The 51,923-nt window shown below is 48.6% G+C and overlaps 2 protein-coding genes and 1 non-coding gene across 4 annotated transcripts; all 3 read right to left on the bottom strand.

The window, feature by feature from the left end:
• Positions 1 to 2,216: 2,216 nt before the first annotated feature.
• TRAPPC10 (trafficking protein particle complex subunit 10) lies at positions 2,217 to 23,676 on the bottom strand. The gene is made up of 23 exons (XM_075263378.1): positions 23,530 to 23,676; positions 20,351 to 20,432; positions 20,101 to 20,236; positions 14,211 to 14,407; positions 13,635 to 13,830; positions 13,296 to 13,407; positions 12,900 to 13,147; positions 12,668 to 12,814; positions 12,128 to 12,242; positions 11,972 to 12,048; positions 11,799 to 11,890; positions 9,823 to 9,963; positions 9,599 to 9,711; positions 8,994 to 9,508; positions 7,534 to 7,675; positions 7,290 to 7,448; positions 6,900 to 7,117; positions 5,975 to 6,075; positions 5,777 to 5,894; positions 4,998 to 5,168; positions 4,077 to 4,254; positions 3,794 to 3,985; positions 2,217 to 3,552 (listed from the first exon to the last, which is right to left on the bottom strand). The coding sequence occupies exons 1-23, from the start codon at positions 23,609 to 23,611 to the stop codon at positions 3,314 to 3,316; spliced, it is 3,771 nt and encodes a 1,256-aa protein (XP_075119479.1). The 5' UTR covers positions 23,612 to 23,676; the 3' UTR covers positions 2,217 to 3,313.
• Positions 23,677 to 35,554: 11,878 nt separating this feature from the next.
• On the bottom strand, positions 35,555 to 35,636 carry TRNAS-CGA (transfer RNA serine (anticodon CGA)). The gene has a single exon. It is a non-coding gene; the product is annotated as a tRNA-Ser (tRNA).
• A 2,064-nt stretch (positions 35,637 to 37,700) lies between these two features.
• Positions 37,701 to 50,343, bottom strand: AGPAT3 (1-acylglycerol-3-phosphate O-acyltransferase 3). Of its 2 annotated transcripts, none has more exons than XM_075263403.1 (9): positions 50,266 to 50,343; positions 42,311 to 42,542; positions 42,070 to 42,239; positions 40,403 to 40,564; positions 39,940 to 40,093; positions 39,513 to 39,615; positions 39,351 to 39,426; positions 39,039 to 39,237; positions 37,701 to 38,943 (listed from the first exon to the last, which is right to left on the bottom strand). In XM_075263403.1, the coding sequence occupies exons 2-9, from the start codon at positions 42,486 to 42,488 to the stop codon at positions 38,855 to 38,857; spliced, it is 1,131 nt and encodes a 376-aa protein (XP_075119504.1). In that variant the 5' UTR covers positions 42,489 to 42,542; positions 50,266 to 50,343; the 3' UTR covers positions 37,701 to 38,854. The 2 variants fall into 2 exon arrangements, with proteins under 2 accessions (XP_075119504.1, XP_075119503.1); XM_075263402.1 differs by lacking the exon at positions 50,266 to 50,343 and adding an exon at positions 44,695 to 45,237.
• Positions 50,344 to 51,923: the final 1,580 nt, after the last annotated feature.

The raw sequence follows: 51,923 nt of genomic DNA, 5'->3' as shown, positions 1-51,923 counted from the left end.
GTTCTCACTTTATCCTCCCTGAATTCTGAGGAAGGAGTAGGATTTAAATCTACGGATCCACAATTTGTCAGTCAGTGGGATCCAGTTCCTGTAATGAACCTCCTGATTTCTGTATTATCGGAGTATTCTGTATTTTCCTACAGTGATTTTTTTCTCTCCTTTCTTTGCAGGTCTCTATATGTATGTGTATATTAATATATATATATATATATATATATATATATATATATATATTTTACAACTTGCATCTGCTTGTACAGTAGCCATCTCGGCTGGATCGAGAGCTGAGGCTTTCCGTGTTGGCTAAATCAATGTATTTCAGGCACCACAAGAAAATAAAATGTGGTGCTCTATTGGATATAATCAGAAGTGTCTGTAGAGGCCGGGTGCCCCCTAATGCTGCCAATAGGCACTTTAGATCACATTTGTATAAGCGGAGTAACCCCCTAATACTGCTAGTACAGTATTGTAGATGAATAATTCTTGGGGGGGGGGCTTTGCTTTTCTCAGGCGGATATTCTGTTGCTTCACAGTTTATGGTTTACTAACAGGGTGTAGGCAGCGCCATAATGCCGTCAACTCCAGAAGGAAGCAAATCCTACAAAATCTGAGCTATGGTGCACAGATCTCCTTTACCTCCAGCAGGAGGGGTCTGAGCTTTTATCTTGTCCATATCATTACAGGTTCCGCGGAGAAGTTTTCCACACTAAATAGTGGTCACTCTTTGGAGCTCTGAGCATTACAGGGGAATAGGAAATCCTCCATCAAATAAACTCCATCCTCCTTCGGTCAGTCCGACCATCAAACTTAACTGAACTTGAATTGTTTTGTAAAGAGGAATGGTCCAAAATCCCTTCATCCAGGAACTGATTAAAAGCTACAGGAAGTGACTAGAGGCAAAAGGAGGATCTACTAAATATTACTGGCTACTAAATTTTCTGTTGAGGTGCCCAGACTTTTGCACCGGTCAAATTTTGGTTTAATGCATATTGCACATTTCAATCCAGAAATATTACTGTGTCCATCAGTTATTAGATATATCAAACTGACATGGCTGTTGCAAACACCAAAATATTTAGAAATAAAAATGATTAAGATGAATAGGGGTGCCCAAACTTTTTCATAGGACTGTATATAAAAAAAAAAAATCTGTCCATGTGGATACTGTAGTAGTAATTTGGAGGTTTGCAGGAAGACGTTCTACCGTCTCCGTATGGAATAAAGTGTAAGTATCAATAAATCCGGGTGCTCCCCCATTTACACAAGTCGTGAAGTCATTCCATCTGTCTTTCAACTACTACGAGAAGACCTGGAAAATAACACTCAAGGTCCATGTCACAAACATCATTGCATCATTGGCCTTAGTAGTAACAAAGGGATGGACAGGCGGAGGTTGGCCTGATCAGTAACAGAGGGATGGATGGGCAGAGGTTGGCCTGAGCAGTACCGGAGGACTGAACAGGTGGAGGTTGGCATTAGCAATAATGGTTGGATGGACAGGCAGAGGTTGGCCTGAGAAGTTATGGAGAGATGGACAGATGGAGATTGGGCTCAGCAGTAACAAAGGGCTGGACGGGCAGAAGTTGACCTGAGCAGTAATGGACCGGCAGAGGTTGGCCTGAGCAGTAATGGACCGGCAGAGGTTGGCCTGAGCAGTAATGGAGGGATGGACAGGCAGAGGGTGGGCTCAGCAGTAACACAGGATTGGACGGGAGGAGGGTGGCCGGAGCAGTAACGGAGGGATGGACGGGCAGAGGTTGGCCTGAGCAATAATGGATGGGCAGTGGTTGGCCTGGGCAGTAATGGAGGGATGGATGTCAGATGTTGGCCTGAGCAGTAACAGAGGGATGGACGGGCGGAGATTGGCCTGAACAGTAATGGAGGGATGAACGGGCAGTGGTTGGCCTGAGCAGTAATAGAGGGATGGATGTCAGATGTTGGCCTGAGCAGTAACAGAGGGATGGACGGGCGGAGATTGGCCTGAACAGTAATGGAGGGATGGACGGGCAGTGGTTGGCCTGAGCAGTAATGGAGGGATGGACGGGCACATGGGACATGTCAAACAAATGGACTCTTCATACGTCGGCTCTATCTGGACCTACAGGACAGGTCCATGGGATGTGTTGTTCACAGGTGGACTCTATGTACACACAGGACTGGTCTATGAGATCTGCTTTTCTTACATGAACCTCCCCAGCACAATGAAGACACGACACTGTGGTAAAACACATGTATTTCTGGCTTCTCTTAATACAAGCTTCCACCTTATTTTAGAGGTATAATATACCAAAAAATAAATAGTGCTGTTACCTTAAAATCCCATAATACAGCAACAGCTGCAAATGTCTACAAGACAAACCCCGCCATGATGGCTCCAGCAGTCACAAGACATGAAGGCAACGTGCTGAACGGATCGCTGTCCGTCAGGGGTGCTTCATATCTCTCCATCCCATCGGGCTATATTATAGGCTGGGACAGAAGATTTCTCTATAGCAGCAAGGAAGATTCCAGAAGGGAGCTCAAGTGTGTAGTGCAGAGGCTAGAGCTCTCGGAGTGACCATCATACCGGCCAATAACTGGGACAGGAACTACAACCATGGACCACATACAGGCCAATGACCGGGGTGGGCTGATATAACAGGAGCTACAGCCACAAAGCACACACCGGCCACTGACCAGGATGGGCCGATAGAATAGAAGCTACAGACATGGACCTCATACTGGCCAATGAACAGGGTGGGCTGATACAATGTCAATTAGGGCCACAGCTCTCACATCAGGTCTGTGTTATTGGTACTGACCAGTGGTGGAGAAACCTAGTACAATAAGGTCAGACCATGGGCCACAGTAGTTTTCTGGTGAATGATCTGGAAAAGAAACACAGCTCTGAGCACTGAGCGGACAATGGTCAGTATGAGGCAGTGAGGTCAGGTGACTCACAAGGATGTAGTGTCTAACCCTCCTTTCCATGCTACTCTCCAGCCCCTGCACCATGACCCTTGCCACACACTTAGGCCCTGGGGGGTGGGGGGTCACTGCTGATGACAATGCAGCAAAAAATAACATGCAAGAACCAGAGTTTGGCAACACCCTCAGTGAGTGCCCATCCCCCTTATATACACCCAGCATTATGTCTAGTGCCCGGCTGCAGGGTAACACAGAATATTGCACTATGATCAGCATTGCTGCAGTCATCCAAAACTTCCAATTCATCCAGGCATCATGAAAAGTGATACAGGGCCTCAGTCCAGGCCCCGCACCCAGCTGTACATATATATATAATACACTACTGGCTTCTGAGCAGGGCACGGTGTCATGTGACGTTGACCTCCAGCACATGGTCGTCCATACTGGGAATAACCAGGATTTGCCGGCCTGCGCTGCTGTTGCTGACTTGTCCAGCGTGGAAAGGTTGCAGTCGTGGCATTGGAAGTCCTTTCTGTTCCGCTGTATTACTGAGAGCCCCTGGAGAAAGCGAGGTGCTCTGAGATCGCCCACTTGGGGCCTCACACGGATCCTCCATAGACACAGAATCATTCTCAATCCAGCTGTCTGTAGAAACACAAAAAAAATCAGGCCGTAAATCAGAGAAACAGGCAGACCATATTTCCGTAATATAAGGCAGGAATGAATACAAGACTCTGCAGAGTGAAGCCTCCTTACCACAGATGGAATGCCATCATCACGCAAGAAGAAACCCTGAAAATGCTGCAAGTACTCCTTTCCCTGCAATGCCTGGGGCACACATGTACATGGAGAGAGGACCCAATAATACGTGGTGTATATAACTCACCGGCATCCACCTGCTGAGAGTGCGAGTGATGAGGCAGGTATCTGAAGAGCTGAACATCCGGGTAGGGCAGATATCCAGCAAAGAGAGGCATGACCTCCATCCGAACAGTATGGCACGCCCCATGTTTAAGTGGCATCAGGACCACGCCAGAGCTTCTCCCACACACCGCCCAGTTACTTCCACCATCAACCACTACAAAACACAGACATCATTAAGAGATCTTAAAGGACCCTAAACCCTGCTCCCCTACCCATTACATTGGATATTATTTACATCTCCTTACCCTGGTAAAAGAGCTGAGTGCTGGTGTACCCCTCACAATCTGTTAAGGTTTCTTCCTTGTCGGTCTCTGCGGGGTCACACAATCGAGTGATGCAAACTTCCAGTGAACAGAGTGACCCCATTTTACAGAACTTCGACTCTGCCGGGGGTGAGATTTCAGCACGTACAGTGTATAGGGTCTGGTAATGGAGAATGCAGAGCGTTACATGGACAGACTAGAAACAAAATGCCTCCAGTATTTTATGGAGGAGTATCCGTCCAGACGAGAGCTTCTACTACAGATGATGGGGTCACCCCGAGATCACTTACCAACACTGGAATATTATGGGTGTTCCTGCTCCCCGATAATTATCATGACGTTTGAAGCTGGCTACAGGCACCGGCGGCCATGACAGCTCAGTGTGGGCTTGTCACATCCCTGACAATTTTTTTGCGCCTGGACTCTGTCCTTGTAGCAATTTTTCTAGCTCAGATTAGGAAGACGTAAGGACTTTATACCAAGCTGGCTAAAAGTTACTGCAATGGGCAAGTAATACTCGAAACGCATCAACTACTACTATGTAGAGATGAGCGAGTACTGTTCGGATCAGCCGATCCAAACAGCACGCTCGCATAGAAATGAATGGACGTAGCCGGCACGCGGGGGGGTTAAGCGGCCGGCCGCCGTCAAAGCGGAAGTACCAGGTGCATCCATTCATTTCTATGGAGCGTGCTGTTCGGATCGGCTGATCCACACAGTACTCGCTCATCTCTACTACTATGTACTCTGCCTTGCAACCAGAGGACACCAGAGCTCCAGTTTCATCGGGTTCTTCTGAAGTACAGATGAGGCTCATGATTTATGGCACCGGAGCGACCAGGAGCCTCTGCACTGCTCAAGACGTTACTTAGCTCAGTCAGCACCTGGATGGGGACTACTCACATAAAAGTGCTCCAAGTGGAAGAAGTAGGTGAAAGGCTGGAGATGGGCGCAGGACTCTGGGAGAGGCAATGGGAAGAAGCTGACCGAGAAGCTGCAGGGAAGTGATGGGGGCAGAGCCTGGCACCACGTCACTTCCCACACGTAGAACAGGCACTGCTGACTCTGGAGGGCCTGAAAGGAACAAAACAGCCAGTCAGAAACCTGTACAAAGACGGTAACACACCCAGCGAGTGAAAAAAAGAGAGAGAGAGAAGCTGCAGGGAAGTCATGGGGCCAGAGCCTGGCACCACGTCACCTCCCACAAATAGAACAGGCACTAGTCACTATGGAGAGCTTGCGAGGAACACAACCCAGTCAGAAACCTGTACAAAGATGGCAATATACCCAGAGAGCGGCAGAGAGAGACCAAACCATGCGAGAGACCCCCAACATGAGAGAACAGCCTGCTACTGTCTACAACAGGCGTCTCCTGAGCAGCCAAATTATATAGTTATTTCCATAAGAGACACACAATAACAGTAACAAAGTAGTCACAGCCCCGCCCTCTGTTGTGACCTCAGGTCAGCTGCCTTTTATAACGTCACCTCTTAACCCTACACTTGCTGCAATTATATTCACCTGACAACACTTGTTGCCTAAATTCAGTCTCGTCATGGGGGTTTACACCTAATCAGAGTCCACACCTACATAACCAGCACAGATCGCTTAGGATGTGAACACTGAGGCCTGTCTCATCCAACCATCCCTCCTCCTATGGAGCAAAGTATTGTGGGTGATACCTGGCTCTCCATTGTGTGCAAAGGATGGAACTGAAGGTCTCGGGTGGAGCTGAGGCAGCCATCCGACAACTGGAAACTATAATCGCACGTGTTCTCCACGCAGACCTGGATGTACTTTCTAGAGAGGAGAGAGAATACAATTAGGAGAGAAAACAGGGTGCAGCAGACCATTTCCACACAGTCACATGGCGCCATCACCTGGTGCCTGAGGACAGTAGCACGTGCTGAGCCTTCAGAGGAAGGTGGAACGTCAGACTGATAATGGTGGAATAGATGGACCACGGGCAGTCAACAGAAACCTGAAAGGTAGAGATGAGAGTCAATAACCACCTGCAGCGGCCAGAAGAAGGGCCTACACCCCTCTCTAGTCTGAGCCCAGACAACACTGCTCACCTGCCGCCTCCCTGGACAACTCTACCCACCTGCCGCCCCCATGGACAACTCTACCCACCCGCCGCCTCCCTGGACAACTCTACCCACCCGCCGCCCCCATGGACAACTCTACCCACCCGCCGCCTCCCTGGACAACTCTACCCACCTGCCGCCCCCATGGACAACTCTACCCACCCGCCGCTCCATGGACAACTCTACCCACCTGCCGCCCCCATGGACAACTCTACCCACCCGCCGCTCCATGGACAACTCTACCCACCCGCTGCCCCCATGGACAACTCTACCCACCCGCCGCCCCCATGGACAACTCTACCCACCCGCCGCTCCATGGACAACTCTACCCACCCGCTGCCCCCATGGACAACTCTACCCACCACCCGCCCCCATGGACAACTCTACCCACCCGCCGCCCCCATGGACAACTCTACCCACCCGCCGCTCCATGGACAACTCTACCCACCCGCAGCACCCCTTGGACAACTCTACCCACCCGCCGCCCCCATGGACAACTCTACCCACCCGCAGCACCCCTTGGACAACTCTACCCACCCGCCGCCCCCATGGACAACTCTAACCAACCCGCCACCCCCATGGACAACACTACCCCCCCCCCACGGCCCCATGGACAACACTACTCCCCCCCACGGCCCCATGGACAACACTACTCCCCCCCACGGCCCCATGGACAACACTACCCCCCCCCCATGGCCCCATGGACAACACTACCCACCCGCTGCTCCAGGATGCCACTAGCAGCACTGCTGAGAGAATTCTGAGGATCCTTCCCTCGGCGTGGGATTTCGCCATTCATTAAACGTCCACCCTCAGGAAGTAGACAGACCACGTCCAGCTCAAACTCCATGACATGGTACGGAGGGGCCAGTGGGAGGGAGATACTGGTCACTTTATCAGAGCGCTGAATATTAAAAGCACTGACCGACGCTTCACCTGAAACAAAGACACAGAAGTTGCCAGCAAATGTAATCGGACGGGGACCAGGAGTATTAATAGGGCCGATCTGAAGACAGAAGCTACATGAGTGAAGTCAGCAGGCCCTACATACAGTCTGTAGGTTGTTCAGGCCCCTACCTTGGGGAGGCGCTGCAGAAGCTCGACTCACCATGGCTGTTCTGGTAAATGGAGGCCGTGTTGTCCACTCCCGGTATAATCGGCATGGTGTCCGCATTACTCAGCTGAAGAGTGTCACCGGGTTTAACACGATAATGTCCAGTTGTCACCGTAAACTTTAACTTCTGTGGTACCCCAGCAAGAAGGCAATCTGTGTGGAGACAAAAGATGTTGGGAGTGTTGCTCCCTGCCCACTGTCATGGTGTACCTGGACTCACAGCTCCCATCTTACTCACCACTCAGCGGCTCCACCTTCAACTGAGGCTCCTGGGAATAAACATCATACTGTACTATGGGGTACACATGGGGAAGCAGCAGCTGCACCGACCCAAACGATGCAGCAAGTTGGCGCAGGGTGTAGGTGCCAGGCTCCTGAGCCTTAACAAAGGAGGAAAAACATGTAATCAGAAGTGACCCCTGAGGACTGGTGACAGGGTATGACTGCCAGAGGATGGAAGGGACAGGAGGGTACAGGGTATGACTGGTAGAGAGTGGAAGGGAGTACAGGGCATGACTGGTAGAGAGTGGAAGGGAGTACAGGGCATGACTGGTAGAGAATGGAAGGGAGTACAGGGCATGACTGGTAGAGAGTGGAAGGGACAGCAGAGTACAGGGCATGACTGGTAGAGAGTGGAAGGGAGTACAGGGCATGACTGGTAGAGAGTGGAAGGGAGTACAGGGCATGACTGGTAGAGAATGGAAGGGAGTACAGGGCATGACTGGTAGAGAGTGGAAGGGACAGCAGAGTACAGGGCATGACTGGTAGAGAATGGAAGGGACGGGAGAGAGTACAGGGCATGACTGGTAGAGAATGGAAGGGACGGGAGAGAGTACAGGGCATGACTGGTAGAGAATGGAAGGGACGGGAGAGAGTACAGGGCATGACTGGTAGAGAATGGAAGGGACGGGAGAGAGTACAGGGCATGACTGCCAGAGAATGTAAGGGAGTACAGGGCATCACTGACAGTGAATGGAAGGGACGCGAGGGAGTACAGGGCATTGCCAATAAAGGGAAAGAATAGGATGGAGTACAGGGCATCAGTGCTGGTGTAGGGGAGGAATAGGAGGAATTATAAGACATCAGTGACAAAGAGTGGGAGAGACAGGAGAGAGTACAGTAACTCACTGCCAGAAAGTGGAAGGATGGGAGGGAGTACAGGACATCACGGCCAGAGAGTGACAGACAGGAGGATGTACAAGACATCACTGCCAATGGAGGGGATGGATAGGATGGAGTAAAGGGAATTACTGGCAGTGAAAGAAAAGAATAGGAGCGATTACAGGGAATTATTGCCAGAGTTGGAGGGGTGGAAGGGAGTAAAGGGCATCACTGGTAATTAAGGAAAAGAATAGGAGCGAGTACAGGGAATTATTGAGAGAGTTGGAGGGGTGGGAGGGAGTACAAGGCATCACTGCCAGTGGAGGGGAAGAACAGAATAAGAAAGCGTACAGGGCATCACTACAGTGGAGAGGAGGAATAGAATAGGAGGGAGTCCAGGACATCACTGCCAGAGAATGGAAGAGACGGGAGGGAGTACAGGGCATCACTGCCAGAGAATGGAAGAGACGGGAGGGAGTACAGGGCATCACTGCCGCTGGAGGAGAGGGATACATGGCCACAATGTCTTCTGCTTGGCTGTCTGACATGCACTAGAGCCCGCTTACACAGGGGTAGCCATAAGAAGACATTCAGTACCTGAGTATGAAAGGTCACATGGTTGAGACCCGGCTGCAGGATGACATTGTTGCAGCGGAGGTTGTGAGCGTCATCATCCAGACTGAGGCCGGAGTGTCTGTCCAGGGGAGAGGAGACGCTCGAGTCCTGCGGCCGCAGTAACATGTGCACATTCCTGCAGATGACACCTGTGCTGACCAGGCAGCCCTCAGAAGGACTCTTCTCATGCATCTCTGACAGCTCCAGGACGGGTGGTGATACTCGAACTCCCAAAGGAGCCTCAGGCTGAAAATGCACAGTACCCCCGGATGGTTTGTGTCGGGTGAGCCACTCTGCAGTTTTACGGTAGCTGTTTTTGTCCAGACTATAATGGAAAAATCCTGAGAGATGCTCCAGATGGAACGGCTCCGGCATGTGGCACAAGAGCGTCAGCTCTATGGACAGGGACCCCCCAACATGAACCACTGCATTGGGGGGATCGAAGCGGAGAGAGGTCAACTGAGCAAAAGAGCTGAACGGGAGGTTGACAGGGTTACCTGAGGAAAGGAGTAGGAGGATAAATCTGTTATCTTGTCCTCTGCTTGTTCTTAATGTTACACCCCCTCCCCCCTTTTCCAATGCTATACCTCCAGTACTGGTGTCCGGTGTCGAAAGACGAAGGATCTCGTGGCCATATCTGACGCGCTCCTCTTGGGATAGGTTTCCATCAGTGGCCAGCAGACTGCAGGTTTTTAGGTATCTACAGCAGAGTTAAGGAGAAGGCGAGAGGGTGCAGGCGTACCCAAAAAGCTATACCCCCAGGAAGACCAGGAGCAGCTCAATAGATAAAGAATTGCCGCCAAAAGGATACGGCTCAGTCTGCCCCAGCAGCTTCTGACACTCCGCTAGCTGCTTTCGGGTGTGAGTGAGGGGCAGTGCCCAGCCCTCGGCCTGGTACATGCGAAGCGCCCCTTGTAAGTAGGGCTCCGCCTTCTGCGGCAAAGACTTCTTCCTGAGGAGGGGAAAAAAGAAGAAAATTCAAGAACTGCCCACCATAACCCTGACTATCTCCATTAGGGATGGGCGATTCATGGAGAAATCACCAAAACCATCCCAGATAACCGGATTTTGTACACATTATTTCGGTTTGGTTATTACAATATTCACGAGGTTCTACCTGCAGTTTCATTCACAATGAACTCGTATAGTGTGGGGTCTCCTCAACCTGCAGAGTATAATGGTCAGAGGGCCCGGGGAGGGAAAAAACATACAAACCAGTGTCACTCACCTATCCTGGGCTTTGGTGAAACTTCCTCCTATCTTAAGCTCCTCACTGACATCAGCGACCGATGGCCTTTGATTGGACCTCAGTTGGTCACGTGGCTTCATGACACAGACGCAAGCGTCATGATGCTGCATGACCCACGAGACCCACAGGTCCTTGTCATGAGTTAGAAGACAGCAGGGAGTCGCACCAAAGCCCAAGAGAGGTGAGTAACACTGTTTGTTATATTAGGTCTCTAAGGAGACCCCACAATATAAGAACAATTACAGTTCACGCTGGGTTTTCGATCCAAACGAAACCACTGAGCGAACCTCAGGAGGCTCCCTCAGCACATACTCATACTGAACAGAGAGAGAGCAGAGAAGACTGGAGAGCCGAGCAGAGAGAGGGAAGAAAAGAACAGAGAAGAGAACAGAGAAGACTGGAGAGCTGAGCAGAGAGAGAGCAGAGAAGACTGGAGAGCCGAGCAGAGAGAGAGAGAACAGAAAAGACTGGAAAGCCGAGCAGAGAGAGAGCAGAGAAGACTGGAGAGCTGAGCAGAGAGAGACCAGAGAAGACTGGAGAGCTGAGCAGAGAGAGCGCAGAGAAGACTGGAGAGCTGAGCAGAGAGTGCACAGAGAAGACTGGAGAGCTGAGCAGAGAGAGAGCAGAGAAGACTGGAGAGCCGAGCAGAGAGAGGGAAGAAAAGAACAGAGAAGAGAACAGAGAAGACTGGAGAGCCGAGCAGAGAGAGAGAGAACAGAAAAGACTGGAAAGCCGAGCAGAGAGAGAGCAGAGAAGACTGGAGAGCTGAGCAGAGAGAGAGCAGAGAAGACTGGAGAGCTGAGCAGAGAGTGCACAGAGAAGACTGGAGAGCTGAGCAGAGAAGACTGGAGAGCCGAGCAGAGAGAGGGAAGAAAAGAACAGAGAAGAGAACAGAGAAGACTGGAGAGCTGAGCAGAGAGAGAGCAGAGAAGACTGGAGAGCCGAGCAGAGAGAGAGAGAACAGAAAAGACTGGAAAGCCGAGCAGAGAGAGAGCAGAGAAGACTGGAGAGCCGAGCAGAGAGAGCGCAGAGAAGACTGGAGAGCTGAGCAGAGAGTGCGCAGAGAAGACTGGAGAGCTGAGCAGAGAGTGCACAGAGAAGACTGGAGAGCTGAGCAGAGAAGACTGGAGAGCCGAGCAGAGAGAGGGAAGAAAAGAACAGAGAAGAGAACAGAGAAGACTGGAGAGCTGAGCAGAGAGAGAGCAGAGAAGACTGGAGAGCCGAGCAGAGAGAGAGAGAACAGAAAAGACTGGAAAGCCGAGCAGAGAGAGAGCAGAGAAGACTGGAGAGCCGAGCAGAGAGAGCGCAGAGAAGACTGGAGAGCTGAGCAGAGAGTGCGCAGAGAAGACTGGAGAGCTGAGCAGAGAGTGCACAGAGAAGACTGGAGAGCTGAGTAGAGAAGAGCGCAGAGAAGACTGGAGAGCAGAGAAGTGAGAGGGATGAGTAGAACAGAGAAGAGAGCAGAAAATAACAGATATAGAGAAGGGCACAGAGATCTGTGTTGCTGAGCAGGGATCGGGGGAGGTTTCGGTAGTTACATGTAGAAGTCAGCCAGGTTCTTCCCCACCAGTTTGGCAGATCGGCTTCTCCCGATACTGCTGTACATTTCTATGGTGGCATGGGCCAGGTCCTGCAGAGAGACAGAGGGTGAGAGATGGTGGGTGGGGTATGAGGGGATGGGTCAGGTGTATCAGTACAGTAGACCCCTTACCAGATAATGCTTTTCAAACGACTCTTCTGAGGACAGCGCCTCCTGCAGCTTCTTGTAAGGACTCTGTGCTGTGTTTGCTGCAGAAGAAACAATAGATAAATACAATGAGGGGCAAGAAAGGGAGGAAAGAGCGCCCCCTACACCCAGGCCCCTCACCTGTCTCTGGTCTCTCTGTTCCTAACCCAGCCAGTAAATCCACCGTCCTCTGCAGGTCCTCTGAGCATGGGCCAGACTCCGACACCAAACCACACAGGGATCCGAGAGCCTGCAACTGGAAGCACAAAGATCTGGTCTGATCCAAGATGTAATGGCTGCCAACAACTCATACAATGACCCCAAGACTGGCCCCTCCACCACATCATGCAATGACTCCAGATCAGCCCCTCCACCCCAACCTCATATAATAACTAGAGATGAGCGAGTACTATTCGAACCTCCCGTTTCGAATCGCACGCACCCATAGAATGAATGGAAGCAACCGGCACACAGGGGGATAAGCGTCCGGCCGCTAGCAAAGTCTGCGTGCTGGCTGCTTCCATTCATTCCTATGGGTGCATGCTATTCGAAACGGCCGTTTCGAATAGTATTCGCGCATGTCTAATAATAACCTTCACATCACAACATGATACAATGACCCCCACAACAGACCAGCCCCACCACCACAACCTCTTAAAGTGATCCACAAGCCAGACTGACCTTCTCAGTTGCGTAGCTCCAAAGCCCCACCGTGTGGGAGACATTGGCCTCGATCTGAGCTCTCTCACAACAGCCTTCGATCCTCTGCAGAACCTCCAGACAGCTCAAAAACACCCAACAGTCCAGAGCTCCTGGGGGAACGGCCACCTGTAGGCCCATAGCACAGGTGAATATAAGTATGCAGCACTCATTATGGCAGCTTATATGTGACCTGTAGACAACACCAGCTCACCTCCAACAGCCGCAGCTCCTGGACACAGTTATGGAGAAGTTCTAGTGCCCGGGCTGCCACCTCCCAGGGTCTCTGCAGGAAGAGGAGTAGGGTGCACTGGCGAGAGAAGAGGTAACTTCGCAGTTCCAGCAGGTTAGCCGAACGACGCTGGATCAAGTCTCTTTTTTCCATGTCAATGGGTTTTCTTAGAGCGAGGCCATCCCAGCTCTGCACTGGCTGACAGAAGGAGCTGAGCCAATTCGCCCCATCTATAAAGACACAGCATTGCCATGAATGCCATGGTCAAGGGGAAGGTCGGGTAAGCATGGCAGAGAGTGACCACTAACCACAGGACACATCTCTGAAGGAGAACCCCAGCATGAAGTACACACAGCCCCTGCACCCATGTCTACTCACCGCCGGCACCAAAGTTCAGAACATACTGGGAGAAGAGGGCGTCCAATTCATCATACTGGACCAAGGCATCCTCAAACTGCTGTAGCATCTCAAAGACAAAGGCCAATTCCTCCTGAGACCAAGACATAAAAAAAAAGACATGATGCCGACAGGGATAGACAGGTCATATTATGGTGTGGCCACTCCAAACATCAGATACTTCGGTCTGGGAGGTCATTGAACTGTATTGGAGTGGACACCCAGTGCATCATGAACCTGACATAGTGGACCCACAAGATCCACAGTACAGAGCACAACTATCCGGGGGTTGATCATTGACCACCCGAGCTGGGCACTGACCTGCACCATGAAGTAGTCACAGAAGCTCCAGCCAGGGTCCGTCCTCTTCTCTCGCAGGGTCCTCATCTCGTCTTCAAAGTGTCCAAGGTTACGGGTGAAGGACGTGAGGAGCAACGTGCGAAGTTTGGACAAAAAAAGAGACCAGGACTCTTGGGAACGGGATGTGTCCTTCAAAGGGTCCACCAGCACCATGCACCTACAAGACAGAGCGTACAGTATATACACCCTGAGGTCTGTACTTGTAGGAGGACAACACACATCTGAGCGCCATATACAGACACTCAGGATCAGGTGGCTCAGCCAGCGTATGGAGGAGCACCGGTCACGGGATACAACAGACGTTTCGGATCAAGGCCTAAGACCTGTCTGACCATCAGCAGGTGTGCGGCCATTTAACCGTCACCACGCCACTTCAAAAAGGCGATCTTCTTACAATAATTCACATCACAATGATCACCATTAACGACGAGCTGTGATTGGACGCGGACATCTGCGTCTGTGGTCATGTATTGTGACCACGTGTGGAGCCATGAGCGCTCATGGAAGTGTAAGATATATGACCCCATAGGGTCTCACCTGTCACTCTGCTTGTTACAGAAGTCGCTCCGGATCTTGTCGGCAATGGACGTCCGTGGCAAAATGTTGGTTTTGTTCTTTTTCTTGGCTTCACTCTCCACAACGACAATCAGCCAGTCGGTGGTGCCGTGAGCGCGCAGCGAGTTCTGCCACTTGGTGATGTCATCCTTGGTGGTGGCTTTATAGACTTCGGTGTCCTAAAAACAATCAAAGGCCAAGGGCACATTGTCAGGGATGTGTCATTGTACAAACATTGGCAAAACACCATCACACCCCAAGAATATGCTCCTGTCCTAGCGAGTCTCCTCAGTGTGACGTGATCTATGGAGGTCATGACTATATTACAGCCAAAGGGGAAGGTTATTGGGGACAATGGACAACAGGGTGCAGGCTCTAGGACCCTGGTGGTGCCTCTAGCCTGGATACAAGATGAGATACGGTAAGGTATAGGTGGGTGTAATGAAGAGATAGGAGGACCAAACCATCCTCTGTATTAAAGATCTGCCTGTGTCTCCCCCCAGGCCAACACCTCCTACATACACACACCCCTATATACTAACACCTCCTACATACACACACCCCTATATACTAACACCTCCTACATACACACACACCACTATATACTAACACCTCCTACATACACACACACCACTATATACTAACACCTCTTACATACACACACCCCTATATACTAACACCTCTTACATACACACCCCTATATACTAACACCTCCTATATACACACACCCTATATACTAACCCCTCTTACATACACACACCCCTATATACTAACACCTCCTACATACACACACCCTATATACTAACACCTCTTACATACACACACCCCTATATACTAACACCTCTTACATACACACCCCTATATACTAACACCTCCTATATACACACACCCTATATACTAACACCTCTTACATACACACACCCCTATATACTTACACCTCCTACATACACACACACCACTATATACTAACACCTCCTACATACACACACCCCTATATACTAACACCTCCTACATACACACACACCACTATATACTAACACCTCCTACATACACACACCACTATATACTAACACCTCTTACATACACACACCCCTATATACTAACACCTCCTACATACACACACACCACTATATACTAACACCTCCTACATACACACACCCCTATATACTAACACCTCCTACATACACACACACCACTATATACTAACACCTCCTACATACACACACCACTATATACTAACCCCTCTTACATACACACACCCTATATACTAACACCTCTTACATACACACACCCCTATATACTAACACCTCTTACATACACACCCCTATATACTAACACCTCCTATATACACACACCCTATATACTAACCCCTCTTACATACACACACCCCTATATACTAACACCTCCTACATACACACACCCTATATACTAACACCTCTTACATACACACACCCCTATATACTAACACCTCTTACATACACACCCCTATATACTAACACCTCCTATATACACACACCCCTATATACTAACACCTCTTACATACACACACCCTATATACTAACCCCTCTTACATACACACACACACACACACACACCTATATACTAACACTTCTTACATACACACACCCCTATATACTAATACCTCCTACATACACACACCTATATACTAACACCTTCTACATACACACACCCCTATATACTAATACCTCCTACATACACACACACCCCTATATACTAACACCTCTTACATACACACACCCCTATATACTAACACCTCCTACATACACACACACACACCTATATACTAACACTTCTTACATACACACATCCCTATATACTAACACCTCCTACATACACACACCCTATATACTAACACCTCTTACATACACACACCCCTATATACTAACACCTCTTACATACACACCCCTATATACTAACACCTCCTATATACACACACCCCTATATACTAACACCTCTTACATACACACACCCTATATACTAACCCCTCTTACATACACACACACACACACCTATATACTAACACTTCTTACATACACACACCCCTATATACTAATACCTCCTACATACACACACCTATATACTAACACCTTCTACATACACACACCCCTATATACTAATACCTCCTACATACACACACACCCCTATATACTAACACCTCTTACATACACACACCCCTATATACTAACACCTCCTACATACACACACACACACCTATATACTAACACTTCTTACATACACACATCCCTATATACTAAAATCTCTAACATACACACATCCCTATAACTAACACCTCTTATATACACACACCCCTATATACTAACCACTCTTACACACCCCACTACATGCCAACCTCTTTATACAGCACTCACCTCCCTGTCCAGGGTGTCTACGATCTATATACCATGGGCCCCGGCTCAGTATGGAGCTCTCTTACCTCCTCAGCTGCCTTCAGACACTCACAAGAGCTCTGTATATACCGCAGGACGTTACCAGACTCAGACGTCAGACCTCACAACCAAACGTCGGTCCGCACAGAGTGTGTGGGAATCTCCCAGCCCAACAGTGACCCCATCCCATTACGTCTCAAGAAACCCTGCACCTCCCCCGCCTGTGGGAAACTCCGGGCCTTCTACTAAACATGACCTGGACTGCTCTCTGGATATTCATCAGCGGCATCATCTTATAGACAGACAAGTCATCTTACACAGACAGCTGTCCCCAGGATAGGCTCCATCTCCTATATACAATATACCACACCATCCCCAAGCTAGACTTCATCAAATATATACAATAGACCGTATTGTCCCCAGGATAGACTCCATCTCCTATCCTACTAATCCTAAAGTTTCCTAAATGTGAACGTTTGGATGTTTGTTCCTCAATCACGCAAAAACAGCTGAACAAATTTGCATGAAATTTGGCACATAGATAGATTGTAACCTCGATAAACACATCAGCTACTTTTTATCCCGGTAAAGGACATGGCCTTATGACTGTTATGAATTTATGTTCACATACTATATTACACTATTCTTATCTCAGCCAGGGCTGTTAACTCTCTATGTAAACACTCAGCTAACCCTCAGTCCATTGTGTACAAGCATTTGCATATTATCTGATCTGCTCCAGGCAACATGCTGACACACTGGATGGGAAAACAACTTTAATCCAAATTGGCAGTTTACTAATATTAAACATGCCGGGAAAAATGTCGTATGTGATGGCTCCCACATCATCACACCAGCAGGGGGCAGTGTGTCCTGTACATATCACTGAACTGTAAGTGTCCTCATATCACTACTGGGAGAACAGACTGTCTTATGTGATGGCTCCCACATCATCACACCAGCAGGGGGCATTGTGTTGCTCCACAGTAAAAGCAGGAATGAAATGCATCAGGGAAGCAGTTTTGTGCCTCTTGTGACTAGACCCAGTGTCTAATCGGACCACACCGGTGATCACTGACATATCTGTCCGAGACATAGCTGCATGCCCAGTTTTGAATCATTTTGACATTAGTAACACAGTGTGGTATTTAAGTAACAAGTGCATTAAAGGGTTAAAACTAGCTGCTCCCTATGCAGGACAGATCAAGCAGAAGTTTGGGACGGTCCCTCTCTTGTAATGCTCCTGCCCTCTTCAAGCACACTGGGTCTGACTCCGAGTATCTGCAGTGGTGGGCCGGTTTTGCTGTTTCCCGTTGCAGACTGTATGAAGGGTCTCATTCACCAGGGTCTTCTTGCTCTAACATGATGACAGGGTCGATGTCTAAATCGTGTGTAGGACCAATGACGCTTCAACCACTATTCCCACCACCTCATGGACCTTTGGTGGTGGAGATGGGAATTCTCTTCCTCTTCTCCTCCTGCAGAGTTTTTATATTCCCTCAATGGTAGCAGCACATTCTCTCTGTGGATATTGTCTTCAAGGGAACGGATGTTGGAATGGAGGTCTATCCTCTACAACAGGGGTAGGGAACCTTCGGCTCTCCAGCTGCTGTGAAACTACAACTCCCATCATGCTCCAATCACTTCCATGGGAGTTCCAAGAACAGCACAGCAAGTATGCATGCTGGGAGTTGTAGTTTTGCAACAGCTGGAGAGCCGTACGTTCCCTACCCCTGCTCTACAATGATGAGTCCTGGAACGGAGGTCTATCCTCTATATAGTCATGTATCCTAGAATGGAGGTCTGTCCTCTACAGTGATGAGTCCTGGAATGGAGGTCTATCCTCTATATAGTCATGTATCCTAGAATGGAGGTCTGTCCTCTACAGTGATGAGTCCTGGAATGGAGGTCTATCCTCTACAGTGATGGGTCCTGGAATGGAGGTCTATCCTCTATATAGTGATGGGTCCTAGAATGGAGGTCTGTCCTCTATAGTGATGGGTCCTGGAATGGAGGTCTATCCTCTACAGTGATGGGTCCTGGAATGGAGGTCTATCCTCTATATAGTGATGGGTCCTAGAATGGAGGTCTGTCCTCTATAGTGATGGGTCCTGGAATGGAGGTCTATCCTCTACAGTGATGGGTCCTGGGATGGAGGTCTATCCTCTATATAGTGAGGAGTCCTGGAATGGAGGTCTGTCCTCTTCAGTCATGAGACACGTTATTGTCTCGTATACAAGGATAGATGTAGATTAGTGTAGAGCCCATGTGGGCAATGCTGTAAAGAAATCTTTTTTTTTTTCTTTTTTTTTTAAATGTAGTTTGTGAGCCCCACATAGAGCTCACATTGTACATTTTTCCCCTATCAGTATGTCTTTTTTTTAAAATATGGGATGGAAATCCATGCAAACACGGGGAGAACATACAAACTCCTTGCAGATGGTTTTTGCCCTTGGTAGGATTTGAACACCAGGACTCCAGCGCTGCAAGGCTACAGTGCTAACAACTGAGCCACCCTGTGGCCCCTTGCTGTAAAGAAATCGTCACAAAGCAAAATCACAACAGCCCTGCCCCTAGGATTATGATATGGGGAGGTGTACTGCATGACCGCCATACCCCTGTCCACATTTCAGGTGCACAGACAACTCGGCATGACATTTATGTGGCGGTGGTACCCGTGGTACAGCCTCTTCTCCAAAGCGTCCCTAGATAATAGAAGGCCACATGTTGCCCATGATACAGTGAGCAGCCTGTGTGTCCTAAATATACTACCATGGCCTGCAGCGCCTACAGACTTGTCTTCCATCCAACACGTGGGACATCATTGGTCGGCCATTGTAATTGGAGGCGTTGTCACTGTTATGTCTTAGATACATGGAGGTCCCCAGCCCAGGGATAGACCCGGGAGCCCTTTTTAATATTTTTGGGGGGTTATTCCAATTCCTATTGTCCATTCTCAGATTTTGTGCCAATAACCCGTATCATTTTACATCATGTATATTTGAGGTTGATAAGCCGTGCGTGCTCTTTTTTTGGGTGTTCCTATTATTTCTGCTTTGCATACATTGTATTTGGTGGTGCCCACTCTTATATATCTTTTCTCTCTTGATACCAGGGGCGCCACAGTCCCTAGGCACAGTTATTGACAACCCAGGATTTGGATATCCTCCTGTAACTTTCATCAACAAATACAGCGCCCCCGGTGGAGCGGGCTCCTCACTGCATCCTCCACCTTTCATGTTGCCAGGAGATGAGAAACCTACTTACTCAAGAATGTTCCTAACATGACAGCGGCCCGATCCTCCCCCTCACCAGGGCGGCATCATATGGACATTGTCCATTATTAACCCCACGTGTGGGGTCTCCCTATTAGACAGCAGCCTGTTAACACTTTAGTTACCATCCTCCAGAACCTGAAGTGTCTCGTATCTCCTAGGACCTGGGCAGACACAGGCCATACTCACACAGCACTCCGTCCAGTAGATGTGCAGGAATGGGAAGGTCAGCAGCGCTTTGTTCCCCTCCTTGGGCAGAAGTTCCTCCTTAAATTGGACAAAATTAGACTCTAGATGGATCATCTTAGGAGCGCGGCCATAAGCTCTGCAGGAAAGAAAATGAGTAACAATGAGCCAAGAGAAGGTGCTACGCAATACAGTGACGCCAACCTCACCGCGAAAACTAAAGACAGCTACCAGCAGGTGGTGCTAGACTCACCTCCGCCATTCCATCGGCTCCCGGGGCAGCTGCTGGGTGAGGGTGGAATATACTGCGGTAAACAAACTCTGATCTCCAGCACCTGCAAAACCAAATCAAAAGAGAATACACAGGTTAGGGCTCGTTCACATCTGCGCCCGGGACTCCGTTCTGCAGGAGACATGGCAGGAGACGGAAACCTGCCGGCATCTTTCAAACCCATTCATTTGAAATAGTTTGAAAAGTGTCCGGCCGTGAGCGTTTTATGCTCTCCGCGACGAAACAGTTTTTTTTTTATAAACCGGACACAGAGTCGGACATGCAGTACTCTGTGTCTGGTTTTAAAAAACAGTTTCGCTGCGGAGAGCATAAAACGCTCACTGGTGCTAACAGTGGGCTCGGCATGACAGGAGACGGAAACCTGAGAACGGAGTCCAGGCGCTAGTGTGAACCCAGCATAAGTGGTCCTCCTCCACACCCAGGTGACACGTCCCATCCTCCTCCTTCTCCTCCACACCCAGGTGACACGTCCCATCCTCCTCCTTCTCCTCCACACCCAGGTGACACGTCCCATCCTCCTCCTTCTCCTCCACACCCAGGTGACACGTCCCATCCTCCTCCTCCTCCTCCACACCCAGGTGACACATCTGCTCCGCCTCCTCTGCACCCAGGTGACATCTGCTCCGCCTCCTCTGCACCCAGGTGACATCTGCTCCGCCTCCTCTGCACCCAGTTGACACGTCTCCTTCTCCTATACAACCAGGTGACATGTCTCCTCCTCCATATACAGGTGACACGTCGGAACGCACACAGCATACAGCAGGAACACAGGAGGTGCACACAGCAGGCACACAGAAACAAACAGAAAGTATACAGGGAATACACAGTATATAAAGGGGGTACACACAGTATATACAGGTACACCGGGGAAACACACAGTATACAGAGTCATATACGTACTGCACATGTGCGAAATTGCAGTGCCCACACTATGGCTGGGACCGCAATTTCGCGCATGCGCAGTATGTTCGTCAATCTTCGCCGAACAGAGCGTACTGCGCAGGCCTCCGACAGGACGCTGAAGAAGCAAGGGGAGGATACAGAAGACCAGAGAGGCGGCGCTGCGGTTGGTTTTCGAGCTGCAATGGGGACGCCCCCATCGCTGCGAGAGAACTCATTAGCATACCGGTACAAACCGGTATTTTGAACGAACGGCGCGGCGGAGAGCCCATCCAAAGGTAGGAGACGAATAGCCTTTCTAAAGGCTATTCTGACGTGTTAACTAGAAAAAAATGTGTTTTAGTGGTAGAATCCCTTTAAAAGTTAAACATTTTTGCAAATATAAGTAATTAAACATTTTGCAGAGTTTTCAAGATTTTCTCTAAATATCTTGTGGTCACAGTCTTGTTTTCTTCATCAGTTGCCATGGATACGACCATGAGTGCAGGACCTTTCTAAGGTCAGAAAATCAGCCATGATGTCCTTATTGTGGCCGGGATATCTCCTGCTACATGTCGTGTCCCTGCCTGATAACCCGGCTACAATAAGAAAATCATGGATGGGTACCTGACAAGTCCCAGATCATAGAAAGTTTCTGTATTAGTGGTCATAACCATTGGCAACCGATGAAGATAAAAGACTGTCACCACTAAGAAAGTTACAGAAAATCTTTAAAACTTTGCAGAATTTTTAATTACTTATATTTGCAAAAATGTTTAACTTTTAATTATCTGCAAATATAGATATGATTATGTACATGGGAATACGCCTTTAATTCACCTCACACCACCCCCGATCTTCATCGGCTGCTCCCCTCTGCCAGTCCCTCCACTGGTTACCTATAGCCCAGCGAATTGAGTTGAAGTTACTAACACTAACATACAAAGCCATCCACAACCTGTCCCCTCTATATATCTCTGACCTCATCTCCCGCTACCTGCTCACACGTAACCTCAGATCCTCCAATGACCTCCTACTCCGCTCTGCCCTCATCCGCTCCTCACACAACCGTCTCCAAGATTTCTCCCGTGCATCCCCCATACTCTGGAACTCCTTACCGAGACACATAAGACTGACCCCCACAATCACAGGCTTCAAGAAGGTCCTGAAGACTCCCCTATTCAGGAAGGCCTACACCCCCCAATAACACTATCACCGCACCCCCATCTGTACAGTCTCCCCCTCTCATTCTGTCTCTACCCCCTTCCCTCATAGATTGTAAGCCCTCGCGGGCAGGGCCCTCCACCCCACTGTGCCAGTCAGTCATTGTTAGTATTATATCTACCTGTATATTCTGTGTATTGTATGTAACCCCCAAATGTACAGCACCATGAAATTAATATAATAATGTCCAGCACCATGAAATTAATATAATAATGTACAGCACCATGGGATTAATATAATAATGTACAGCACCATGGGATTAATATAATAATGTACAGCACCATGGGATTAATATAATAATGTACAGCAGCATGGGATTATGGTGCCATATAAATAAACAATAATAATACTCAAGGGGTACACACAGTACATAAAGGTATACAGCAGGTACACAGGGGGTACACACAGTATACAGCAACTATACAGTGGATAAACACGGAATACAGCTACTATACAAGCAATACAGTATATAGAGATATAGAGCAGGTATACAGGGGATACACTCAGTATATAGAAGTATACAGGGGGTACACACAGTACATAAAGGTATACAGCGGGCACACAGGGGGTACACACAGTATACAGCAGGTATACAGGAGGCACACACAATATACAGCAGGTATACAGGGGATACAAACAGTATATAGGAGGTACACACAGTATACAGCAGGTATACAGGGGATACAAACAGTATATAGGAGGTACACACAGTATACAGCAGGTATACAGGGGATACACACAGTAAACAGGGGGTACACACAGTATACAGCAGGTATACAGGGGGTAATCACAGTATATAGAGGCATTCAGCAGGTATACAAGGGATACACACAGGGGGTACATACATCAGGTATACAGGGGATACAAACAGTATATAGGAGGTACACACAGTATACAGCAGGTATACAGGAGGCAAACACAATATACAGCAGGTATACAAGGGATACACACAGTATATAGTAGGTATACAGGGGATAGACACAGTATACAGAGGGTACACACAGGTGACACTGCTGTATACTCCCGCCTGCTCTTACAGGTGACTATGGGCTTGTTCTCCATGGTGTACACCACCCCAGGTTCTCCGTTTCCGGTCTCCCCAGGCCCCGCCCCTTCCATGGGCTCCGGTCACCGCTCCATTCCGGGCTCAGCAGTCCCCGCGCTGTCACTTCCGGCTTCCTCCTCACCCCGGCCAATCGCTTCCGGACTATGCGGAGCCTGATGATTCGCTAGAAGATGACAAGTAGGTGTGGCCTTCAGCGATTCCTCTCATTGGTTAGTAGTGCAGGGGCGTGTTGGTGAAAGTCCCAGATCATTCGTTAGAATTTTGCACGTGATTTATACGATGCCGCCATATTGGAATCGGGCAGAAGCTCTCCTGCCCTTTCTCTAAATGTTTTCTGTTCTCCGCGGACTTATGACGTCACACGCACTGTTGTCATGGAGACTGATTGTGGTGAGTGAGTCTAGGAGAGTGTGTGTTTTCCAGTCCTAGACACGTCCACTGGGGGGAGCCCTCCACAGGCTGCACAATGTATGACAAGTGTGGGCGTGGCCTATAGAAGTGCCCCCCAGATGAGGCGTCATACCAACAACATAGGCTTCTACCTAGTATTTTACATTCCTTGAGTCGTGAGGCATTACCGATAAGTCTGTAGCTCCGTCTTATTATCCTCTAGGACCGGCCTACCTACATAGTAATGAGATGATGATGTACGGTCTCCTTCCCTCTTCACTATCTCCTTGTGTATTAATGGATGAGTTTTTTCTTGTATTAGGTTGGGCAAGTATTCTGGGCTGCCGCAAGACTCAAGAAAAGATGTAAGACCCAATTTTGTCTTTCTTATTGGTCCTGCGGCAGCCCAGATGGGACCTCGCTAGGTACCTACGGGGGAGACATCATCTGGACACCTTATGAAGTCCTGCTGTGCCAAAGACTGGACCCTCAGGCACCGTTCACAAGGGGCACGGGATGGCGTATTTTGGTCCTGATTTTGATGCGGGAAACGTCAGAATAGGACCAAAATGCGCCTGCTGCGACTGTCGAGGCTTCCCGCTCCGGAATGGGCCCAAGTCCGGAAGTTGCTGCCGCGAGGCGGATGCCACAGCTGAATTAGCCACGGAATCCGCCTGAAGAAAGGGCAGCTCACTTCTTTTTTCCATGAGCGGCATGTTGTAAAAAAAAAAAAAAAAAAAGCGGTCTGCATATTGTGGATTCTGACGTGGATTCAGCACCAAAATACGCCCCCTGTTGCCCCGTGTGAACGAGCCCTCAGAGTCCAGACGATGATGCTTGGTGAAGGCAGAGGAAGTTCTTCAGAAAGTGGCAGTAGAGATATCCAGGATGGAGACTTGTGTATCCTCGGCCCTTGAGGCTGCTGTGGAGCATGTACAATGTCTCCTTGGTGAAGATAGAGGAAGATCTCCAGGAAGCGGCAGTAGAGATATCCAGGATGGAGACTTGTGCATCCTCGGCCCTTGAGGCTGCTGTGGAGCGTGTACACTGTGCACTTGGTGAAGGTAGAGGAAGATTTCCAAGAAGTGGCAGTACAGATACCTAGGATAGAGACTTGTGTATCCTCAGACAATGAGGCTGCTGTAGAGCGTATACAATGTGCCCTTGGTGTAGGCTTCAGAAATGGTGTACTTGATCCATCTGGTCAGTGCGTCTATAGAGGATTTCATCCTCCTCCTGGTGCCTGAAAAGAGATCAAACAAATGTTCTTCTTTCCTGAAATCCTTGGTTTTCTTCAGATAGGTCAGACTAGCTCTCTTATCATCTAAGGTGTGGAAACATATCAGTTCTTCTGTCTAAGGATGAGGATATAAGACTGGCAGGAAGAATTCTTTATTAATATTCTGAAGAAACTTTAGGTATGAAACTTAGTAAAGTTCTCAGGAGAGCCCCATTGGGTAGAATTCTTAGGTACGGACTTCTTGAAGATAAGGCTTGTAGTTCTCCCAGCCTCTTAGCAGATGTAATGGCTACTAGAAAAGCCACTTTATAAGATAACCATTTCAGGTCAATGTCCTGGATAGGATCAAATGGATGGGACCCATCACAAACCAAGATGAAACGTGGAGTTTGCTCAACTCTGGATAGAACAGGCCTTTCTGGATTAATAGATCTGGATTCTGAGGAAGAGACCAGTGCTCGCTGTTTTAAATTTGCAATAATAGAGGAAACCAAGTCCTCCGAGGCCAGAATGGTGCTATTGTTATTACTGATAGTTTTCCAGCGTTATCTTCTGTAGAAGTCCCTGCATAATCTGGATTGGAGGAAAGACATAAAGAAATTTGTCTCTTCTGTTCATGGAGAACGAGTGAACTGCATATGGGTGATCTTGTGTAGTCAGACGACAGAATACTGGAAGTTTCTCCTTATTCCTGGTTGCCGTCAAGACTATCATTCCCCACCCTCTGTAGATGAAAATATTTGGGATTTAGTTCCCACTCCGACAGTCTGAGTGTTCTCCAGCTCAGAAGATTCGCTCTGGTATTCAGAGAGCATTTTATATGCAGAGCTCTCGAGTCCAGCAGGGCAGATTCTGCCAATGCCAAAATCTTGAATTTTGTCATCAGTAACTTGCTATGGGTTTTCTTTGCTTGTTCACATAATAGACCACTATATACTTGTCTGAGTCTGTCTAATTCGTCCCATATTCTTTGCACCCAAGAAGTTTACAGATGAGCGACCCCAGCTTTTCACAGAGGTTTCTGTGGTTAAAGGGATCCTATCATTCAGACACAATTTTTTCTTAGTAACGCGTCAAAATAGCCTTAAGAAAAGCTATTTGTCTCCTACCTTTCGTCATCTTCTCCGCGCCGCCGTTCGCCTACAATCCCGGATCTTGTCGGTATGCAAATTGACTCTCTCACAGCACTGGGGGCGGGCCCCAGCACTCAGACAGCACTAGGGGCGTCCCCAGTGCTGCGAGAGAACTCCAGCTCCGCCTCCATCTTCTTCAGGAGGGTCATCTTCAGCCTCTTCTTCTGGCTGTGGCTTGTAACTTCTAGGCCTCGGACCTTGGGCAGAGCAGACTGTGTATGCCCACAGGCCACGAGAAAATGGCCGCTTACAATACTTTGCAAGCGGCCATTTTCTCGTGGCCTGTGGGCATGCGCAGTCTGTTCTGCCCAAGGCCTGAGGCCTAGAAGTTACAAGCCATAGCCGGAAGTAGAGGCTGAAGATGATACTGCTGAAGAAGATGGAGGCGGCACTGGAGAGAGCTCTCTCGCAACATGGGGACACCCCCAGTGCTGTCTGAGCGCTGGGGCCCGCCCCCAGTGCTGCAAGAGAGCTAATTTGCATACAGACAAGAACCAGGATTGTAGGCAAACGGCGGCATGGAGAAGATGACAAAAGGTAGGAGAGGAATAGCCTTTCTTAAGGCTATTCCGATGTGTTACTAAGAAAAGATTGTGTCTGAGTGATAGGATCCCTTTATGATGACTGATTCCTTGAACTAGAAACTTTTTCCTTTCTCCAAGTTGAGAGATCACTGTATAGGGATGGTCAGACCTACTCATCATATGTTCACTGAAATCTGGAAAGAGGTCTGAAATATAACTTTTATACTCGGTAATTGGCCGAGCATAAAGAGGCATAGGAGGAAGACAATTGGATCCCCAGGTGCTGAATAGAGCAGTCTCTCCAGCGAAAGTTATAATTAAAATGGGGTAATTGTTGAAGGGATGTTTAGAGGCAGAGCCTCCATTTTGGTGGGGTTGACTTTATAACTGGAGAGAGCCATAGTCTCACAGAGTGGTCAGAAGTTTCGGCAGAGTGGTATGTGGTTTGGTGAGGGTGAGGAGAACTTCATCGACAAAAAGGCTAATCTCGAACTGCCACCACGCAATATCTGGGTTAGAACTAAATTTGGATGCCAGGGGCTCAAAGCAAGATGTAAAGATAAGTGGGGATAGGAGACAGCGCTTGCAGGTCCCATTGCAGTTGGGGAAAGATGGGAAGGAAGTATTAGAAAGTCTAATAGCCGTGGGGAGAGAGTAGACTGCTCTAACCGCCATAAGGAAAGCCTCGAAAAGCCAAATCTCTCCAAGGTTCTTATTTGCTGTTTTTGTGATATATATATATATATATATATATATATATATATATAGTTATAGTTTCTTATATCATTTTGGTTGAGCACCTCCTTTCATGTATGCATGTGTTTTTCTTTCTATGCATATAAATTCATCCCTGCATACAGGAGATGACCCCCATAATATTGACTCATATATAATTAGTGGTGCCCACTCCTATTTCACTTTCTACTAAATTCTGAGAGTTAGATCTCAGACACCCAAATGCCTTCACCAGCGCCAGCCGCGGAGCCAGATGGGCTTGTGCTCCAATGTATCACGACAGAAACAGGTACAAGAAATAAACAGTGCACAAACTGAAGTCAAACCAGAACGCACAATAAACTTACAAGTCAGATCAGAACCAGGCAGATGAATCAGGACAGTGAACGCTCAAGCCAAAATTCAGTCTGAGAGGTAATATCAGAGCCTAAATCAGGAAATAAGCTGACCAAAGGTCCTATATAGAATAGTCCAGCACAAATGGTCAGTATATGGAACCGCTCTAGGTACAATCAAATCAAGGATTCTCTGAACCTCAAATTCCAGTTTCCCTTCTACTTGAAAAGGGGCTGGGGGTTTATTGGGTGGGTTAATCTGGCACATCTTACTGAAATAAAATGATCAGTAATGAAATACATCCACAGATGGGTCCATGGCCTTAGAATGACTGGTAATGGTCGAAGCTCACCCAAAGGACAGACCCGAGGAATCTCAGCCTGAGCACAAGTATCTCAGGCAGAGACCTGGGATTTGATACCACAAAACACCAATGACCATTGGTAAAGACAAGAAACTAATCTTTTAGTTCCAGAAATTCCTGGATGACCACACAAAAGTAAATGGTGTAATTCATTCAACAATCTGAATCTAAATTGGGGGCATTTTCAGGGGTCAATGCTCATTCTCCCCAATCTCAGAAGATACAGAAGAAATGACAAGATCGGTTCATGATCCGAGAAGATCAGTGCAGGATCATGGGCTTCGGAGGAGCAAGAACTCTGAGACAAGGCATTAGCCTTCACATTTTAGACCCAGGTCTGAAGATAACTGCAAAATCAAACTTGATAAAGTTACAATGTCCACCATGGCAGTCTGGGGCTGTCTCTTGGCCGATTCTAGAAAGGTGAGATTCTTATGGAAAAAGAACTCAATGCAGAAAGGCAAGAAGCAGATGACGCAAAAGGGACAGAGGTGAGGGGAAAAGACATGGGGGAGGGGATATGGTAAGGGGACAATGGGTCAGGCAGACACCCCCACACCAGTCAATATCATTCAGGGTAGGGCCAACATGGATTCATATTCAATCATGCCAGGACCTGGCAAGGCCTCATTTGTTGTTCATTGATGCAGATATCAACATCTAGTTTCCAATTCTAAAACAGGACAGTTTGGGGTGGGTGAGGGAACCCCAAAATGGCCGTAACTGTGGAAAGGATATGTCTAAACAGGGTAGAGACTGAGCCAAGGGTATCGAAGGCAGTGATCAGTCAGAGGATGGTAGAGATCTCAAGTAATGTGTCAACTGGGCTGCCTTCCATGTCCATAAGGGACAGGGCTCATGGGAGTAGACCAGAGATTCATGCAAAGTCTATGGTGACCCACTGAGAAAGTGCAAAGCCCTTGAAAAATCCTCTCTGTACCATCTCCTAAAAATAGGATCATCCAAGCTGTGATGGAAATTGAGGTTACCTTGTATGGGAGAGAAGCGCAAAGGGTTTGGAGCTAGGTTGGAGGTCTTTAAGAGTTTGGTCACAGCAGTTAGGGTAGGGGCAATAGAAAGTTGCGTCTGTACCCACCAAGGGAATTTATCAAGCAAGGCTAAAGCTGTGAAGGGGGTTAGATGGAAGGAGGTTTCCACTGAAAACCAGAGCTTAATGTGTTCATGATGATGCCAGTCCACCATCCTAGAGAAGTGAACCCTTGGAAGTAGGAATAAATGTTGGGTAAACCCTCTCCCCCAAGAGCTAGGGGCGACATAACAAGGATTTGGGAATTCTCAGTGTTTTATTGGTTTAAATGAATTTAGTAAGCAAGGATGAGAAATCCCTGTGTATCCGAAGGATTCGAGGAGTATATTCATCTTGAAAATAGCACAATGGTCAAACTAGGTGGAGGTGACCGGGGCCCACATCTCAGATTCTCTGATAAAGGTCTGAGGACTTAGCTGTCATGTGAATCCCAAGTAATGCAGTGAGGATGGGAAAGATAGAGGTACAAACTGTTCTGGATGACAAAGATGTTCAGGATTATTATAAATGAATCCGATAGATACATTTATGTAGAACAGTTCCTGGAGCAAATTCTGCTTACATCGCATCAGTCATGTCATCAGTACACTGTCATGGACAAACAGGAAAGAGAAAATTTGCTTACTAAAATTTCCATTTCCAGGAGTTGTGTCACCTTATTTTAATGGCCCCATCCAGACGTGGGGTGTTCTCTCCTGCGGTTAGCTCATTGATTTGTCTAGACGTATGCAGAGAGATATTAACCCTTTAGTCTGCTGCCTCTGGAAATGGAAATTTTGGCAAGAAAATGTGATTTTTTTTGCAGTGGAGGCTTCTGTCATGAGTGCAATCCCTATGAGGTTACTAAAGATTTTTTTTCCGTAGGGTTCTCCTTTAGACATAGACCATGAATGAGAGAACCAGGAGAAGCCCTTTATGTTTTTGTACTCCCAGCCTTAGGTTGTGTGCAATGTGATGGAAAGCTGGATATTTTTTTAGTTTTTTTTACACAGTTGTGTCACTTTCTTTGGGGTTCTGTTTTTAGAATGTTCACTCTGTAGTACTAGTAATATATTGGGGTTCAGCGCCATTGTAGTTGTATCAATTTTAGAGAGGTTTTGCTTTAGTAATTAGTATTGTAATTAGTATTGGTAAAATGCCTAGATTTCTATTAAATCCTGCTTGAGGAATGGTTTAAAGGAGTTACTTGGGACACACAGTACAATACAAACCTGACACTGAAACGCCTGGGAAGCCTTCAGAGGACTCCAACCTGTCATGACAACCAAATGGCTCCCACAATCTTACCAAAGGAGGGCCATTCACTTGCAACATACACCAACGAAAGTGGTTACATCTGACCACGGCATCCAAGAAGTTACTTGTCCAGGATTGGGGTGGTCTCTGACCTTGGGCAATGCCAGTGGGGCCTTGCAGCTATGGTGCCCACTCAGTTCTTAAGTGAGAACGAGTGATTATGAAGATAATCTTGTTTCCCTTAGTCCTAACAGCGGCACAATGTGGGGTATTTCTGCCCCTGTGTGCTGGTAGGACAGGCGGATATTTAATTAGCCAATCAAATGCGTGGCAGGCCCTATAAGAGGGCACAAGAACCTCCCCTCTGCGTGTAAATACAAAAGTACCTCCATTACATTTATATACAGTTTTATACATAAGATATGATTCCCAGGGTGGGAAATCTTGTGCCGCTGTTAGGACTAAGGGAAACAAGATTATCTTCATAATCACTCGTTCCCTGTCGTCCTCAACAGCGGCACAATGTGGGGATATAGCAAGCAGGTCCCCGAGATGGGTGGGACAAACCCATGACCGATCTTAAACTGGTCTGGGCAAAGGCAGTGGAATCTGCCACTTGGTCCTTCAGGCGGTAATGCCGAATGAAGGTGGATTCAGATGCCCAAGAGGCAGCTGCATATATTTGGTCCACAGACAAAGCACTTCTTTCCCCGAGAAGTGGACACTGCCCTGGTTGAATGGGCATGAAGGAAAGATGGAGCCGACAGCCCTTGGGCTGGGATATTGTAGCTTTGGCGGCTTTGGCGCCCTTGTTTTTCCCCGTGTAGCTGACCAACAGGTTTTCAGTCCACCTAAAGGGGCGAGTGCGCTGCAAGTAGATCTGCAGGCATCTAACCACATCCAGCTTGTGCCATCTTTCTTCTTCAGCAGAAGAAGGGAACGGAAAAAATACTGGAAGGGAAATCAGTTGGTTCCTGTTTACAGCAGATGGCACCTTGGGACGAAACCCAGGGAGGAACCTAAGCTGTACATGGTCAGAGAAAAAGGTGGTATATGGCTCCTCAGAGGACAAAGCTTGTAGTTCACTAACGCGTTTGGCAGGTGTGACTGCCAATAGCAGCGCCATTTTGCCGGTTAGCGACTTGAGGGAGACCTCTTCCAGAGGTTCAAATGGCTGGCCACATAGGGCGTTCAGGACCGGAATAAGGTCCCATTGGTGGACAGGGGTGTTTACCACCGGTCTCAGCCTAGTTGCCCCTTTAATAAAGGTGCTCACTAAAGGATCCTGAGACAAACGCCTCCCCAGATAGGCGGACAGGGCCGCTACGTGTACCTTGAGTGTGGCCGCAGCAAGACCTCTGTCTAGTCCGTCTTGAAGGAAGTCCAGGATCGCCTCCGTAGGGGGATCGGTGGAGTCCACTTGATGCTGCAGACACCAGGCATTAAAGATGTTACCTATTCGACGGTAGTTCCTGTTAGTCGAATCTGCTCTGGCGCTGGATAGGGTCTTCAAGACGGCTTGTGACAGTCCTCTATTTCTCAATAGGGACTGGTCAACCTCCAGGCTGTCAGGTTGAGTCTCCTCAGATCCTGGCATCTCAGCTCTCCTTGGGTTACCAGGTCTGGGAGTGGGGGAAGCCTCCAATATATGCCCTGACTCATTTGTATGAGCTGAGCAAACCAAGCCCTTTTTGGCCAGAACGGGATTATGGCTATTCCCGAGGCTTGGTCCTGTCTTATTTTTATCAATACCTTCGGTATGATTGGAATTGGAGGGAATATGTAAAACAGCCTGAACCTCCATGGGATGGACAGGGCATCCACCGCCAAGGGATTGTCCTCCTGGTACAGAGAGCAGAAGGTCCCCACCTTGGCGTTGAGTCGGGTAGCCATAAGATCGACCTCCGGGAGACCCCATCTCTGGACGATCTGTTGAAATACGTCTGGATTGAGAGACCATTCTCCTGATACGGTAATACCCTGACTCAGCTGATCCGCTACTATGTTCAGGGAGCCCTTTATGTGAACAGCGGATAACTGGACCAGATTCTTCTCCGCCTAGGCAAATATGAGATTCGTCTCTCTCAGCAAGGTTGGTGACCTGGTGCCCCCTTGTTTGTTTATATAGACTACCACCGTCATATTGTCTGACCGGTTTTTGACAGACTTGCCTTTCAATTCTGGGGCAAAGTGTACTAGGGCCAGGTACACTGCTCTGAGTTCCTTGAGATTGGATGACCCCAGCTCCGGACATCTCCATCATCCTTGTACAGTTTTGTCTTGACAATGGGCTCCCCATCCCCACTGGGATGCATCTGTTGTCAACAGGGTCCACACTGTCGGGACCGTGGACCTTCCGTCTTTCAGGTGTATCCACCATCTGAGGGAAAGACGGGTAGCGGGAGAAAGGCAGATCTTCTTGTGCAATCCCCGTGGAGACCTGTTCCAGGTTCTCAACACTTCCATCTGCAGGGGACGCAAATGCCATAAAGTCCAAGGCACCGCCCTGGCCGAGGATGACATCAGGCCCAGGACTCTCATGGCGGTCCGGATGGTTACCTGCCGAGTGCGCAATAGGAATCGTGCACTGGCTTGGATTCTTTCCTTCCTTGGACTGGAGAGGAAGATCTGCATCGCTTCTGAATCCACTATAAATCCGAGGAATTTTCTTCAGGTGGATGGAACGATTTCGGACTTCTCCCAATTGATAATCCTAACTCCTGTAGGAAGTTGATGGCAAGGTTGAGCTGCTGGAGGAGGGCAGCAGGAGACTGAGCTTTCAGTAGCCAGTCGTCTAGATAAGGGACGATGAAAAGACCCTGAAGTCTGAGGGCCGCGGCGACCGGAGAAATCACCTTGGTGAATACCAGTGGGGCGGATGTGCCGAATGGCAGAGCTGTGAATTGATAGTGCTCCCTGTGGCCGGCCATAGCGACGGCAATCCTGAGGAACTTCCTGTGGAAATGAGCAATGGGGACATGTAGATAGGCGTCCTTCAAATCGAGGTTAACCATCACCTCTCCTGGCTGAAGAAACACAGCCACGGAATCCACGGTTTCCATTCGAAATGACCTCTTCCTGATAAACCGATTGAGGTACCTCAGATCTATTATCATCCTCCAGCCCCCGGTGAACTTGGGGACCAGAAAGACGGGGGAGTAGACTCCCAGACCGAGGTCTGAGGCTGGTACCTTCTCCAGGGCGCCCTTGGTAACATATTCGGCAACCAAGGCTTCTAGACTGGCCTGCTGAGAAGGTGGAAGAGTTTGGGTGGAAACGAACCGATCTGGAGGTGGAAGATGAAAGTCGATGTGATACCCGTGTTGTATGATCTTCAACACCCATGGGTCTTGGATATGGGTGAACCATGCTCTGGAAAAGGAGGAAAGACGTCCTCCCAGGAAGGGGGGCCACAGGGAGCTGCCCCACGTCAAAACTCAGGCTTCCTCTTGGTGTCCTCCTTGGAAGCGCCACGACCAGCTCCCCTAGGGCGATATCTAAAACGCCGTTGTTGGGAAGGGCGTCTATAATTAGAGGAAGAACCTCTGCCTCTAGAGGGAGCACGTCTGCCCCTGGATGCTTGAGGTAGGGACCTTCCCCTACCTTCAGCTAATCCCTCCATAATGGCATCTAAGCTTTGGCCAGACACCCTTCCCGGCTCAAAGGGGAGAGCACAGAGTGCTGCTTTAGACGCAAAATCTGCCCGCCAAGGCTTTAGCCAAAGGGGTCTACGGGCCGCAGTAGACAACGCCATAGATTTGGCGGAGATTTTTAATTGATGGCAGGAGGATTCCGCCAAATAATCTGCAGCCCTATGAACTCTTTTCATAGAGGCCAGAATCTCATCTCTGTCTACGCCCAAGTCTATATCCCGCTCCAAGGCGGCTAAGCGGTTGCGCAAAAAGTCACCAACCATAGAGGAGGCTATGGCCACAGAGGCTTGCGCGGAGGAAGCTGAGTAGACCTTCTTCAGAACGGAGTCCGCCCTACGATCCAGAGGGTCCTGAAGATTTGAACCATCTTCCAAGGGCACCAGGGTTCTGCGGGACAGCTTTGCTACGGCCAAATCCACCTTCGGGGGAGGCCCCCAGGAATCCCACTGGGTAGTGTTAATAGGAAACAAACTCTTGAAGATCCTGGAAAGCGAATGTCCTTTCTCTGGCTGTTTCCACTGCTGCGCCATAAGGTCGGTCAGCGTGGCGTCCGCATGGAAGGCAATATGTCCCCCAGAGGCAGACGTGGAGGCTTCCCCGTCAACATCTCGGCCCACTGTAGACCGGATGGACTTCAGCAGCCTGCCCGTTTGTTCATAATGGAACGCAGTTCTGCTGGAATAACTGAGTCGTCCTCGGAGGAATCATCCTCTGCCACCCGCAGGTGTTACAAGGGGGGGGGGGAGAGACGAGGAACGGAGCTCAGAGCATGGTCTCCTGGTGAGCTGAGACAAGGTGCAATGGATCCCTTTGAGGGAATCATCCTGCAAAACAAAAAGGAGAGTACAAGCAAGGGAAAAACTATTTACCCAAGCGATGCCCAACCTCACCATCTCCTTGACCCATGCCATCATATCTCTGGGAGAGGGCTCCACAGGTGGAGGACCTCTGCACCCGCGACAACGGGCCCACTCATAGCCTGAAAATAGGCAAGTTATAGGACCAGTAGTACCCCGCAGGGCACAACCTTTCAAGCCGCTACCTACCATCAGGGAGCGGTGTGTCGCAATCGAAGCAGGAAAGATGTTTCCTCTTGGAAGAGGTTTTCCTCCTACCATCCCCAGGAGGGGTAGTAGAGGATGACATATCCTACAGAGAGAGATAATAGACCATGCAACACTGTCACCATGACATCATACCAGCTTTTAAAAAAAGGGTAAATCTTACCAGGTCCTGTAGACCGGACAGAGAGGTGACTTGGCGCCCAACGTGCGACCCGAACCCACGACCTTGAGATTAAGAGTCTCATGCTCTACCGACTGAGCTAGCTGGGCTGGCGCTGTGAACAGGATCTGAACCTGTGCGGGGAGACCCCATTGGATTTCGAGTCCAAAACCTTAACCACTCGGCCATCACAGCCGGTTCCCAATAAAGTTTGCAAACTGGAAAAGAGTTCAAGATCAATGAACACCACAATCGCACGCCTTCAGCAGATACTGCAGGAAGGTCTCTGACACCAGGCCAGCCAGCCTCTTAATTCTGGCCGGCTGGAAGTGGGCGGAGCCACAATCAAAGCAGGTGAGGCAACCTGCCCAGACAACTAACCCTGTAATCAGGGGTCTGCAAAGATATACATTCCCCCCCACCAAGAGGCCCTTAACACGGGCACTTACCCCCACATCTCCCCGTCTTTTCCGGCCTTTAATAAGGCCTGAATCTTCCCTGAGTGAGCGGCCGCCAGCGCCAGGCCGTTGCCATGGCGCTATGATACTTCCGGCGAAACCGGAAATGCGCGCTTACAGCGGCCGGCGGGGAACAGGATACACAACAGTGTGGTTCCACCCGCCGGCAGTCCACGCGGCCACCAGAGGCGGCATGCGGAGTCCCCGGACTCTCACCAAAATGTCAGGTAAGTCACAAGGAGCAGGGGAAGCGGAGGAGAGGGGGGGCAGGGGGGATAGAGGGGGGTAGCCACACATGGCTAACAAGCACCTTCTCCCCGCAGGGCACAGAAGGTGACAAGAAGAAAACAACCGCTCAGGAGGTGAGTGATCCTGCTGAGCTTCTCAAAGAGGACACAAGTCCTCCCACCTGTCCTCTGTCCACACAGGACAGAAAAAAACACGCAGAGGGGAGGTTCTTGTGCCCTCTTATAGGGCCTGCCACGCATTTGATTGGCTAATTAAATATCCGCCTGTCCTACCAGCACACAGGGGCAGAAATACCCCACATTGTGCCGCTGTTGAGGACGACAGGGAACCATCTTTAAAGACCTGGATGTCAGGAAGGGGTTAAGTGTTATTTTACTCTATATTTTACCTCTCCTTTTATTACCTTCTTGGGATTTTTCACCATTCCAGTTTTTGTATGTTTTTTGATTTCATGTCCTGTGTTATACACCGTTATTACCTGCTATATACCGGAGTGACGTGCGCGTCATATGTGAAGTAGAATTATACACAGTCCAGTCATATTAATGTGACCAGCGCCTACTTTTGGCGTCAACATTAAATAGCCAATGGCAGAAGGCACGTGTCATCAGTCATCTGGGTGCACTCATCATTGCGGAAGGCACGATGGATCAACACAAGTATGCATCTATCCTTGCGGACCATGTTCACCCCTACATGTGAATTGTTTTTCCTCAGGATGATGGCATCTACCAGCAGGACAATGCCACGTGTCATAAAGCTCGCAGTGTACATGCGTGGTTGTAGGAGCACCAGGATGAGTTTACCGTACTCCCTTGGCCAGCCAATTCCCCGGACTTGAACCCAATTGAGAATCTGTGGGACCACCTCGATTGTTTGCGCCATGGATGCTCAACCACGTAACCTAGCGCAGCTGGCCACGGCACTGGAGTCGGCATGGCTCAGCATCCCAGTGATCATCACCACAACATCCCCTCTCTTCCTGCACGTCTCGCAGCGGTCCGCTCTGTCAAAGGTGTTATTCTGGATTTTGACAGGTGGTCACGTTAATGTGACTGCACTGTGTATATAATCTGTGCAATTAACTCCTGGGTCTCCTCAGGACTCTTGTTTAATAATATAGAGTCCCAATACCTCCCAACAAAAACCTCCACTTTTTATAATGAAATTATTTACATTTGTGACACGACACGCTCCTCCTCTTGGCTACAGAAGTGATTCCATTACAATTGCATTGATAGATTGTAAGATCGAGGGGTTGGATTTCCCACCATGTATCTCTTAATCGCACCAACCTTCTTGAAGCTTGACATCCCAGCAATTGCACTATCGCTTCCATACTGACTATCCATCAGGTCACACATTATATAAACATACACCACACGAGCTGCTGCGGGATTATGACTGGATATAGTCAGTATTTCCTGCACATGACACTGGGCCACCCATCGCCCACATTTAACTACAGGGCCCAACAGTCACCGCACACCCACTCACCCCACAGAACTGACAAACATCCCCAGCACATCCAGAAAGGATTCATGCCGAGAGATCAGCGCAGGTTTCATCTCTTTATTTACTCCTAGCTTTTTCTTTACAGGGAGGGAAGGGGCGATCAGACAGGCAGCAACATGGAAGCTTTACTACAGTGTTCACACGTATGACACACAGATGTTAAGTCTTCTGTGTGTGGACACTGAAGAGCAGGCAGCAGGCGCGTGGAGACGTACTACACCTCTCAGGTCACTGCTGTGTTCTCCGTGGACAGAAATTTACGCACACAGGATTAGCCCTACGATTAGTACCTCCTCCCTATGGGACGACGATACGTCTGACAAACTCATACAAGATATTATGTGAAGCTGCCTTTGTCTGGTCCGTTACATGCTACTGACATGTTAAGGTCTAAACCGCTAATCCCTGGTAGAGGCAGCCATGTGATATGACACGGGCCCCTCAAAGAACGTACTGAAATCTGGAAACATAATGCCCCCAGAAAAGAAGGAAGAGCAATGTAGTCAGGTGAGTGGGCTGGGGGGGGGGTGAGGTACACAGGATCCTCGTCTTCAGGACCATAACCTGAGTCCAATGAAAGTAATGGAGTGATGTGTGCAGGAACAGAACAATACATTCACAGTAGCTGCTGTGTACAGAGCCTGCAGAGCAATGTGTGGTGTAGGGATGTGCACACAGGCCCTGGAGCCGCTGCGCTCCATGAGAAGGAGCCAGGATGCGTATGGTGGGAGATAATGTCACACAAGACGCCTCACACTGGGGTCGGCTCAGTTTATCTTCAGTCCAGTGGCGAGGCATCAGTTTTTGCTGGGATTGTCGAGAGGTGAAGGTCAAAAAGCTCAAACTTCCTAGCGGGCAGCGAGAGGATATGGGCAGAGCGCGAAGAACAGCCAATAATACTATAGAGAATGGTCCCGAAGTAGAAGGTGGTGGAGAGAAGGAGCAAGAGAAGCATGGGGTGCGGGGCTGACGTAACGGGGACCCAGTGTGTTCAGAAGAGGGGAGCGGAGGGCAGAGCCACTGGTGTCACAGGGCAAGCAGTGCGCAGCTTTTCTTGCGCCTATGAAATGGCAGATTCCTACTGGCTCTTGGTGCCAGTCCCAAAAGGTAGGTCCTCCCCCTCAGTTCATGTTAGTACGAAATAGAAAGCAAGATAAAGTCCAGACTGCCTCCGAATCATGCCGCCTGCAGCTACTCTGTCTTCTTCACAGCACTGTTACCATAACTGGAGCCTCGCTCGATCTCCGTCACACCGATCAGGCGTCGTACAGCAAAGGAAGCTACGGCGAAAAAAAAAACACAAGAACAAGGTCAGGAGAAGAAGAGAAACCACTCAAGAGAAGGAACCAACCACGGAGAACTAGGACTACCGTACCTATCCACATGAAGCCCATGAACGACAGAATGAGCAAGGGAGAACCGCTGGCAAAAATGCCAATAGCAAATGAGATGAGCGGAGAGAGCAGAAGTGTGGCCCAGAACAGGAAGTTCAGCAGGGTCCATGGCCGACGGGAGGGGATGATCTGAGTACCAGGGAAGGTGCCCTCCTGGATGTACTGCTCCTGTAAAGCATCCTGAAAAACAAAACCTATAGGCATGAACACACCCCTAGGACATAACGCCTGCACCCACTCAATATTAAAGGACAAGTTGCATTGAATATTCCCCCTCCCCCTCAGTAGATTACCTTCTCCTGGTAGAGCTTGTGTAGCCAGGCTGCAGCCTCCCGCTCATCTACTGGGATCTCCTCCAAGGGAAAACGCCTGACAGGACAGAAGAGCAGAGACAATGATGAATGGGAGCGAAGGCGCCATCAGATAACAGCGGGAGGCGGCCCAGCTTCGCTCACCTCACACACATGTCCGCTTCATATTTCTTCCCATACAAAATCCCCAGTAAAGATGGATTCTTGTTTCCACGGAAATTCAGGGTCACATCATACACAGCAGTGACTACAGGGAGACATAAGAGGACACTTCCAGTTCCTAAAGAACATACTGGTATACATGTATCCATGTCCCCACCTGCAGCGTACGGTTTCTTATGGACTAATACCTACCAGCATTACAGACAGACATAGCTAAACATCTGCCAGGTCTGTATTAACCATAAATCAAGGAGATTAAGGATTGTGCACTGCATGGACCAGGGACCGTGAGGGACTGACCCCATCCATGGGGCAATATATACAGACATATAGGTCTATGTATCTGATGGCCTGAAGCTGTAGGATCACACTTATAGGATGACTACATGAAGTAGGAGGTGACAATCACCTGTCCCGCGGAGACATTGGACCGCGGTCGTAAAGCCTTTGGTGCGTGGAAGGAGATGATGTTTCAGCTGAGCCAGCCCCTTTTTATCGGCCACTTCCATGCTGATCTTATGCTTTGTTTCGGTGAATCTTGTCCCTTCACAGTACAGCAAGAACTAAGAGAGGGGGAGAAAAGAGAAGCTGTGAGGATGAGGAGAAAGGTCACATCATACGAACCGTCAGTGAGGAGGGAAGAGGCCAAGGTCCCCATAGATAACGTGAGACACGGCGCAATAACACACCGCTCCAGATAACCAGTCACTGCGTCGGACTTCAACCACAGAGAGAATGTCAGGTCAAAATCATAAAGGAAATGTCATCTAAAACCAGTGCAGTAAGCTCAAAGCAGAGAACTATGAGAGGCCTAAGACCCATGCCGTCACCGGTAGTAAGGACACCTCCATGGTACAGGGGCCTGTACTCACCCACATGTACTCCGGGTAGTCCCGCAAGTTCTGCAGGCCTTGGATGACAGTGTCCCGATCTTCTTCCCATTTGCGTTTACAGAAGACAATTTCCAGGAAGTACCACGTCCAGCCGATCAGCGGCACCATCAACAGCTCCTTCTTAGCGAGAACCTTTGAGCTCTTGTTGAGGTGAAGGAGAGAGTAAGAAGGAAAGACATGATAAGAGCAGAGAATGGAGACTTTTCAGACAACCTAAGCCAGTGATGGCGAACCTATGGCATGAGTGCCAGAGGTGGCACTAAGAGACCTCTCTGTGGGCACCGATTTGTGGAACAGATTATACTGTGTAGGGGCCACTGTGAAGCAGATTGTACTGTGTGGGGGCCACTAACGTGCAGATTGTACTGTGTGGGGGCCACTGTGAAGCAGATTGTACTGTGTGGGGGCCACTAAGGAGCAGATTGTACTGTGTGGGGGCCACTGTGAAGCAGATTGTACTGTGGGAGGCCACTATAGAGCAGATTATACTATGTGGAGGTCACTGTGAAGCAGATTGGACTGTGTGGGGGTCACTGTAGAGCAGATTATACTGTATGGGGGCTCTTCACTATTCATATCACACAGTATTTGTTCTATAGCAGATATGTGATATTAGTACAGCTCATAATAACACTGCACGGTCACGATAAAACAGATCTGTGCGATGTAAATAGTGCACATTAATTGTTCAAAATGATAACAAAAGCAGCACAAAGTTGTTTATATAATTGAAAGTTTGGTAAAAAAAAACAAACAAAAAAAAAACATTAACACAACCGTATTTTATGAGTCCGTAATTGTGCATACGCAAAGCATTAAAGGGGCTCTATCAGCAAAATCATGCTGATAGAGCCCCACATATGCGTGCATAGCCTTTAAAAAGGCTATTCAGGCACCGTAAATGTTATATTAAACTACCCCCCCGTTTTAAAATAATAACTTAACAAAGAATGTTCTCTACTTACAGATCGTGCACGCTGGGCGGGCATTCAGGGTGCGCCGTCTTCTTCCCCGCCTCTTCTTCCTCTGACGTCTTCGGGTCCCGTCCTCCTCCGGCGCTTGCTCGCGGACACTGATAAAAAAAAAATACTTTTTTTTTTTTTTTTTTAAGCAGTGTCCGCGAGCAAGCGCCGGAGGAGGACGGGACCCGAAGACATCGGAGGAAGAAGAGGCGGGGAAGAAGAAGACGGCGCACCCTGAATGCCCGCCCAGGGTGCACGTTCCGTAAGTAGAGAACATTCTTTTTTAAGTTATTATTTTAAAACGGGGGGGGGGGGGGTAGTTTAATTTAACTTTTACAGTGCCTGAATAGCCTTTTTAAAGGCTATGCACGCATATGTGGGGCTCTATCAGCATGATTTTGCTGATAGAGCCCCTTTAAGGTTAAATTGCCGTGTGGGCACTTTGTGATAAATTAGTGAGTTTTGGTTTGCAGTTTTGGCACTCGGTCTTCAAAAGGATCACCATCACTGCCCTATGCCATAAAGCGAAATTTGCTGAAATTGTGATACAGAGAAAAAACAAACAAAAAAAACACCTGCATGGCGCGACATTGTACAGCTTAGGCCGAGCTACAATTGCGCTGCCTTGTGTAATGAGCCATGGATCACAATGAGATCGGAAAGTCGTATCGTCACTGTACTTACTCCTAAGACTCCGAAACGTTCACACATGGTCCAACCACACAGGAAGTCAATCTCAAAGTTGTGGTTAAGGATGATGATGACGTGCTCCTTCCCAAAGTGCGACACAGTTTCATGGTCACTGTAAAGGGTGCATTGTGTGCCAGACCACCACTCTAGAAGCATCACCAGCTCTGGAAGAAGAAGCGTGTCAAAGCGACCAGAAAAGACATAGAAGGACCCCGCACAAGTAAAGGCTACTTACGGCTCCACAGTGAGTAGGACATGCGGCAGTTGATCCTGCGGTACAGCTGCTTGTTGTAACCCCATAGGGGGAGAGTACATAGCTGCAGGAAATTGATGATGAGGCCGCTGACCACAAAGACAAAGCCAATCAACAGGTGAACCACAAACTGAGTCTTAAGGAACCCCCAAATCCCCATTCTGGAGCCAGCATTCAGTGCCGCTTACACGGACCCTCACTCAAAGCCACCGTCCTGCCAAAAAACAAAAACGAGAGGAAAAGGGAGTGTGAATGCAACCCACTATGACCGGGGCTCTTAAAGGGATTTTATCGTTGGGAAAACTCATTTGTAAGTAAGCATATATATTTGCATAGCCTTTAGAAAGGCTATTCCAGACATACCTTTAAAGGGGTTGTCCCATCTCAAGGATCCTATCTTTACTGCTAGTTTATGTGGATTCAAGACTTTTCTTAAATACATTGCTTTATCAAAACTGCTTTGTTTGGCCGCAATCTTAATTTATTCACTTCATTGTTTACACTGCGTTTCCATAACCAAAGACCTGGGGATGATCTGATCTCTCCACCCGGGAAAAGCGACTCCCTGCTCTCAGGAGGGGAGGGGGAGCTGAGTGCTCGGAGCAGCTTGTATTTCTGAACTGTTTATCTCCCTGCTCTTTCAGTTATGAGTCTGCTAATTGAATTTCGGTGAAAAGGGAGCACGCAGGTATGCACGGCCAGAGGCATAGAAGCGACTCACTGCTGGCTTTACATGCGAGACAGCAAGTGAAACCCCGCCTACCAATTTACGGAGCAAACCAGAAAGAGAACACAGTTTACAGCCTGCTAGTTGGTGACTGGGAGACTTGGGAATACCCCTTTAATTTGTTAATCCTTTCATCCGTTTGTGAATTAGCCGCTTTTATTGATATGCTAATTAGCCACCTTGGCACACCGGAAGTTCACTGAGCACTGTGTGATGTGTGTGCACAGGGGGAGGTGAGAGCAGGGAGGCTGATGAGTCGTCATCAGCAACAGCCGCAACCTCCCTGCTATCGCCTGCCCCTGTGTACACACATCACACAGTGCTCACTGAACTTCCGGTGTGATGAGGTGGCTAATTAGCATATCAATAAAAGCAGGCTAATACAAAAATGGATGAGAGGATTACCAAATTAAAGGTATGTGTGGAATAACCTTTCTAAAGGCTATGCAAATATATGCTTAGTTAAAAATGAGTTTTCCCGATGATGGAATCCCTTTAAATCCTCAAACCCATCCTCCCAGATATCCATCTTATTCCTAAAAACAGTCCACAATGAGGTGGAAACAGACATGCGTAATCAATTAAGAGAATAGCCCCCAATTACTGGCCGTCATATACCTAAAATTTATTTCTCCCTCATCTGCATGTACTGTGTATTTCTCCTGCAGAATGCTGAAGTCAGCTCTGAGATCTCCATTAGCATTGTCTGGGGATACCTACAACGTGAGCACAGAATCAGTCACAACGGCTCTGCCTGACACATCGGGGATGGAGAAGACTATCCTCTCATATACTCCTCTACGACAATGGCCCTGCCTGACACACCAGGGATGGAGAAGACTATCCTCTCATATACCCCTCTATGACAATGGTCCTGCCTAACACACCGGGGATGGAGAAGACTATCCTCTCCTATACTCCTCTATGACAATGGCCCTGCCTGACACATCGGGGATGGAGAAGACTATCCTCTCATATACTCCTCTACGACAATGGCCCTGCCTGACACACCAGGGATGGAGAAGACTATCCTCTCATATACTCCTCTACGACAATGGCCCTGCCTGACACACCAGGGATGGAGAAGACTATCCTCTCATATACTCCTCTACGACAGTGGCCCTGCCTGACACACCAGGGGTGGAGAAGACTATCCTCTCATATACTCCTCTACGACAGTGGCCCTGCCTGACACACCAGGGGTGGAGAAGACTATCCTCTCATATACTCCTCTACGACAATGGCCCTGCCTGACACACCAGGGATGGAGAAGACTATCCTCTCATATACTCCTCTACGACAGTGGCCCTGCCTGACACACCAGGGGTGTAGTAGACTATCCTCTCATATAACCCTCTAACAATATCCATCCTGGACCATATAGATCCAATAGGAACAACTGAGGATCTTCCGGTATTGACCACTGAATAATCCACCAAAGCCGCGGATCATACAGCGTGAGTCACTTGTCACAGCGAGTGCCTTCAAGGGACAACAAGATGGGGCAGAGCACTGACTGCTGAGGACAGGGTGTGGACCCTTCCCAAGTAGGACAACGGAGGTTACTGAGGACAGGCTGAGGGTGACGAGGACTAAGATGTTGCTGCCGATCACTACACACACAGGCGACGTCACTCACCAGTACAGATAGTACACCAAGGCCAGCGCAAACAAGGTAGCGCACACCCCAGAGAACAAGCAGACGGCTGACTGATTTGCCAACATTCTGGTCACAGATCAATATCTTGTTGAGAAAAAGTCCAGTGCTGCCCCCTAGAGTGCCAGTGAAACCAGTCGGGGTATTTCAGACAGGCTGCTCGCTATGAACCCCAAGACCGCAGCAGTGACGCTCCATTCAAATGACGTCTGTAATCCTCATAGGCTTGGGGTCAAATCAGGTCTCCAGTCTCTACAATCCTTCAGTCCACTGCAGGGTGACAGACACCAATAACAGGTCCTTTAGACCCCACAGAGGGGTCTTCCTCGCTCCTCTTATGGGGTTATGGGGAGTCTTTTGGGGGAAATCTCCTGATGATTCTTCTTCTCCCGGCTCCAGCACAGACGTGACAGGTGAGAGAGACTTACTAAAGCCTGACAATCCCTAAGGATTAAGTCTGTGAGGGACAGATCTGCAGGGTCAGCAGAAGCCTCAGCCGGGCAGGGCACCCCCCATCCTCTAACCCCCACAACACCAAACAACCACCTGAGTGATAGAAAGACGTGAAACTCGGGAAAATCACCACCAGCACCGGAAACAAGAGCAGAAACAAAGCGGCGATAGACGGAGGAACGCAAATCTGATAATCTGATTAATGAGAACACTGGACAAGGCCGAGAGGGGAGTCAACACAGACACGTCACTCAACACATCGCACGTCACCTGACACACATCACCCGAAACACACATTACACCGCACACGTCACCCGACACATCGTATGTTACACCGCACAACATACGACACTCTGCATACGACCCACAGAGCACTGCATATAACAAGTCACCACAACATACAATAATATACTCCAGAGCTGCGCTCACTATTCTGCTGGTACAGTCACTGTGTACATACATTACTTATCCTGTATTATACTCCAGAGCTGCGCTCACTATTCTGCTGGTGCAGTCACTGTGTACATACATTACATATCCTGTATTATACTCCAGAGCTGCGCTCACTATTCTGCTGGTGCAGTCACTGTGTACACACATTACATTACTTATCCTGTATTATACTCCAGAGCTGCGCTCACTATTCTGCTGGTGCAGTCACTGTGTACACACATTACATTACTTATCCTGTATTATACTCCAGAGCTGCGCTCACTATTCTGCTGGTGCAGTCACTGTGTACATACATTACTTATCCTGTATTATACTCCAGAGCTGCGCTCACTATTCTGCTGGTGCAGTCACTGTGTACATACATTACTTATCCTGTATTATACTCCAGAGCTGCGCTCACTATTCTGCTGGTGCAGTCACTGTGTACATACATTACATTACTTATCCTGTATTATACTCCAGAGCTGCACTCACTATTCTGCTGGTGCAGTCACTGTGTACATACATTACATTACTTATCCTGTATTATACTCCAGAGCTGCGCTCACTATTCTGCTGGTGCAGTCACTGTGTACATACATTACTTATCCTGTATTATACTCCAGAGCTGCGCTCACTATTCTGCTGGTGCAGTCACTGTGTACATACATTACATTACTTATCATGTATTATACTCCAGAGCTGCACTCACTATTCTGCCGGTACAGTCACTGTGTACATACGTTACATTACTTATCCTGTATTATACTCCAGAGCTGCGCTCACTATTCTGCTGGTGCAGTCACTGTGTACATACATTACATTACTTATCCTGTATTATACTCCAGAGCTGCGCTCACTATTCTACTGGTACAGTCACTGTGTACATACATTACATTACTTATCCTGTATTATACTCCAGAGCTGCGCTCACTATTCTGCTGGTGCAGTCACTGTGTACATACATTACATTACTTATCCTGTATTATACTCCAGAGCTGCGCTCACTATTCTGCTGGTGCAGTCACTGTGTACATACATTACATTACTTATCCTGTATTATACTCCAGAGCTGCGCTCACTATTCTACTGGTACAGTCACTGTGTACATACATTACATTACTTATCCTGTATTATACTCCAGAGCTGCGCTCACTATTCTGCTGGTGCAGTCACTGTGTACATACATTACATTACTTATCCTGTATTATACTCCAGAGCTGCGCTCACTATTCTGCTGGTGCAGTCACTGTGTACATACATTACATTATTTATCCTGTATTATACTCCAGAGCTGCGCTCACTATTCTGCTGGTGCAGTCACTGTGTACATACATTACATTACTTATCCTGTATTATACTCCAGAGCTGCGCTCACTATTCTGCTGGTGCAGTCACTGTGTACATACATTACATTACTTATCCTGTATTATACTCCAGAGCTGCGCTCACTATTCTGCTGGTGCAGTCACTGTGTACATACATTACATTACTTATCCTGTATTATACTCCAGAGCTGCGCTCACTATTCTGCTGGTGCAGTCACTGTGTACATACATTACATTACTTATCCTGTATTATACTCCAGAGCTGCGCTCACTATTCTGCTGGTGCAGTCACTGTGTACATACATTACATTACTTATCCTGTATTATACTCCAGAGCTGCGCTCACTATTCTGCTGGTGCAGTCACTGTGTACATACATTACTTATCCTGTACTAGGGCCACCTTCTGCCTCAAACACAGGGTACAAGGCTTGTTATTTTCAGCCCCCCTAAGTGCTTACACCACAGTAGAACATCCCTTTAACCAAGGCTTAAAAGCTAAACCCAGTAAGTGCTAAGTGAAGCTTGACAATGTTAGGTAAGGGTTAAGGTGGACTACTAGACACCGCCATCCTCTGCGTTCTCCTCTTCAACTTCTATAACTGAGGAACTTGCTTGGTCAGAGTTCACACAGACATCAGGTGTTGTTGCAGTATCAGGAGACACTCAGAAGTGCGACAATCTGGACGGGGCTCATTCATCTAGTGATCTAGAAAGACCGGCCCACCCTGATGTACAACTCTGTCCTAAAGGGGCAATGACGCCAGAAGTGCTCCATGCTTTCCAGCACGTTGCGAAACTCCACATAGGGACAAGCCCTTCCCTCAGAGCTCCTGCACTTCTGGCTGCTCCTCACAGTTACCCATGGAATCCAAAAAGTACAAGAGGATCCTGATGGAATTCTAAGTCTGAAATCGGCACCAAGATCCCAGTATGGCCAATTCTGGGGCCTGAGGACATGAAGACACAGGTTCCCACCCCGATACTGCCCAGTCCATCCCAGGCCACGCTCAGCCATTGTAAAGAATATTGTCAACAAGTATTACAGTGGATGCAGAGCACAAGCCTGGAGAATAGCGGGCCCGACCTGAGCGGCCCCTCCAACTGCACACATGGGGGAACCTCTCTGCCCCTGCGGACAGGCTGCAGCTCAGTAGGACAGACCAGGGGTATTCATGGCTAACCCCTTCCATTGACCGCCCTACTCTGCTCCACGGCCCCTGGACACCGAGCACAGCGCTAATAGTACTGCAATGCAGAGCCACCAAAACGAGCTGAGAGTGCAAACGGTCCTCACTGACTAGTGCCATGGGGCCCAATTCTAGGTTGGAGGGGCAGACCTTGGCTCAGGACCAGGAACTTCTCGCCCATTGTTTTCATTTAGACGGACCAGCCAAAATGGAACTGCTCTTATACTGTGGGGTCTCCTCAGACGCCCCGGGGAAGATCAAACACAAAATCCAGGGTCACTCACCTCTCCTGGGCTCCCTGCGGCTCTTCAGACTGATAAGGCCTGTGATTAGGCCTTGGTTAATCACATGCTGCATAACCCATGTGACCGCTGAGGCCCAATCACAGGCTTCATTGCTCCCTGGCGTCTGTTTGAAGAGCCAAAGAACAGGGAGTTGCACCGGAGCCCAGGATCGGTCAGTGACAGGTGGGAGGTGTCTTCTGGTCACCGCCCCGCGGCCTCCGTTATAACAATTTCACTGCGGCCAATTTCGGTCTGAACAAAACCGCTGGATGAACCTCGTGAGACATCTAATAAGAAGGTCCGCCCAACACATACTCATACTGTAGAGGGGGTGTGGCCATTATCAAAGGGGAGTGGCCTAAATATTCACCATAATTATCCAGGTATAATGCCTGATTAATAACAAATTTAAATTAGGAGTCAGCCTCCTTCTTCAGGTGTAGCCTCCCCTACAGTCAGCCTCCTTCTTCAGGTGTAGCCTCCCCTACAGTCAGCCTCCTTCTTCAGGTGTAGCCTCCCCTACTGTCAGCCTCCTTCTTCAGGTGTAGCCTCCCCTACTGTCAGCCTCCTTCTTCAGGTGTAGCCTCCCCTACTGTCAGCCTCCTTCTTCAGGTGTAGCCTCCCCTACAGTCAGCCTCCTTCTTCAGATGAAGCCCCCTCTACAGTCAGCCTCCTTCTTCAGGTGTAGCCTCCCCTACTGTCAGCCTCCTTCTTCAGGTGTAGCCTCCCCTACAGTCAGCCTCCTTCTTCAGGTGTAGCCTCCCCTACAGTCAGCCTCCTTCTTCAGGTGTAGCCTCCCCTACAGTCAGCCTCCTTCTTCAGGTGTAGCCTCCCCTACAGTCAGCCTCCTTCTTCAGATGAAGCCCCCTCTACAGTCAGCCTCCTTCTTCAGGTGTAGCCTCCCCTACTGTCAGCCTCCTTCTTCAGGTGTAGCCTCCCCTACAGTCAGCCTCCTTCTTCAGGTGTAGCCTCCCCTACTGTCAGCCTCCTTCTTCAGGTGTAGCCTCCCCTACTGTCAGCCTCCTTCTTCAGGTGTAGCCTCCCCTACTGTCAGCCTCCTTCTTCAGGTGTAGCCTCCCCTACAGTCAGCCTCCTTCTTCAGGTGTAGCCTCCTTCTTCAGGTATAGCCTCCCCTACAGTCAGCCTCCTTCTTCAGATGAAGCCCCCTCTACTGTCAGCCTCCTTCTTCAGGTGTAGCCTCCCCTACTGTCAGCCTCCTTCTTCAGGTGTAGCCTCCCCTACTGTCAGCCTCCTTCTTCAGGTGTAGCCCCCTCTACAGTCAGCCTCCTTCTTCAGGTGCAGCCTCCCCTACTGTCAGCCTCCTTCTTCAGGTGTAGCCCCCTCTACAGTCAGCCTCCTTCTTCAGGTGCAGCCTCCCCTACTGTCAGCCTCCTTCTTCAGGTGTAGCCCCCTCTACAGTCAGCCTCCTTCTTCAGGTGCAGCCTCCCCTACTGTCAGCCTCCTTCTTCAGGTGCAGCCTCCCCTACTGTCAGCCTCCTTCTTCAGGTGTAGCCTCCCCTACTGTCAGCCTCCTTCTTCAGGTGTAGCCCCCTCTACTGTCAGCCTCCTTCTTCAGGTGTAGCCTCCCCTACTGTCAGCCTCCTTCTTCAGGTATAGCCTCCCCTACTGTCAGCCTCCTTCAGGTGTAGCCCCCTCTACTGTCAGCCTCCTTCTTCAGGTGTAGCCTCCCCTACTGTCAGCCTCCTTCTGTAGGTATAGCCTCCCCTACAGTCAGCCTCATTCTTCAGGCTAAACCTCCCCTACTGTCAGCCTCCTTCCTCGGGTGTAGCCGGCCTTCTCCAGTCACGGTCAGGCCGTAGTACCCGGTATCACTGCCAGTTCTCCTTAGCCTTCCTCCGGCTCTCACCTCCCCGTCCCGGATCCGAATGTTACACCTGACCACCGGAAGACCCGCCCACAGATGCCGGCCTGAACCGGAAGTTCACGTCCATATCTACAACTGTCCAATCAGCAATGAACTGCAAGCTCCGCCCAACCAACCACCACACCGATTGGAGGATTATCTGTCAAAGACCACGCCCAGTCACCTGCCTGCGGTTCTGTTTTAACCACGCCTACTCGATAATACGATATGAGGGCGGGACTTCCGGCTGTCAGGAGAGTGCGGCGCGTATTGGCTGTGAGCGCTGAGCATGCCGGGGCTGACAGGAGAAGAGATAGAGGTCAGAGTGACCGAGGATACAGCCTGTCATGCCGTGTATACAGCTCGTATACCCGGCTATACCGTGTACAGCACCCCATATATATATATACACCTCATATATCCCTATATACCGTGTACAGCACCCCATATATATACACCTATTATGTCCCTATATATATACACCTCATATGTCCCTATATACAGTGTATAACACCTCATATCCCTATATACAATGTATAGCACCTCATATATCCCTATATACAGTGTATAGCACCTCATATATCCCTATATACAGTGTATAGCACCTCATATATCCCTATATACAGTGTATAACACCTCATACATCCCTATATACAGTGTATAACACCTCATACATCCCTATATACAGTGTGAAGCACCTCATACATCCCTATATACAGTGTATAACACCTCATATATCCCTATATACAGTGTATAACACCTCATACATCCCTATATACAGTGTATAACACCTCATACATCCCTATATACAGTGTGAAGCACCTCCTACATCCCTATATATAATTTATACAACTTGATAAATCCCTATATATAATGTGTAGCACCTCATAGATCCCTATATACAATGTATGACACATGATAAATCCCTATATACAGTGTATAGCACCTCATATATCATATATACAGTGTATAACACCTCATAGATCCCTATATATAGTGTATAACACTTGATAAATCCCTATATACAATGAATAGCACCTCATAGATCCCTATATACAGTGTATAGCACCTCATATTGGATTGCAAATGTTGGAACACAAAAACTGCTGGTATGGTGTGGTATATGGGGTACAAGTGGGGCCATTCTTCATCAATGGAAACCTCAATGCCACTGGATATTTGACATCGCTACATGATGATGTGTGTCCTGAACGGATTTGGATGAAATTTGGCACATAGATAGTTTGTAACCTGGATTAACACATAGGATTCTTTTTATCACATTAAATGACATGGCTTCACGACTATTTGGAATTTTTGATAATATGCAATATGCTCTTGCCGGCAGAACAATTTAGCTAATTGCAGTTTGCTGATAAAGCCTTGTTTGTTATGTTTGTTTGTTTGCTATATAAACACAGATAACACTGAGTCCATTCTGTACAAGCATCTGCATATTATCTAATCTGCATAAATGTCCTGTTCAGCCAGAGGGAGGAGGGAGAGAGAAATACAGGAAGTAAGAAGCAGACACTGCAGGTAGCGTGCTGAGACACTGAGATGGGAAGACACCTTTAATCCAAATTGGCAGTTTCCCAATTTCAAACATGGCGGGAGAACGAAAATCTAATTTGTCGCATATTTCTCATAAAACAAGAGCT

Source organism: Leptodactylus fuscus, chromosome 2 (genome assembly GCF_031893055.1).
Source record: "Leptodactylus fuscus isolate aLepFus1 chromosome 2, aLepFus1.hap2, whole genome shotgun sequence".
In the NCBI taxonomy this organism is placed as follows: domain Eukaryota; kingdom Metazoa; phylum Chordata; class Amphibia; order Anura; family Leptodactylidae; genus Leptodactylus; species Leptodactylus fuscus.
The sequence above is the reverse complement of the archived record's forward strand: the minus strand, read 5'-3'. Positions and strand labels throughout refer to the sequence as shown.

What these genes read in the sequence shown, in the direction of transcription:
- AGPAT3 (XM_075263403.1), bottom strand. Translation starts at nt 42,488, where the DNA reads ATGGGGATTTGGGGGTTCCTTAAGACTCAGTTTGTGGTTCACCTGTTG. An exon ending in GAAGCGGACATGTGTGTGAG is followed by an intron (nt 39,427 to 39,512) that starts GTGAGCGAAGCT and finishes CTGTCCTGTCAG; the next exon opens with GCGTTTTCCCTTGGAGGAGA. An exon ending in ACAAGCTCTACCAGGAGAAG is followed by an intron (nt 39,238 to 39,350) that starts GTAATCTACTGA and finishes TTTGTTTTTCAG; the next exon opens with GATGCTTTACAGGAGCAGTA.
- TRAPPC10 (XM_075263378.1), bottom strand. Translation starts at nt 23,611, where the DNA reads ATGGAAGGGGCGGGGCCTGGGGAGACCGGAAACGGAGAACCTGGGGTG. An exon ending in TCTACTGGACGGAGTGCTGT is followed by an intron (nt 14,408 to 20,100) that starts GTGAGTATGGCC and finishes GATTGTTTTTAG; the next exon opens with GACACCGAAGTCTATAAAGC. An exon ending in AACAGAGAGACCAGAGACAG is followed by an intron (nt 12,049 to 12,127) that starts GTGAGGGGCCTG and finishes TTTCTTCTGCAG; the next exon opens with CAAACACAGCACAGAGTCCT.